General features: G+C 35.2%; 1 protein-coding gene across 14 annotated transcripts; it reads right to left on the reverse strand.

Annotated features, from left to right (window-relative positions):
* Positions 1 to 8,341: 8,341 nt before the first annotated feature.
* On the reverse strand, positions 8,342 to 25,659 carry LOC131076096 (uncharacterized). Of its 14 annotated transcripts, none has more exons than XM_059219872.1 (6): positions 25,309 to 25,656; positions 24,725 to 24,794; positions 23,946 to 24,026; positions 23,612 to 23,680; positions 23,430 to 23,515; positions 8,342 to 8,890 (listed from the first exon to the last, which is right to left on the reverse strand). In XM_059219872.1, exons 2-6 carry the CDS (start codon positions 24,734 to 24,736, stop codon positions 8,887 to 8,889), a joined length of 252 nt encoding a protein of 83 aa, XP_059075855.1. In that variant the 5' UTR covers positions 24,737 to 24,794; positions 25,309 to 25,656; the 3' UTR covers positions 8,342 to 8,886. The 14 variants fall into 14 exon arrangements, 11 of the variants coding, with proteins under 11 accessions (XP_059075855.1, XP_059075856.1, XP_059075847.1 ...); XM_059219864.1 differs by lacking the exon at positions 8,342 to 8,890 and adding an exon at positions 20,964 to 21,384 and having other exon boundaries at positions 25,309 to 25,657; XM_059219866.1 differs by lacking the exon at positions 8,342 to 8,890 and adding an exon at positions 20,964 to 21,384 and having other exon boundaries at positions 23,430 to 23,476.
* Between the last annotated feature and the right edge of the window lie 46,430 nt (positions 25,660 to 72,089).

Raw genomic sequence — 72,089 nt, forward strand, 5'->3', positions numbered from 1 at the left:
CTCAATCCAAGTACATAAAGGAAATCTTGAAGAAATTTGGAATGGAGGATTCAAAACCAGTAAGTACTCCTATGACTACCAATTGTAAACTATCAAAGAATGATGAATCTGCATCTGTTGATGAGACACTTTACCGATCCATGATTGGAAAGCTACAATATGTTGTTCATAGCAGACCAGATATAGCACATGTAGTAGGTATAGTTGCAAGATTCTCTGCAGATCCTAAGGAAACACACACGACAACAATCAAAAGAATTTTTAGATACTTGAAAGGCACAGAGGATTATGGCTTAGTATATCAGAAAGGAAATGATTTTGATTTAAAAGTTTATATTGATGCTGATTGGGCAGGCAACATTGATGACAGGAAAAGCACAAGTGGAGGAGCTTTCTTTTTAGGAGAAAGACTAGTGAGTTGGCTTTGCAAGAAACACGGATGTGTTTCACAGTCAACAACAAAAGCTGAATATGTTGCTGCAACATTGAATTGTACCAACATAGCATGGATCAAAAAACTGTTGGAAGGAATAAATGAGAAAGTTACCGAGCCAGTAACTATATTCTGTGACAATACTAGTGCCATTAACATTTCAAAGAATCCTGTTATGCGCTCTAAGACAAAACACATCTCTATCAAATATCATTATCTTAGAGAAGAAGCTCAAGAGAAGAAAGTGGTGTTGGAATATGTTAGCACAAAGGAACAAATAGCAGATATCTTCACCAAGCCACTACCAAGGGACACTTTTGAATATCTCAGAAGTAAGTTAAGGGTCCTACCCCTATCTTCTACTCACTGACCGAGTTCGGTGAAAGCATCAATTCAATGACTCTATTGAATATCTTTTAAGAGTTGATGCTGATTTACACACTTTAGGATGTTTTCTAAAGGTGTGCAGGAAATAATGCAGGATACAATACAGGGAACAAGAATTGAAGATAAAATGCTCTGACTAAGACTCAGTTGATACACAACAGCAGGAAATCACTTCCTATAGGAAGAAATTATGTTTTAGTTCTTTACTTTTTGGCATTGTTGTCAGAGGGGGAGAAGACTGATTAAAAAGACTAAAATCGAAGATTAAAAAAGGGGAGAAGACTGAAGAAAATAGGAGAAGTCTGTTGACAGCAAGAGAGCATTTCAGCATTTTAGAATCACAACAATCCGAATCTTTTTAAGGTCAAATCAATTGGTTTTGCCATCAATGCCAAAGGGGGAGATTGTTGGCATTTAGCATTATAATAGACAATGGGAGATTGTTGGCATTTCAATAAGGATATTGAGAAGGTTGTTGATGATTATGGATATAACTAATTAAGGATGTTTACTGTCTTGATATTATTATTCTGTCATTGATGTCAAGAAATTGATTTTCTAATTCAGTATGATGTTGCCATATCTTGAGAAGTATGATTTGAAGAGTATAAAGATGTCAGTAAAAGACATAGAAAGAATATGATGAATAAGGTATTCAATGGGCAACTATTACCGAGTCAGACAATGATGAGATCATGATGTTTATATTGTTTTAACATCATACATATGTTGTAAATTGTAAGGTTAATACAATACTATGTTACTGAGCAAAGAACCTAGTCGGTAAACCCTAAGGTTATCACTATCGGTTAATGAAGGCAGAATGTCTATCGAGTGAAGTTTAGTATTTATTGAGTTGTTACCGAGTTGTAATCGAGCTGTAACAGAATACATTAAATGGTTACATGTGTTATTTAATAAAGGAAGCTGATGAGCTGGAACTGATTAAATGATTGGTATGCCATGCATGAAGTTTGTTAATGAATCTATGGCAAAGGAAAATTGGCATGAAGATCTATAGCTTAGATTGAAACGCAATACTCTAGCACAAGTTCCAAGAAATGTATGCAAGTTCCAAGGCAGGGTAAAATATTTTCAGATCGAAGGATACATTGAACCTGGTCAAAGTTTGAAGATCTGATGGCTATGATTGATCATGGGAAATGTGATCAAGGAGATTAAGTGGTTGGCGAATTGTTTATAAATAGGGAACTATTGATAAGCAATGTATGCGGGCAAATGTATGCACAGGGATGCTACATAGTGATTACCGAGCACAGAAGCTTGAAGACCTATTTGAATAACAGAGTATAGAAGCCCAACAGATGGACAAGATTAGTTCTATGTCTAGATTGTATTGAGCAAATAAGAATCTGCTTTAGCATTTTAGATGTGAAGTTGCAGATAGATTTTTATTACTGTTATTTTGTGAAAGTGACAGAAAATTTCTTAACCGAGTGGACTTAACAATCTTATTTGTAAAACCCTCTAGCAAGGTGACATTCTAATTGAGTGTTTGAAATCCTTTAACAAGGTCACTTCTAACAAGGTGAAGATCCTAATAGATCTGAGGGAAATCCCTTAACTGGGTCACATCTAGCAATGTGTTTGTAATCTTTAACAGGATTTGCTTTTAACCGAGCATACTCTAGAAGAGTATATTTCTTAGTGGGTCCAAAATCCCACAGTGGTTTTTTCCTATTTGGGTTTCCACGTTAAATCTGGTGTTATGAGGTTTATGATGTTTATATGCTTTTGAGTTTGCATGTTTAGCAGTTTTGGTTATATTACTGAAGTATATGTTACCGAGGTTGAATTTGATGTTTTTATGGAAGATTAAGTTTGTATGATTCACCCCCCCCCCCTCTCATCTTGTTGGCTATTGGATCTGTACTTACATTAAGTATTAGAACTATCACCTTTTCAATCTGTTTAAATTATTTTAGTTAAATATGACTTAAAATTTAAGTCATAAATTATATTTAATTATCTTCAAATCAATTAAATATCAATTGAAAGATAAACTCACTATCACTACTAATGAATATAATGCAAACACATAAATAATATAGATAGACTAATGAATATAAATATAAAATTTTATAATATAATGATTTTTAAAAAACATTTTTAATAATTTATATTATGTTAAATTAAATATGATATATAGTAATAAATACATATATAATTTTAGTAAAAATGAAATATTACTTAACAAACCTGTTAAACAATTTAAATCATAAATCATAAAAATCCATCCATCTTATTATTTTAAGAAATCTAAAAATATTATAAATTCATTAATAACATTTAATATAAATAAGATATAATCTATTTAAAATTTAATAAATTTTATTATCATATAACATATATTAAGATTTTTTTTTTAATATAAATAAAATATAATTTAATTAAAAATTTATAATTTTTATCAAATAAACAAATTTTTTCCTCAAAGCATAACAAATATATATCTTCTACATTTTAAAACTTACACTTAATTAAAAGATAGAAGATAGTTATTCAATATGGCTTAACTAACAATTAAATATCAAAATACATTTATTCTTAAACAAAAATTGATTCAAAAATAATTTAGATCCTCCATCCTGGTGATATTGTATTAACCCTAACAAAATCCCCATGTTTTTGATAATAAAAGCAACCAAAAATGAAGAAAGCAATATATGCACTAATCCCCATGTTAATACAATATCCGTATTTCGCTATGAATATCTATAATATATGCACTCTAGTCAATGAAGAAAGCAACTTAAAAGGAAGCTAAAATAAAATTTAAACTGTTTACGGATATTCATAGCGAAATAATTTAAATTACCTATTGTGTGGGTGAAAAGAATCATTTTGTAGGCATGAAAAAGTTAATATATTGGTAAAATTAAAAGTATAGTAAACTTTTAGTATAATTAATTTTTAGTCTAAGATAAATATTTTTTTATATATAATAATTTATAATAATATAAAAGAAAACTTAAAATAGGATATATGATGTTTGTACATATTTTTTAATGTAAATAGTTAAATTGTTTGATTAAATTAATTATAATCTATTAAAAAAATAAAATATATTGATCAATATTATCAACTTATATTCCAACGATAAAAGATAATCATTAAACAATCTTTATTAGTATTATGATAATAATTATAAAATTTAATTTGAAAAATATTAACTATATTTATTATTACTGTTATTTTCACGTTACTACATAGAGCACATTCAGGGCAAAAATTAAATAAAAACGTAACGGTATGATATTTTGAGTTTCAATTTAGCATTTAAATATTCCTTAGCAGCATGGACCTAATGGAAAGCAAAGAATATAATAGAGAAGAATCCAATTGCGAGGAGAAGAAATCAACTAAGTTTTGCTGGGTATATGAAGCCCAACAGTCACATGGTTGTTTGTCTTCCCCAGAAGACTCTTCATTTCATATTTGAGATGTCTCTATAAATGACTGAGTGCAGTCATGTATATACTATAGTATTGGATATTTGGTTAATAAGAATTCTCCTTGCGTTTCTGGTGGACGTAGCCACTTAGTGGTGAACCACGTTAAACCTTGTGTTGTGTGTTTTTCTTTTTGCTGTTTTCGCTTCTCTGCTCTTTTAATCTTCACAATTGGTATCAGAGCTATGGTGAAATGTTGAGCAGATATGAGATCTGATTGGATAGTTGATCCTGAATATGGGTGCCCTTACTTTGTGTTTGATCCCGGAGCTGGGTGCTTTTATGTTATCAATAAACAGGCTAAAGTTTCAGATGATGAGGCCGAATCAGTCATCGAAAAATTTCTTGGCAGTCTAGACTCGATAGAGAGTGATGTCCAAGTGGAGGATGAAACCAAACATCATTGGTGGGATGGCTGGAAAAAGGAGGAGACTTTGGCTGAAGAAGTAGAGGGTTTGTTGTATTCATTGTTTGAAGAAGAGACTGGTTTGTTTCCCTTCCAAGATGAGGAGGATGCCTCTTGGGGTGAGGAGGATGTAGTCTCAAATCTAGCGAATGAGGATGACCTTGAAGAAGAACATGCAGGTTGCAGAAGTGATGATTTATTATTGCAGATTGCAGTAGTGGAGGTAGAGTGGAATGCATTGATTGCACGCTCCTCTCCTGCGCCTTCAAACCTAGGAGTTGGGTGTAATTGTGGTGTATCTGGATGGGCTAATTTTTTTGGAGAATCGGTTGGGCTTTGGTGTAGACATTGCCAAGCTTCGACTCCCGAAAATGCTATGGCTGTGATGGTCCTCAAAAGAGAAGTTGCTTTGGCAACAATCGTTGCTGTTCATACTGAAGAAGTTTCGGTTGCAGAGAAGGGGAGCATTGGTGTTGTTGACCGTAATGGAAGAATATATTTTGAACTCGTCGAATCTAGTGTTCTTGGTTATGAAATACAAGGTCAATTTGTGCCGGGAACATTAGTAGGAGAAGATGTTTATAACTCCGATTTAATTTGGAGAAGATTAATCCGCAGTGTTCATGAACAAGACTTCGCAAAATTGAAGTCTTGCGAACTGATTGTAGTATGAGCTTTGGAATGGAGATGTAGGGAGTGTTACAGGTTGTTCCGGTTGGACTTCACAGGGGAGATTGTTGGGTATATGAATCCCAACAGTCACATCGCTATTTGTCTTCCCCAAAAGACTCTTCATTTCATATTTGAGAGATCTCTATAAATGACTGAGTGCAGTCATGTATGTACTGTAGTATTGGATATTTGGTTAATAAGAATTCTCCCTGCGTTTCTGGTGGACATAGCCACTTAGTGGTGAACTACGTTAAACCTTGTGTTGTGTGTTTTTCTTTCTACTGTTTTTGCTTCTCCGCTCTTTTAATCTTCACAAGTTTGCCACAAAATATTACCAGATCAGATGTATTTTTATTTTTTTATTTTTATAGTTGCAAGGAAATTTAAAAAAAAAAAAATTAGAAAGCATTGAATCATTTTCGATTTAGTTGAACAAAAAGACGTTGATTGGAAAAAAGTGAATGAATAAAACAGAACATTCATAAGACAAATAACAAAGAATTGGAGCTAACAACCTAAGAGCACCAGTGTCAACACTAGCACTAAGAAATACAAGGTGAAACTTTTAAGAGGCAAATCAGTTTGAACAAAACAAATTATTAATATATGGCATTTCTCTCTTTTGTTTGGTGTGCCCAATCATAGTGATATGCCGATGAGGGAATATATTTACAATAGATAAAAATTGTATTAATACATAATGAGTTTTCCATAGTTTCTGTCATTATATTGTTAAACAAAGTTGGAGCTCTTGAAGAAAAACAAAATAGGTAGATCTCATATGTTTTTAAAAGCAAATTCAATGATGAGCATATCTCTTATGAAAGTATAATAGGTCGATCATAATTTTTTAGCAGCTCTTTGCTAAGCTGGAAACTACCTATATGCAGAGGAATTAAAGATTAGAGAATTGCTAAGCTTAAAAACTACCAAAAATGACAATGGAAATGCAGTCTCACCTACATTGAATTTGTTATGGACATTTATGACTAATTTTACATAGATGGATTTGTCAGTTAGCAAGTTTTCTCAAATATTTTTGGTTGAGAGCAAGTTAATCAATCTTCTTTATGGTTACAAAATGTTTACTCTTTAAATATGTACCTATATTTAGACTTGGGCTTTTAAGTTTTAAAAGGGATCTTGATACTTTTCAAAGTGGTCCTAAACTAGAGATATTGTATTGGGAAGACCTCTCACTAGTCATGCAATAGTCATCTATTGATGCAGATCTTTAGGTGACCATGAAACCAACAACAAAAGGACTACCTTATAGGAACAACGAAACCCTACTACTATGTAGGAGTTTGTAAGACAATGCAACAAAGTATGCACCATTAGGGTTGAAGGAATGAAGGGTTGAAGGAATGAAAGGTGGAGTTTTGAAAATATTGGAGATAGAGATACACAAATTTGTTGTGAGGTGATAAGGATATAAATTGAGATGTTTTATTTATAGGTGTCATTGTTGATTATGTAGAAGTGGGAATTGTGGGTGCATATTAGGATGCAATTTATGATGTAAGAAAAGACATTTTAGTAGAAGTGAAAGAAAATTGAGAATAGAGAAGAGAGGCAGATATATCTATATCTATTTATGCAACCAGTACTAATTTGTAAATATGGTTGTATGTGTAATTACTTTTTATCATTATGTGAATTTATTTTTCTCTCAAATTTAAAGATACGTTGGTTAATAAATTTGTCACTACAAAAATTATCTAATTCATCTACATCAATAGAATAGCATTTGAGAGAAATAGCTCCCTCTTATGATGAATATTTTTATTTCTTGAATGCCTTTAAATAGAAAGTATGTAAAAACAAACAAAAGAATATGCACTTTCTATTTAAAAACAAACAAAAGAAAATATACAATAAAATTAAAGAAATCTAATCAATACTTAATCAAGACTTACCAATGAAGGATGATAAAGAAGGAGCACTACAAATTTGAATGATCTTGACATCTAGAAAAGAGGAGTTAAGTTCGAAAATCAAGAAAATAAAATTGAAACCTCAATGAGACATGTTGAATGTTCAAATGTACACATTGTTAAATTGGGTAGAATAACACATTAAGTTCTACCTATGAGAAATTAAAGTATGGTATTATTTACTATATATATTTTGGATTTTAGTGAAGAAAGATAGAGAACACAGATGTTCTGACAATTTGATATTGTAGAACTTATAAGATCAAATGATTATAATAAATGATTTACAATAAAATATATAATATTAATAGAATTTAAATTTTTAATAGTCATAATTAAGATAAATAATTGTCTATTATATATAAAAATTCAATGTAATTTTTATTTTAATTAATTTTATTGATTACACTTTTTAAAATTTATTTAAAATACCATTTTTTATTAAAAAAATAAATTTAGTTAAAAGATACATATTCATTTCAATTTAATCTGAAAGATTTAGTGAAATTTCAAATACAGGTTTCAAAAATTTCAGCATTGAATCCTTTACAAATCTTATTACTCACTTTAACCACAGTAACAATTAGGATATATATATTTTTTCTATATATAACTTACTCAATCCAGATTTCATTATATACAATGAGTATTGCTCAAGTATACGATTGTGTAACATTATGTTGGTTAAAATACCATTAGAGTACCATGCATTTATATTATTTATTCTCAATACATCATTGTTGTTTTAATATACAATTCCAATTTTAGAACTAACTATAATACGATATCAAGAATGTAGAAATTTTGAAACTTTACAACTGATGATGCCTTTAGAGATTAATACATAAAAGTTTAAAAAAATTCAAAAAATAAAACTTTATTGAGAAAAATTAACTCATACTTTCATACCATGTACTGTAGAATTTTAGTTGAAAAGGTTGGTATAGTTCTATTCATACAACACTCTCTTTGAAAATGATACATCAGAGACAAATAATTGCAACAATTTTATGAAGCTAAAATGTGCAAAAAGTAAATAAATATATCCAAGAAACATATAGGAGTAACTGATAAGTTGAAAAATACAATATCAATATTGATTATTGTCTTCAATTTGACTTCCTTTCCCTATAGTCATATTTCTCACGACACATGGGAGAACTATTCTTAATTTTGGTGGATCTGAGAATGTAGTTGTAATGATAGAGGTGCTTACAAGGAAGCTCTTTCATATCCCCAAAACAATTTTGTAAGGGATCCAGGCATATGGCACATATATTCTTAGGATCACAATTTATTCCTTCACTGGGCAATCCCAAAATCTCTGCGGCTTTTTCATCACTAATTGCAGCACCTTCCATATGCTGGTTATCTTCCATTTCATTATTTACAAAACCAAGATCCTCAAATGAATACTCAAAATAATTATCCTCATAGTTGAGGATAATAAAATCAATGAATTCAGCTTCTTCTCTATTCACCAAATACTATCCATGTCCATAGCGTTGAGCAAGAGCAGCCTCCTCATAATTCAGTCTCATCTCTCTATGAGCCATTATTGTATTCTCATAATCCCAATTACCTGCATTTCATGAATTAGTTAAATCTATCAATCTAATTGAACTGAAAAAGAAACATGAACTATTTTATATATAGTGCAGCGAACCAAATTAATAAAAAAATCAATCTAAGTGGGGATCGAGACTAAATTACCTTTTCCAAGCTGTATGTATTAATTACCGCTAAAACTGAGAGCCTAAACCAGTTCAAATTTTAAGCATGCGAAAGATCTAAAACAATTTGAGATTTTTAACTTCACGCTAACATATTTATATGCACTACTGTGCATGCAAACATGCGAAGTTAAAGTTTAATCTATAAAAAGAAAATCAATGAGATTGAAAAATATATTTTATCTATTTTTAGATTTTCTAGATTTGCTAGTGTACAACTTCTTTGTGTTCAATTTTATTAAAATTTTTATTTTTTAAAGATAGTAATGAACATTAATTTTCATTTTATAATTTTATAATAATATATTGACAAAATTTTGAAATAAAATATTTGTTTTTTTGATATTTGTACTCATTGTTTTGAAAGTTTTTGATTAAGGTAAAAACATGTTTTGAAGGGACCTCGAAACCCTTTATGAAAGGAACTTACAAGATAAAAGCATTAAGAAACTAGGAGGAACAAACCCAAGAAAAGCCGGTGAAATAACTAGAGAAAACCAGCTAAAGCCCCCAAAAACCAACAAAATCCGGTCAGACCCGACAAAAGGAACTAATTAATATTTTTCAGGGCATTAGCCAAGTTATTACTAATCCCATACAGGTCTTTGATATTTTCCCTAAGATTAGGGATCTCCTTAGCAGACACAGCAACAACTTTCTTAACACTCGCTCTGGTTCTCTTCCTAGCTCCACCCGGAGTAGCTTTACCACTTCCAATCTCGATAGCATCTTCATCCATGTCGAGGTCCACCACCAGTTTGGGAGAGCTGGAATTTTCAAGGACCTTTGAAATATCCTCAAGGTTTTTTGTGACAGCAGACAAGATATTCGGGATAATACCCAACAGGTTTTTCATCGCCACTTTCCCTTCTTCCAGCAAGTTAATATGAGCAGCCATTTTATTAAATTTCTCCTCCATTTCCTTCTTCCACTGCTTCTGATCCCTATCATTTTCCTTCCTTTTGTCATCCATTTGTTTCCCATTTTTCTCCAGGTTCTTCAATAGTTCATAAGTCCATATGTCATAACCCAATCTGGCCTCAGTGAGATTTTTAAGGTTATCCAAGAATAACCCTTCTCCAGCACTTTCCTTTTCCTCACTCAAACTATCCTTTGCCATATCCTTCTCAGGTTCCTTGTTCTTCTCCCTCTCAAAATTCAAATCTTTTTCCTCATTATCCTTGTCATCCACATCCACAATAGGTTGGCTGTTGTCGTTACCAGGGCTAGCCCTATGAATTGGGCTATCATTGTGGGACTCATTCTCACCTTCTTCATGCTCTGCACCCATATCCTCATCTTTCCGGTCGTCCTCACCCTCTAACTCATCTGTTTCCATTTCACTGCCCTCTTTTCCAATTTCCTCTATGTCATTCTTATCTTCATGGGCTTTCATCCCAGTGGCACTCTTGCTTTTTTTCCTGGAGGTAGCCTCCTCCTTGCTAGGTTCCCCTTCCTCTAGCATTCTCTTGCCTTTCCCTGGAGAAGAGGATAACCTCTTGTTTTCCAGCATGGCAAGGGTTTTACAGTGCTCATAAATGAGCAACAAAAGCCCACAATGGAGTACCGGATTCGAGGGATTCTTGCTGTGTTTATTGAGAGACCTAGAAAGGGACCTGAAGAGATAGTAGGGTAGGGATACTCGTTTCTCATGTCTAAAGTGGTTTAATAACACAAGTGATAAGTGTGGGCCCTGGAAAAGCAACCCTCAATAGTTATATAATCCATTATGGCATTCAAAACCCAGCCCCATATTTTCTTGATGTTGGAGGCTTCGTAATAACCCCCTGTGGCTTTTCCAATTTTAGCCCTCTCCTTTTCTTTACATGGGAGCAAATTTACCGCATTATTGGAAACCTTGAGATCTCTAAAGAAATTAAGCCCTGAGTGGGGCATACCTATCACAGTCGCAATGAGGCCCGTGTCCAATTTGAACCTAACACCATAGATTTTAAAGGACCCATTACACCAGTTTTCAGAGATTTTGGAGACATTGAGATTAACCCTACCTTTGTCATAATCAACCAGCTTCTCCATGAAAGTCGTAAGGGAACCTTTTTCCAGCTTTGCCCAAACTTTTGGCATGTCCTTCCATCTAGATGTGTTGTCTGGTTCCTCCCTCCTTAAATCTCCTCCCATATTCAATTTCAGATTTTCACCTCTGTTCTTCTGCAAACTCAAAACTTTCTTCTTGTTGTCGCTCAAGATTTTGAAAAAAATGACCCCCAAAGTATGCAAAGTAATATTATATTTGATTGGGATTCTACCACTTTGCCAGGTAATCATAACCCTTCCATCAAAGCATAAATTACTCATATAAGCTATCATGATTATGCGGTCCTTCTTTCCCCGTAAATCTATCCTTTCTAAGGAGCTCTTTAATACCCATATTAATATCTTCCCCGTGCCAAATTATTTGAGAATCAGAGTTAACGCTTAGGTTCGCTAGACAATCCACCACCATATTTTTCTCTCTAAAGGCATGTTCAATGATAATAGCTTTAAAACTAGCAATGATTTCCCTAGCTTTAAAAATAATATTTTCAATGGACCATGATGGCTCGATTTCCCCCTTCAAACACTTAATGATATTAAGTGAGTCTCCCTCAAGCCATAATTTATCATGATTTAGGTTCTTAGCTATAATAAGAGTGTTCAGCGCAGCTGAGGCTTCAGCAAAATGACTGGTTTGACTCCCCAAAGGACAAGCAACCGCCACTAGGAAACTTCCAGCAAAATTCCTGACAATGCCCCCATAACCAACTTTACCTGGATTCCCCTTAGAAGCCCCATCAAAGTTGGCCTTTAGCCATCCCTGAGGTGGAAAACACCAAACAAGACCTTCTCTACCCTTCTCTTTACTAGGTTTGGTAGTTAAGAGGTTCCACATGTTATTGAAGTCTTCTTTAGCAACTGGTCCATCATCAATACCATTGATGCATTCGAAGATACTCCTGTAAATTTTATCCACTACCACTTCAGGGATGGCACTTTTATCCCTAAAGATCCTGTTATTACGCTCTTTCCAGATATTCCAGATAACATTCAGGAAGGTAAGTTTCCAAAGCTCCACTATCTTTGGGTTGGAATTAGGGCATTTCCATTGTTGCCAGGATTCCCCAAGAGAATTCGGAAAGACCCAACTCAGCTTCCACCTACTTAAAATAATTTTCTAAATTTCCTGGCTGAAGGTACACTGATGAAGGATATGGCAAGCAGACTCTTCTTCCCTACAAAAAAGAGAACACCTATTAGGAAAAACAAATCCTCGCTTTTGAAGGTTGCCCAAAGTAATTAATACCTTATTTTGGATAAAGATTCAAAAAAAGATATTGACTTTAGGAACTAACTTTTTGTTCCAAACTTTAGCCCAAATAGGAGTTTCTTCCACAACTTTATTTTGGATAGCCACTACCGAGGACACAAAATACTTCCCATCCGGGGTTTCCTTCCATATCAAACTATCCTCTTTGTTGTCTATAAGAATTTTAGAAGAAAGCACAACCTCAAGAAACTTTAACTCCGGACTCTGCTGGCTAAAATCAATCCATTTCCCATTTCTCTAGTAATCTCTGACCAGACCCCCAAACCTGCTTTTGAACCAATCTTTCCAATCATAAAGGATTGGAATTTCCTCCAGAGGTTTATCCATTATCCATTTGTCTTCCCAAAATCTTATACTTTTACCATTTCCCAGATTCCACATTCTACCAGCTGCAGCCCAACTTTTTGCCGATTGAACTTTTTTGCCGATTGAACTGCATTCCATATTGCAGAACCCTCAACAATAAAAGATTTATCTAATAATTCTTCCTTAGAGGGTTGCATGTGAAGATATTTGTTTCTCCAGATTAAATTCCACTCTCTTTCCTTCCCTTTCATTCTCCAAATTTGTTTAGCTAATAAGGCATTGTTCATAGAACTAATATTCCTTAAAACTAGCCCTCTAGAGGCCTTAGGAGAACATGTTTTATTCCAGGTAATGAGGGGAATTTTGTTCTTGACTTCCACTCCTGACCAAAGAAACTTTTTTTGGATTCTTTCAATTGCTTCCGCAAACTTTCTAGGAATTTTAAACAAACTGAGGGAATAAACAGGTAGGTTTTGGAGAGAAGCTTTGAGCAGGGTAACTTTGCCCACTTGGCTAAGGACAACCCCTTTCCAACCATCCAGTTTGGAGTTGAATCTGTCAACCAGCTTAATCCAAAAATTATCCGCAGGCTTGATACAAAGGGGAAGCCCCAAATAAGTATAAGGAAGCTCATCAATTTTACAGCCAAGAATTATTTCAATCCTTAATTGTCTTTGAACAGGGGTATTGATGAAGAACAAAGAGCTCTTATCCCAATTAATTTTTTGACCAGAGGCAGATTCATAAATATTAAAAACGTTCTTCATATTTTTAGCTTCCCTAATGGTAGCTTCTCCCATAGTAATTGAATCATCAACAAACTGTTCATGGGTACAGGTAAAATTGGAAGAGGAAGGTTTCAGTTCTCTGAGATTGCCTTCTTCCACATATTTAAGGATGAATCTACCCAAACTTTCAGCTAAAATGGTAAACAAGATAGGGGAGATGGGATTCCCCTATCTAAGACCTTTGGTACTTTTGAAGAAACTTGAAGGGGATCCATTGACAATAACAATAGAAGAGGACGTTTCCATCAATTGAGAGCAAAGTTGAATAACTTTTTCTCCAAATCCAAATGCTTTCATAATCCTTAAGAGAAACTGCCAGTTCACTCTATCATAAGCTTTTGCCATATCTAACTTCAGAAAGAAACCCTGATTGTTAGCCGCCTTTAGAGAATGAATATTTTCATGAACTGAAATAATGGAATCCAGAATCTGTCTACCAGGGACAAAACCATTCTGCTGAGCTGAGATAATTCTTGGAAGAATATCCAGCAGTCTGGAGGTAAGAACCTTAGACAAAATCTTGTAATCAAAGTTGCAGAGACTAATTGGTTGAAACTTATTAAGAGAATCAGCTCCAGGGATCTTCAGAATAAGGACAATGAAAGTAGCATTCAGTTCTTTAAGAAGCCTTCTAGAACCAAAGAATTCTTTAACACCTTTACAAATATCAGTCTCCACAATATACCCAAAAGATTGGAAAAAGAACATAGGAAAACCATCTGGTCCAGGAGACTTATCTCCTTGAAAAGAGAACACCGCCTTTTTGATTTCCCGATTAGAAGGAATTCTGGACAGATGTTTATTATCTTCCACAGTCAAGGAGGGAGGAATAGCTTGCAATAGGAGATTTTGGTTACTGGCGTCAAGGTTATCCACTTCTCCTAGAAGGGTACCAAAATAATCCAGAGCTTCCTTTCTTATATCATTATCCTCCATTAAAATCCCTTTATTACAGGATAACTTGGATATCCTGTTAGCCGCCCTATGCTTAAGAGCAGTTAAGTGGAAAAACCGGGTATTTTTATCACCTTCCTTCAAGTACAAGGCTCTTGATCTTTGTCTCCAGATCGTCTCTTCATTGGAAATAATTGTGTGGTATTTAGACAACAAACCATTTTCCACAAATCTCATCTCTTTAGAAAGCCCATCCTCTTGGATTTTATCTTGAACTTCTTTTATTTCAGATTTTATTTGAATTTTACTCTTGAAGATATCCCCAAAAATCTCTTTGTTCCAGATTTTGATTTTAGCCTTTATAATATTGAGCTTTTTAGCTATTCTGAAAAGAGCCGTTCCCTCAACCTCAGAATTCCACCAATCAACAACACAAGCTTCCAGGGAAGGATGGGATAACCACACTTTTTCAAATCTAAAAGGGAAATTTCTCTTAGCAGAAAAATAATTGGCAGTGAAAGAAATAGGGTAATGATCAGAACCAATCTTGATAATAGACGCTAGAGAGAAACTATACTTAGATAGCCACTTAGGAGAAATTAAGGTTCTATCTAACTTAACTTGAATAAGATCAACTCCAGTTCTTCTATTAGTCCAGGTATAGTTAATCCCTTGGAGATCCACATCCATAAGAGCTTGATCATTAATGAAATCAATAAGATCTTGTTTACCATTAAGCTGCAAGGGAAGGCCTCCCATCTTCTCTTCCTCTTTTAGCGGAGTATTGAAATCTCCCATTATAATCCAGCTTTGATCAACAAAATTAAGTCTATCTTCAGCAAGGCTTCTCCAATATTTAGCTCTCCCAGTTTTGGTATTAGGCGCATAGACATTGGATAAAACATTGAAAAAGTTATCCTTGATATGCTCAAGCTGCACAAAGATCCTATTAAATTCAGAGATAATTTCCTTACCTTTAATAGTTTTTTGGTTCCAAAAAGTCGCAGTTCCTCCAAAGGCTCCCTTCGAGCTAGATCCTATAACTCCATTATTTTTAAATATTCTAATCTTTTCAACTTTATCCTTACACATCTTGGTTTCCTGAACAAGGACCATATCCAGTTTATGATCTCTTATAATGTTATGTAACACATCCTTCTTGTGAGGGGCATTCAACCCTCTTATATTCCAAGAAATTATCTTCATACTTTAACTGGAGATAGGGCTGACTCAATGGAACACTATGTTCCATCAGCACGGTTCTTCCAACTTTCCCGTTCCCTTTGATGTTTTAGAGATGGTCTCTCCTACTTTTTGTTTTGGCTTCCAACATCTGCCTTTTTCTTATTCTTGCTTCTAGTTGCAATACCTCCATTGGGTCCCTCCTTATTCGATTTTCCCTCTTTTGTGCCAAGAATCCTAAGATTTCCTTCCAAGATTTCCATTTCCAAACTATGTGATGGGGTTTTGCATTGGGACAACTTTGGGCTTCCATTGGTTAGAAGCAAGAGAGGCTTAAAATCAGAAAGGTTAAAATCTTGCGCTTCATTAAAGTCTTCCTCAATTGCTTTTGAGTAAGATGATGCAGACACATCATCATTGGGACTTTCCTCTACTTTCTCCTGACTGACTGATCCAACCTCCTGGTCCTCTGGATCATTTTTATTATTTAACTCTCTTCTTTTCTCATCTTCTTTAGTACTTTCTATTTGATTATTCGAACATACACAAGCACAAGCAGGTTTTTCATTATTATTATTCACATCCTTCTTCACCTCCTTTTCTGGCTCCATTACTTCCTTATCTGGATCACACCCTACTGATGGGTCTCCTTTATTCTCTTTAGTTTGCCATTTCTTCTTCTGCTGCACACTACTATCAGTCTTGCTTTCCTCACCCTTCTTAATCGGACAAGATTTTTCCCAATGGCCCGATTTTTTGCAATGGAAGCAAGCAAACATGAGCGATTTGTATTCAATCACTTGGGTCCATTTCCCTAATTTAGAAATAATCTCAATAGATTGGGGCATCTTCGTCATTTGATTAACATTTACACAGATGCGAGCAAAGACTAACCTTGATTTAGTTGTAGTCATTGGATCGATCGAGAGAAGTTCTCCAAAAAAGCTCACTATCCCCTTAAAGAATTCCTCATTCTAGAATTCCAGAGGAAGGCTCGGGAGACGCGCAAACAGGCGCCTATACAAAAAAAGACTCATCAAGAGAGAGGTTAGGAGCCCATTTCTAGAGAGCCAAAGTTGACTTGCCGAACATCCATGGGCCTTCACAAAGAGCCTTATTCATATCTTCTTCAGAGTTTAAAGCAAAGGAAAAAAAACCCCTAGGCAACGCTGCCACATCCACTTGACCCTTGAGAACCCATTTCCTCCTTATAAAATTCCTAACAACATCAATGTTAGGCCTAAAACCAACAAATCGTCCAATTAATGTCATGGCTAAACCAACGACAGTGAGATCAACTAGCTTATACGGAACAGAAATAGCCACCAACCCTGAAACTGGATCAGAGATGTTTATAACTTCCGGAAGTCCTGATTTTACCAGCGACTTCACTCCAAAAAGCGAAGACCATTTTTTTTTTTACCTCTGTCGTGTGGGTCCCCAGTTTTGGAATCTTTGTCTTCCACCAATTTGATTGTCTCCTTGTCCTCTTTTGTACCTTGGGACGCCTGGAAACCTGCCCGATTGCTAGTTCCACCCCCAGAAAGACTGCATTCCCCAGGAAATCCGCCATTCCTAGATTTAAAATTTGGGATTCCCACTCGCCGCTCCACACCCATGCTCGCAATTTATAAAATAATTGTTTCAAAAGCCCATCGTTTTGAAAGTTAGAGTTTTATATTTTAACAATAATATCACAATATATAAATAAAGTTCTATTTATTAGTATTTTTATATGTTTTGTTTTTAACTAAAAATTTAAATTTTTCTATTTATTCTTTATAAGTGATATTTTTTATTTATTTTAATTTTATTTTATTTTTCCATCACATAGTTTCTCCCTCCTATCTCTATATGTTTATATCACCCCACTCTATTTACCTCTTTCCCTCTCCCCCTCTCTATTACTTGTCTCTATCACCTCCTTTATCTCTCACTTTTACCCCCTTTATACCTATCTTCCTATCTCTGATCCCTATATATATTTATATATCCATCCATCAACCTCTCTCTCTCTCTCACCACCTCTATTTTCCAAGTTATATCTCTCTATCTCTCCTTGCTATCCCTATATCTTCCTTTTTTAACCTATGTCTCTCGTCTCTCCCTATCACTTCTTTTTATCTCTCTACTTCTCTCTCCTATCTTTATTTATCTCTCTACCTCCCCCTCCCTCTCTATCTATTAATAAATATATATCTCTCTTCACATCTCTTTCTCACTCATTTAAACACAATCCCTATTTATATCCGACCTCTTTCTTTCTCCCTCTTCGTATCTTTATCCCTTTTTCTCTATACCTCTCTATTACTTCTCTCTACCACATTATTCTCTCTCTCTCTCTCTCTCTCTCTCTCTCTCTCTCTCTCTCTCTCTCTCTCTCTCTCTCTCTCTCTCTCTCTCTCTCTCTCTCTCTCTCCCCCCCCTCTATCTTTAACTCCCTACCTCTCGCCCCTCTCTATTTGCATCTCATTATCTTTATCTCTCTCTTATTCACTCCATCATTCCTACTTTATATCTCTATCTCCCTCACATTCCTCCCCCCCTCCCCTCTCTCTCTCTCTTCCATATATATATATATATATATATATATAGATCTTTTTATCTCCCCATATCTCTATCTGCCCCCCTCTCTCTCTTTCTCACTATCTCCCTTATTTCTCTCTCCCTCTCTCAATCTCTACATGTATATCTCTACTTTTCCTTGTTTCTTTGTCTCCCTTTCCTCCTCTTTGGTCATCTTTATCTTTCTATCACACTATCTCACCATCTACATCTCTCACCATCTCTTATTGTAAAGCTTTACCCAAAATAGAAAATCTTTATTGCTATTTTGGAATTGAATTTAAATAACTTTTCCCTATTTTTGGATCTACTAGTATAAGAATTTTCTTGCAGAATTGAGAAAGGAAAAAATTCAAACTAATTTTGTATCTTAGCTTTATTGTATTAACTAAAAACGAAATGATAATCATAACATAAAGAAAAATGAGATATTTATAAATTGCATATAAAACATCATATGTAAATTCCAAAAATTAAAATTATTACAAAATTTATATCTGTATATTTTAACTTCAATTATATTTATAATAAAAAATTTCAAAATATAAAAAATTATTAAATTTACATTTATTTAATAAATATATTATTTAATAATATATATAATTTTAAAAAATAAAATGATATCAATCTAAATTCAAATAATATCATATTTATAAGAAAACTATTTTTAAAAATATAAATATGAACAGTTTCTTGAATCATCCTATCCACCTCCATATTGAACTGGGAGTTACCTCATGGAGAGCTAGAGACACAACAAAATCTAAACTTGGAGACAACATTTTGGTCAAACTTATGCAACACATTGAAAGTTGAAACAATGTTGGATGGATGGAGAAAACAGGGAAACGAAACGTGACTAATATGTCACATTTATGTAATATAGATTGGCATTTAAACATCCATCTTTGTTATATTTTCGTTCAATGTAGATTTAATATGAAGAAAATGAAACCTTTTATTTATTTTTATGAAATGTCTTTATTAATTGTTTTTGCATTGAGAATATAGAATTTTCTAGTTGTAATATAATTAAAAAAACATTATTGGAAAATGTCATAATTAATATTTTTTATTTTGTTAAATGTTGAATAATAAATCAAATTTTAAAAATTGAAAATCATGAACATATATAATATTACAAAAAATTATAATTAGATTTTGTATAAATATATGCATGTGCGAATATTAGAATATATTTTATCCAATAAATTGTTAATCCTTCTTGACATGTGAATGTTAATATTGTTTTTATCTTGTTGATTTGCATGATCTTAGGTATCTCTATTGGTGTATGGTGAATGTTTCATTGTAGGACTTAGATTGTTTGTGGTCGGATCTTTAAGGTTTTACAATACTTTAATCATCATTTTTGACCTCACATAGGGGATATAACATAAAGGATTTGTTGAGCCTATGGGTAGATATGGTGGAGGTCATCATGAGGTACATTACCTTAGATGGGTAGTATGCAAGTATTTTCTCCTATCATTTTACCATTCTAAATTATTTTAGACATGATAGCAATATTTCTCTTCATTTTATCTTCTTTCTTCATTTTAGACATGATAGCAATATTTCTCTTCATTTTATCTTCTTTCTTCTCTAGAGAATGGTCTTGCTAAATATGCTAAAAATGATGATAATTTAGTCTTACATGAGAGGCTTATTCTCCTCATCATGGAATATGCTAAAATGAATGAGGTTGAACCTTCCCCGACCCACAAAATTGAGTCCAACCCCAAACCCTCCTTTGGCCATGATGTTCATGTGGTGTCGAATATCGAATATGAGGATGAGAAGGGGTCAAGTCAAATGGCCATGGATTGGTGTAGTCTTCATATGTCTGATGATGACCCAGAGTATTCACCCTTTGAGGAAGAGGGACCCCCTCAAAAAGCTACGTCGAACACTAACAATAGTAGGAAAAGTAAACCCCACCCTAGATTTGCAGTGAAAAAGTACAAAACCCCACATTCCAAACCCCACGAGATGGGACATAACAAATCTAAAAAATAAAAAAGTTGGGAAAGAGGTGGATACAGAGGACAAAGGGGAAGAAGAGAAAGTTAGATATACCCCTCAATGTGGACCAGATGGACCTCGAAAATAGTAAAAAAGTTGAAATGGATATTGATATTCTTTTGGCTAATTCTTCATCCAGTCAGGAGAAATGTTTTCATTGGGTAATTAATGAAGTTCTTCTCATCTTGTGCCGGACCCGACTCGTGGCCCATTAATGTATGGGGCAAGAAAGATGATCCAGATCCTCCCCCCTCAGCTACCTTTGCTTTGGCTTCTCAGCCTTTGCTTTGGTTTCTTGTTGTGTGACTCTCGCGGGGCGATCTTGTATCCTCAGGCCTTTTTTTGTGAATATGTACTTTAATATTTTTATATAATAGAGAAGGCCTATTGATAAAAAAACTATAATAAAAAATATTTTTTTTTCTTTTATGCACATTTTTTTCCTAATTAATAATATTAAAAAATATATTTTAAACAAAAAAAATAATATTAAAAGATGTTCTTATTTAAAAAATAATAATAATATATAATTTCTTTCTCTCATGCACATTATATTCCTAATTAATCATATTAAAATATATATCTTTTAATTTTTTAATAATTTTTTTTAATTAATATAAATATAGATTAATATTAAAATATATATTTGTTAAATTTGTATTATGATTTTTTTATTAATTCTACAAATTATTAAAAAAATAAAATTTAGTAAATTTCCCAGCATTAAACTTGACAATCAATTAGAAAATTAAAGATATTTATTTTAATTTTATTTTTTTTGTTTATTTTATCTATTAATTGATTATGTATCAAGAAAGCTAAGACAATTTAGAATGATTTTTGTGGTCAATGGCTGTTCTGCATGCAAAACAGTACAATTGTAAAAACACGAACTACAAATTTTGTGTTTTTGATAAATGCTATTTTGTATGCAAAATAGAAGACTCCATTTTTAGTGCACTACTATTTTCAACGCTTCAACCATATAACTGAAAAAAAAGGCAAATCCAACAGCAGCCAGAGCAACTGAAGTCCAAAGCTTGAGAGCTTATGAAGATGTTGCAGCCTTCACTTCCATTGCAGTAGGTTTCTTCTGAATTCCAGCTTTCTTCCTCACCTCTTCTGGAAGTTCCATCTGAGCAGGGTGTAGGAGAAAAGGATTTCAAATAACTTCTTGTAAGCCACGCCTGCATTTCTATATCTTTTGCAAAATTCAACTGTATTTAAACACAATAGCCTACAATCTTCGACGATATTTCTGAAAAAAAGACCTAAAAATATTTAGTCCTCACTTCTAGACGGGTGCAGTTGAGCAAGCCTTATTTAGAAGAGAGTGTTTACATTCCATTTATAGATATAAATATCACGGCCAGTCATGCCATATAAATAGTTTGCTAATTTAAAAAAATTACTTTATGCTATATTATAGAAATCGTAATAACTCTAATTTAAGAATTTTTTTTTTATTAATTTATTCCTATCCTTGTCTCTATTTTTATATATAAATAATTTTAATAAACATTTTATTTAAAATTATATTTTTAGGTTTCCAATTGTAACTTATAAATATCACGGCCACTCATATCATATAAATATTTTGCTAATATAAAAAAGCTACTTTATACTATACTATAGAAATCTAATAATTTGTAAGAAAAAGCAATTATTATATAAAAACAAGAGCTACAAGCAGCGAAGTTCTTGCCAGAGGCTAGAAAAACAGTTCTGGTATTGTTGTTGCATGATGTTTTTGTGTATAATGAAGTTCATTTTAGATTTATCATGAAAACCCAAAGTGCTAGTACAAGTAGAGCAGTTGGGCTGTCCAAGGCCATGAGTAACTAAAGACTATAAAGCGTGTGAGCACAAGTGTAACCATGGTTCAGGGAACTATAGGCTTCAAGGTAGGTAGGTAGATCAACTTTTTGCACTACCTGACATTAGAAAGAATAAAACCCGGCATGTGCATTGGAAGACGGTATTGGAGGATTAAACAGTGGTTTCTAGTCATTATAGAATGCAAATGAAAAGGAAAAGAAGAATGCAATTAAATTTGGCATGTTATTAATGAATATATCAGTAATTAGATAATAAGAATAAGGATGAGCTTGTACAACCCCCTGTACCAATCTAAGTCGTTAGCTGTAGTAAAGCTTTAACATGTTGAATTTATAATGGCTTTATCAGGTTGTTGCTCAGTGAGGGAAATCAATCACAACTACATTCAAACTGAGGCAGACATAGCTCGATCCTTATCAACGCTATGAATACTCTGCTCTCACATAAAGGGCGAAGTGTGATTGTAGTGTGATATAATAGGCTATCTATTCTAAGCCAAATGCAGTGCCCAGGAGTTGGTGACTGTACCTCCTCTGGAAAGTTTTCTTAATTGCATGTATTATTTGCAATTGTTCTTTGAAATACACTAAAGTTACATTTAGTTTGTGTAAGATTTCTGCTGTTTCCTTTGATATCCTTTAATGTAGATCTCTTCTAGGAAAAAAAAACATTTCAATACTGAAATCCTAAAACCATATTCCTTCTTTTGTTTTCAAGTTTTCAGTCTAAATTTCTGTAAAGTTTCAGTTTCAGATTTCATTTTGGATCATAACATTATATTCCTCTGTCTCTTCTATATTGTGCTTTTTTCCCAATTGTTTTCATATTTTATGCTGATTAGCTCAGGTCAAAAGGTGCTCTAGGTGGTCTGTAAATCTTCTAGAGGAGACTCTATTGTTCAAACTTCAAACTTCAATTGCCTTCCACAAAATTCATTAAATGGAATATAAAATACATTAGGAAGGTTAACACATTTGATCTTGAAAACACTTGGATGACTCATAGGGAAGAGCTAACTTATGTTGCTCAGGCAACAACCTAAAAAAATATTACCTAAGAGAGGAGATTGCATTAAGCTTTACTTGAGATGATGAATTGGTTCTATACATATATGATCTGAACCATGAGTTTAAAAATAGTAGCTACTCATCCTAATTGTCATATTTTATAAATTAATCTTGACTTACTTGGATTTACTATTAATTACAGTTTCCAAAAAGAATGCTTTAGTGTGAAAATGACAAACATGCCTTCCTAAATTTCTAGCTTATTGATCTAAGACTGAAGACAGCAACATACACTTTATGGAAACTAAAATGGTTCATGCATTGAGCTAAAATAGAACACATTTTTCTTCGCAAGAATTCAAACCAAAACAGAGCTCTGTATCATTTGCTTTGAAACAAACTAAACTGGGTGCTATTATATTAGCAGCAGAAGACACAAGCAGACATAGAAGCTTACCTATGATTTGTATGAAGGACATGTGTAACCAGTTCGAGATGAGGATCCTTGCAAAAGTAGAAGCAAGCACAAATTATGCAAAACATCTGAGCACAATCCTTCCATGATTAGCCTTGTTCTATGCTAATAAATAATCTCATTCCTGTAAAATCAACGTTAGTGAGATTCAAGGAAAAACATACGTAGCAAAAGCTACATTTTGGTAGGAAACTGCAACTGGAATCAACCATCCACTCTGCATATGTCCTCACCTATTATCCACCCATATACAATAATACACAACATCTTAAGAATGTCTCCGGGAGAAAGCCAGAAACAAGCCCACACCCCTAAATTATGCATTGTATTACAGAAACGAACAAAGGATACTCAATGGTGACTGCATGTAGTTTAGGTTATATTTATCAAATCTCAAATTTGGGTCTAAATGGTAACAGAGAACGAGTACTGAATATCTCTATATATTATTTTCCACGACAAGAAACCCAAAAAATTGAGATTGTGAACTAAGATCACCTCACAAGCACTGTGTTCAGGAAAGCAGATGCAATCTCCACATACAGGAACCTTATGCGTACAGCAATATAGTTGTGTTTCCTGCACACATTTCAGCAAATCAACTGAAAATCGTTAAAGAGGAATAGGGTGAAGCACTGATTCTTAATCCTTATTTTTTCGCATATTCTTTTAGAGGCTTCGTGAATTTAGGAAAATGAAGCAAAGAATCAGAGGATACAATGATAGATGCATTCTAATTAAAGACACTTTTGGGGGATGGACTTGCAGACTTTCAGTCTATAGTGAGTAAAACAAAATAATGGAGTGAAGACTTTCGGAATAAAGCATTGTTTTGGCTGTCTAATGAATGGCAATGACGAAAATATCAGAACACACGGACCAATTGCCATAACAATTTAGCAGGAGGAAGATGAGCAATTCCCAAAACAAGAGAAGATGGCAATAAACTAATCCTCCACATAAACCATAAAAATTCTCCAATGCTTAGCAAATCACTGCAATTCTCTAGGTAATGACAATAGAAATTGCAGATCACAGGGTTGATTGTTCACAACCAAGGGAGCTACACTTTTGTCTGTACACACGAAGTCCCAGTGAACAGCAATACGCAAAACATCAGTCCCTTCTTGCCATCATCTACTTGCATATATTTCCTCTCTGACTAAGCAAAGGAAACCAAAATAGGCTCCAGTTCAGATATCCCCGAGAATAGTAATGAATTGAAATACAAAAATTTCCTGTTTTACTTAACGAAAATCCCAACGGAAACAACCCACCTTCTGGCACATACAGACTACTATGGTTGATCCCTAAGGCCGAAACTTCGAATCCCCTTTCTTTAACAAACTGCAGCAATGACAATGGCATTAAACACCAGACATTGTAAACGATATTTCCCAAGTGCCAAACCATAAAACGCATCCCCATTGTCAGATAGCATTTAATGAAAACATTATTCAATTGCAAACGTTGCCCTGACAGCTCCAATTTCAAATAAATCGACCAACCATTAGTGAAAGCATGTCTGTTTTTAAATAAAACAACTAACCATTGTTGAAAGCATAAATGTAGTTCTTCCAAAGCAACAAAGAAGATAAGGACAAGGGGGGATTTGTTGGATTTGAATAACGGTTGGGTTGTTCTATTTTTAAAAAATTCTATTCTAAAATCATATAATCAAAGTGGTTATCTGTCAAAAGTCAAGGCTGCACATAAAACTGCATTGGGCTGAGATACTAACAGAGAATAGGTCTTGGGACCAAAAAACGTCATTTGTGATTGTAACGTGCAGGCTGAATGACAGAAAAAAGTTAAAGGAGTACAAAGAAAACAAAAAATAGAAAATGATGAACATGCTTACCGAACAAACATGCGATGCTCGAGGCTACAAGACCGGATGCTACCAGACTTTTTTCTACTCTCTGTACAGCAATCTCAGATTTGTATTAAAACTCGTATTTATTTATTTTTTGGGAAAAGTTTTTGTTGGTGTTCTGTGCAGATTGAAGTATGTAGGGATAAAAAGCCGAGGTTGTATATTAGTCTTTTGGTGATGGGAAACAGAGTTGGCAGTACAGTGTTATTGCATGTGAATGAAGCTCGGTTTGCGTCCACGGGAACGTGGAAACAGATCAAAGACGACATAGGAAAGTCACGGAGTGAAAGCAAAAGTACATGCAAAGCACACGCAAGACATGTGGTTAGGTGAACGGATGCCATCTTGTTCTTGAAAATCCCTGTTATTCCATTGTTGTCAGCCATACTAATAATGATCTGCAATGCACTGACACAGACATAGTTTTATGTTGTTGTCAGCCATACTAATAATGATCTGCAATGCACTGACACAGATTTGGGAACCCTTCCGACAACCATCTGCTATGCCAATGAAACACTGCCAAAATATTTTGAATCAATAATTTGCGTAAAATATATGCAACTTGTACCTAACAAATATTCAGAAACAAATTTATGCAAAGAATTCTGGCACTTTAATTGGTTGAATGGAAACGGATTGATAACAGTTTAAGCATCGCTGCCTCTTTATAGTTTCCTGCAGGCAGGAACTAATAATAATAAAAAGTATCATTATCATTCTTATCTTGGTTTTTTATTCATAAATAATTTTAATTATCTATTAATTTAAAATTAATATTTTCATTTTTAATTGTAAGTATTCTTATCTTGGTTATTTATATATATTTAATATTAATCAATTATTTATTTAAAATTAATTTTTAATTTTTAAATATAAATAATCAATTCCTGCTTCTCTGGACATTAACATTGTTGGGGAGAACTTTTCTTGCCCTATTGAAATGTTAGGTGGTCTTAATGCCTTCTTTTTATGCAAGAATGAGGGTCACCTTAGGAAGGATTGCCCTATCCTTTCCAGGAAGAGTAACCCTAAGACCCAACCTTCGGCTCCTTTTGCTAATTCGACCCCCTCTCCTGAAGATCCTCTGCTTCTCTCTCCCCAGACTGATAGTGTTTTAAAACTTGCTGACCCTCAGGCTGGTATTGTGCCTCCGCAACCTCTGTTCTCTTTTTAGTCTAACCCTCTCTTTGCTCACACGGAAGACCCTGATGGATTTCAAACTGTCGTGCACAAAAAACGAAGGAAAAAATTCAATCCTCCTCCCTGTGTCTCTATTTCTGGTGGTTCACCTTCGTCAACCATGCTGGCCATTATGCCCGCTCCTGAACCTTCCTCTTGTTCGCCATTAGTCAATCCGATTGGTAACAAGGTGGACAAAAGCTTAACTCGCAGTCTTCCCCCTAAATCATTCAAGGATTTGGATGATGATTGTACCATCAAAATTATACCGGCTTCTTCATCTGAACACCAGATCCCCATCCCTGCGTCCCTCATCTCCTTGACTCCTATCAGTAGATTCCCTCATCTAGATACTAATGGCATGGAAGTCTTGATGAACTCGGACTTTGACAATGAGGGTACCGATGGCAAGCTCCCTCAGTCTAAGAAAAGGGGTCGTCCTGTAGGGTCCAAAAATAAGAATGTCAGTGTGAAGAATTGTTTCTCTGTCTTCGATAATATGGTTGGATCCTCGAATCCTAAGCGTTCTCTCCTCCCGTCTAGTTCCTCATTAATTGTGTTTCCTAGAACATCAGGGGGCTTGAGTCCCTGGATAGGAAGCATGTTATCAAGCAGTTTATGGACTCTATTAAGCATATGGATTGCCTTATGTTGCAAGAGCTAAAAGCAACTGACTTTGTGCTTGAAAGTAACCTGAATTTTATATGGAAGGATGCCTTTAAGGTGCATTCCAATCACACTAAAGGTAAAGGGGGTGTGGGCCTTCTTATTAATCCTAAATGGGTTTCTAAAATTACTGGCAAAGGGGTTTCGCCTTGTAATAGGGCTGCTTGGGCTACTTTGAACTCTAAGTCTCTTACTTTTGGTATTTGCTCCATCTACGCCTCCAATGATTATAAGGAGAGAGTTGACCTTTGGGACTAGATTTCCTCCCTCCCTAATATCCCCTGGATATTTGGGGGTGATTTTAATATGATAGAAGATCAAGAAGACAAAATTGGGGGTCTCCCCTTCGTCTGGAAGGATTTTGAGAAGCTCCACTGGAACAGAATGAAATGTAGTAAACTCATTTTTGACCCGCTCACTGGTAACTTTGATATTTATAATGGGTTGTGGCACACCTGGTGCAACTTTCAACAAGGGTCATCTAGAATCTATGCCAGATTAGACAAATCCTATGCTAATAAAAAATTCTTTACTTTCCTTTCGAATGACCGTGGGAACGTGGTCACGGTTACTCCCTCTTCGCTCTCAGATCATCACCCCATATCGGTGTGTATCAGAATTAATGACTCCCCTGCTATCAAGAATGTTGCCAACCCGAGATTCATCCTTAATAACTCCCTTCTGCTGGACGTTGATGTTCTTGCTGCCATTCAACTTATTAGAATTATTAACTTTAAGAGTCTCCCATCTCTCTCTCCTATTGATTTGTGGAACCAAAATATCTCTGCTTGGCATAACCTTCTTAGGACCATAGGCCAGAAGAAAGCTAAAGATTACAGGTACTCTGAAAAATTTTCTTTCTGACAAACTCCACCTTGCTGAAACTAATACCCAAAACAATCCTCAAGATTCCAATCTTTGCTCTCATGTTGCTCAGGTTCAGCATAATCTCATACAACATCAACAATACAAAATTAAAGTGGCTAAGATCAGGTCTCGGGCCCATTGGATTCAAAATGGAGACAAGGGATCTAAATTTTTTTTCAATATCCTCAAACAAAAACATGCTAATGAATCTATAGATAGAGTCATTGTTGATAATAAAGAAACCACTGAGGTGAAAGATATTAAAGATGCCTTTGTTAACTTTTATAGTAAGCTTTTTACTTCTGAGGAGTCTGAGGAAGCTAAGTCTTATAGACTTGTCTATAAAGATCTCATTCCCAATAGAATCTCCAAGTAGGATGGAGATTCTCTTAACAAAGATATCTCGTTGGAAGAAATTAAGAAAGCTATCAATTCTCTGAAGAATGATAAGGCCCCTGGCCCTGATGGCCTGACTAGTGAATTCTATAAGTCTAGTCTGGATTGGATTTGTAAAGACCTCTATGACATTTATTTTGATGCCCTCAGCAAAGGCACCTTGGGAAGCTTCATTAACAGAGGTATCATTAAGCTGATCCCTAAGGAAGGGGACAAAGCCCTTCTAAAGAATTGGAGACCTATTACCCTGCTGAACGTTTCCTATAAAATTTTGGCTAAAATTTTGGCTTTAAGACTTGAGTCGATCCTTCCCAAATTTGTCAACTCTTCCCAAACTGGTTTCATCAAAGGTAGATATATTCTTGAAAATTTGATTACTAGTTGGGAAGCCATGTGTTGGTCCAAACACTCCAACCAGAATTCTGCCATGCTTCTTCTTGACTTTGAGAAGGCTTATGATAGGATTGACTAGGATTTTATAATTATGATGTTAGAAGCTTCTGGTTTTCCACCCTTGTTCTGTAACCTTGTCAAAATCCTTCTCAAAGATGCTTCTGCTCATGTTGAGGTTAATAGATCCCTCTCTGAACCCTTCCCTCTTGGTAGATCCATTAGGCAAGGCTGCCCCTTGGCCCCTGCCCTTTTTGTCATCGCCTCAGATGCCCTATCCTACATCCTAAGGGATAACTCCCTCTCCCCTGCCATTAAGGGCATCACCCTACCCAACAATTCCGAGCTTATTAATTGCCAATTTGTTGATGATACCTCACTTTTCTTTGAAGCCAATGAGACCAATTTTGATGCCCTTCATAACAAGCTCAACATCTTCTGCTCCATCTCTGGGTCCCAGATTTCTCATGCTAAATCTATTTGCCTTGGTTGGTCTGATCAACCCCCTGCCTGGTTTAACAAGTCCAATTTCTTGTGGGGAGGGCCTCATAAGATTGTGCACTATTTGGGCATTCCCTTCTCCATAGATCCCTCCCTAAAGGAAATGTGGCTCTAGATTAAAGAGAAGATTTTTAACAAGCTTAATAAGTGGCATAACAGATTCCTCTCCCTTGCTGGCAGAGTCCAGGTTTGTCAAAAAAATATGTCCTCCTACAATGTGTATTATTCTTCTGCCTAGATGTTTAACAACTATCAAATTTTTGAGATTCAGAAAGCCATCAGGAACTTCCTGTGGTCTGATGGTAAAGGTAAAAGGAAGCACCATGCTGTCAAGTGGGATTGGTGCCACACTGACAAGCTCCTTGGTGGGTTGGGCCTAAAAGATCTTAAGACTCAAGGGATTGCCTTAGCCACCAAATGGATCTTTCACTCTCTGGAGGGAGATGAGCCATGGAAGGTCCTCATTAGGAGTAATATTGAAAGAGGCATCCCTAAAAAGGCTAAAGCTTGGAAAAGCATCCCCTTTGGTGACATCATTGAGGGTGATTTTCCTATCCTAGTTCAAGGGTCCTCGGTCTTTAAAACTATCTGGAAAGCCTAGGAACAGGTTAAGAAATTCATCCTTAATAGGACCTTCTTTGATCATAATCTTATCTATGGTGAAAGATCCATTTGGTGGAATTTACATCTTGATGGTAAACCTCTTGCTCTCTCACAAGGATGCTCTGCTAAGTACTGGAATAATTTGGGAATCTATCATTTCATTTGTCTCTTTGAAGAAGATAATCTTATTAGTTGGGAAGATATCAGCTCCAAATATAATATCCCTCATTCACAAAAGAAAACTTACAACATGATTGTTAAAGCTAGCAAAGATTTACCTTCAACTTGTTAGGTTGACTCAAATAGATATATTAAAATCAAATGGCCTGATGGCACTATTGTGAACAAGATTAAAGCTAAGCACATTTATAGAACCATTGCTGCTAATAATGATGTCATTGGTCACATTAACAAAATCTGGTACACTAATCTGGAAGGTAATATATGGAAGAAGCATCTTCACAGGCTATGGAAGGCTCCTATTGAGCCTAAGCTTAAGTGCTTCAAATGGGTGCTGCTTCTTGACCGTCTTCCTATTAGAAAAGATCTTTCTAGTGATTCCATCTGCAGGTTCTGTGGTCGGCAAGACAGTAGTAGACATATCTTCTTTGATTGTTCTTTTGCTAAAAATATCTGGCATATGTTTGGTATCAACTATCCTTCTTTTGTGAACATCTTTGAAATTGTTACTGGCTATATTGAGGGTTTTAAAAAAGATTTGAATATATTCTGGATTATGTTGTCTTCTAACATTCTTTGGCAGATTTGGAAGTGCGGAAATGAAGAAAGGTATCAAGACTCCCCTAGAACCCTTACTGAGTTTTTTTGTAAACTCACATATTTCAAAATTTCTTCGTAGATGAACGTGAACATGTCTTTGGATAGAAGAAAGCTTAGAAGATTCCTTCAAGCTGGGCACACCACTATGAACGTGTATGAGCTTAAGGACGGCTTTGATTGGAAAAGACACATTGATAACTTTGCCAACTTTGAAGATTCTTTAAAGAAACTTACCAAGGAGGTCATCCAGACCAGAAATGCTACCGATCAACAAATTTCCATGCTGTCTCAAATTCAAGATAAGAAAAGTATTGCCTGGATGGAAGGTCCCAGGGGCTGGACTACTTGGGTCGAGGATCTTAATGATATTTTATCTTAGCTTGCTCTTCTATGCTATGTACTAATGAGCTACTTCTCCGTGATCTAGCATGGTTAAGGCGAGGCCTCTTCCGTTAAACTTTGGATGTTTTTTTTTTGATCCTTTGATATCCTTATAATTAATTAAAAAAAAAGCATCTTTACGCTAAGAGGTGTTCCTACGAGTAGGGGGAGTGAAGGATAGAATAAAAGTGAAATATTCCGTGTAAACACTAAAGAAAACATAAACATGATGGAAGACCAAGCACCACTGAAACTGTGTGGATCATAATGTAAAACTGTTCATAATTGAAAACATAACGTCAAAGATAGTAGTTACATGCAACGATTGGAAGGAAGAAAGAAATAAAAGAAATTTATTGTCTTTAAATGAAATCGTTGTGTCTCTGAGATATATATCAATTTCCATTCTATTTGCAATCGAATTTTACCCACTCCATTTGAAACAAGAGCATATCCAATACAGGTGAGCAGATCCTATATATGTAAGTTTTGTTACTGGTTCCACAATTTGCATATTGCATGTTTTAAACTTTTCATATGCTTGAAGCGATTGTAATGTTTTATTTTTATGTTTGCTTAAGATAAAAACCTTTATCAATCTAGACACTTCACACATCATTGATTGCACAACACAATATATAGGTGAGTAGCTTGCAATCATTTCATTGAATTTTACAAGTTAACATTTCAGATGGTAGTAATTTGAATTGTGCAAGACTTTCTTAAAACATTTGATTTTAAATTTACCTGCGCCAATTTTTCCATGGCTACCCAAGATTATAGATATTTGAAGTTTATAACCTACAACACTTCTCCTTGTATAACCTGCAATGATTTAGAATCAGAGATCAATGGAGGAATTATTCCCATTCAATTTGTTGACCAAATAAGTATGCATGCAATTTCAATGTTTTATCATGTATATTCTCTTTTATTTAGGTTTTTCTTTTAATTTATTTGTCAGATCCTATATAGAAGAATGAAAATATTTCGCAATAGAGAACGACTTTAACAAGAAATCAAGTTCAGGGTTTTCAAATCAAGAACTCCAATGGTATGATATATTTCATATAACATGTTTTCTTTTAGATTCTGCCTTAACTTTATCATATAATAAGTTTTTCTAATTTTAAACCTTGACAAATTGCAATTCCACTTTGTAGTGGACTGTATTTTTCTATTTAGATAATGACAATTGTAAATCTCAAAAATCAGTTATAAAATTATATTTTTCAAAAATTAAGTGTTCTTTCATTTAACAATTAAAAAATTAGAAATTAGTTTAATTTTAGATTTTGAAATGATTTTCATGCAAAAAGACAAAATACAATAGAAATGTTGTTGATATATCTAGAAAAATATAGAAAGTTTCCATTTAAATCTAGATTTTAGTTTTAAATTTATACTAAAATTGATTGATGATTCATTTTTTATTTTAGAATTTGTAGTGATTTGCATTCAAAAAGGAAAATAGAATAGAAATGTTGTTAATATATCTAAAATTTTTTTGGAAAGATTTTATTTATATCTAGATTTTATTTTTAAATTTATTGTAAAACTAATTGTTGATTCATAAAAAAAAACTAAAAAACACAATTGAGTTTAATTTTAGAAATTGAATTGATTTGCATACAAAAAGATTTTTTTTAAAACATTAGGATCCTTATAATTTATAAAAGTTATTACTGTGAATAATATATATTAGTTACATATTAAATATAGAGTGTAGTAAAGATAAGAAAGATATAGAACTTAATAAATTTTTTTTAATAAAAATCCAAAACTTAGTAAGTTGGAAGAAAATTATGTTAATTATTTGTATTAAATTATGTTAATTATTTGTAATGAAAGAATGGATTTTTCCTATATTTTTCTATTAGAGGCATGACATTAAGAGATGCACAATTTTAATAAATTAAAGAAACATTATATGTAATGAAGTATAGATTTTAATATAAAAGAATACAATGTTCAATCTCCCGTGATATCTTCTAAAATATTTTTTAAAATTTCTATTTCATTTGTGATAAAATTTAGAAAGTATATAAGTACTTCATCATATGAAATAATTTATTCTAAAAAGAGAAGAAATTAGACATGAAAATTCATGGGCATTTGTAGGGATATGAATTATATGTTTACATACAAATAATTAATTAAATTATTTCTTTTTTTTGAACTTACAAATGTATTTTTCTCATAATATACAACAAATTTGAGTTAGAAGAATAATGAGAGATACATATTTAAATATATGTAAGAGGACAAAACACATAGTCTAATTTTACACACAAAGATAACTTCCAAGTTAACATGGGTGATAGAAAATTTGCTAATATAATTTAGATTTGACATTAGTATTATCGTGTTTATGTCTCTCTTATTATATTTAATAAATTAGTAAATAAATTAATTCTAGTTAATTGGTATATTCAAGGTAGAGTAATAAAAGTTGTCAATGTAGTGTCTTTTCTATATAGTTAATGTAAGTATAGATATATTATTTATCTTTTTATTTAATTAAATTTTGATATATGAATATTTTTAATGAAGTTTTAGATATTTTTAATATTTTTAACATGGGTGATGGAAAATTTGCTAATATAATTTAGATTTGACATCAATATTATCATATTTATGTCTCTCTTATTATATTTAATAAAGTGGTAAATAATTTTATTTTAGTTAATTAGTATATTCAAGGTAGAGTAATAAAAGTTGTCAATGTAGTGTCTTTTCTATATAATTAATGTAAGTATAGATATATTATTTATCTTTTTATTTAATTAAATTTTGATATATGAATATTTTTAATGGTTTTTTGAAAGAAAATAAAAATAACATAGATATATTATTGAAAGGAATCATGGAGTTTAATTAATAAATAAACTATGGAAAACTAGCTTAAGCATAGAAGAAAATCTATATCAATATAGCAAATATAACTCTCAAATTTTAAAATTAATGAATTGATCAATATTAACCTTTTTTAAAAAAAACTAAAAACTATAAGATAAAACTACAACCACCAGGTTGAATCATAACCCTAATCATAATGCCTAAATCAAGTTAACGCTACCCTTAACAATAAACTAAATCAAACTTGAACCCTGATTTATCAATGACCTTAAACCTAATTGAATTGTAATCTTATTTGAACCCTAATCCTACCCTAATGGTAACCATAATCAATAATTGTAATTTTATTATAATCCTAACATAGACACAACCTTATAGTAACTACATGCTCATCCTAACTCCAACCCTAACCAAATAGTAAAGCAAATTGAATCCTAAAATCAAACCAAATTGAATCCTATCCCTAAAAATAGTTTAACACTAAACCAAAATGCCTAACCATAATAGTAAACAAATTACACCCTAAACCTAGCAATAAACCAAGTTGAACCCTAAGCCCCTTTAACATAATTGAACACTTCACTTATTTAAACCCTAGTTCTATTAGTAACATAGCTTGAACCCTAATATAAACCAAATGGAATCATAACCCAAAATTGAGCCTAATTGAACATTAAACCAAATTGAACCTTAATCCTAAACCTAATTGAATTGTAAACCGAATTGAACCCTAACCCTAAACATAATTGAACATTAAAAATAATTGAGTTGTAACTATTATTATATTACAATTAGTCTATTCTTCTCACCCTAATTTAATTCTTTACATAATCTTGATCCTAATACTAAAGACTAAATCAAATTAAGCACTAAACCAAATTAAACCCTAATCCTAAAACAAACTAAACCTTATCCATAACACATATCATAATTGTTATTCTAACTCTAATACCATTTCTAAATGCAATCTTAACTTTGAGCCTAACCTAATAACAAACCTAAACCTAACTATTTCTCTAATACAAAATCTAATCCTATGCATAACCCTAGCCATGATGAAACTCCAACACTAACTAGAATACTAACCCTAACCCTAATCCCAAGTTAAAACCTCTAATAATAATTATTATATCATAATACTCTAACCATAATCCTAATTCTAATCCTGATCCTTAACCCAATCCATAACAATAACTCTTACCTAACCCTAACCATGATGTAAACCCTAATATTAACCATAATGATAAGTCCTAACCCTAACCCTAATCCTAATCATGACCTTTACCCTAAACCTAGCCCTAACAATAATACTAACCGTAGCCCTTAACCCTAACCCTAACTATGATAACAACCCTATCTCTAGCCATAATTCTAACTATAACCCTAAACCCTAAGCCTAACCATAATCTTAACCTCAATAATTTTGTAAATCCTCACCCTTATAGTTAACCATATCCCCAATCCTATCTATAACTATGATGTAAGCTCTATCCCTAGCCATAATCCTAACCGTAACCATAAACAATAATCCTAACCATAATCCTAACCCTCTAACTCCAACCCTAACCCCAACCATGATGTAAATCCTAACCCTAACCCTTTACCCTATCTCTAACCCTATCCCTAACCCTATCCATAGCCTGAATCATGATGTAAACTCTAACCATAATCCTAACCCTAACACTTATCCTAGCCCTAATCATGATGTAAAGCCTAATTGTAAGCCTAATCCCAACTCTAAACTCTAATCCAAACTATAACCTTGACCCTAACCTTAGTCCTAAGCCCCAACACTAACCATAATCCTTACCCTGACCTTGATGTAAATCCTGACCCTATCTACATTAACTATTGCCACTGCTTCGAATAAAATAATTTTATCAAATAATATTATGATGTTAGTGTTACTTCAATGATAACTGAGCTAACTTCATCAACAAGAATAACAAAATAGTTACAATTTATATCATTTTTAATAAGCTTACCTTTTACAATCCTCCCACTTTCACCAAAGAAAAATATCCTCCACATACTCCACTCCTCAACAACAAATAAATCATATAGCACATATATTAAACGCTCCAAAGTAAATTCAAATTTATATTAATACCATAAACCTAATTAAACCTTAACTTTAACCTTAAAATGAAGCTTCATTATATAATCCTAACCATCACACCATGCTTTATCCTTAAACTCTAACTCTATTTGAATACTAATGCTAACTCTAACTATAATTATACCCTAAATAAATTGTAATACTAACCCTAACCCTAATCCTAATTAAGATGTAAATTCTAACCCTATCAATAACCTTAATTATAACGTTAAACCTAACCATAACCCAATCCCTAAAACTAACCCTAATCTGAATAATAATGTAAACACTAACTATCATCCTAGTCCTAATTTTAAACCCTATCCCAAACCATAATCCTAACCCTTACCATGATTCAAATCCTAAACCTAACCATAATCCTAAGCCCCAACTCTATCCATAATCATAACAATAACCCTAATCATGATGAAAATCCTAATCATAATGTTGACCCTAAACCTAACCTTAACCATGATGTAAACACTAACAATAATCCTAACACTAACCATGATATAAACCATAACCCTAGCTATAATACTAATGTTAACCCTAACACTAACCTGAACGATGATCTAAACCATAACCTTTACCATAGTCCTAGCCGCAACTCTAAACCATTACCTTATCATAACCCCAACCCTAACCCTAACCCTAACCCTAACCCTAACCCTAAAATTAGGGAATGGCTCTATAGCCTTTAGGATGTGCACCAATCATCTATTACAATGTATTAATAATATATGAAGGGTATTAATATCTTGGTGCAACCTAAGGGTTGGATAGTTTTTTCCCTAAAAAGTAACCCTAAACCTAACCCTTACCATGATGTACAACCTAACCCTATTCATAATTCCAAACATGATGTAAACCCTAATCCTAACCATGATGTAAATTTAAACCCTAACCCTAACCATAATAATAACCCAAACTAGAAACCCTAACCTAAGCAATAACCCTAACCCTAACTATAACCCTAATTAAATTCAAACGCTAACCTTCAAATGAAGCTCTATTATATAGCCGAAAACCTAACAATGTTCTTTATCCTTAAATCCTTACCCTTCTTGAGTCATATATCACTAACTCTAACCTTAATTTAGTTGTAATGCTAACCCTAATCCTAATTAAACCCTATCCCTAACCCTAATATTGATTCTAATTGAACCTCAACCCTTACCCCAAGCATTATCCTAAAATAACAACTCTAATTGATAACTAAAACCAAATATAACTATTATTTTATCTATAATACTATAACTCCCTCTAATCTAGACCCTAACCCTACCCCTAACCTGATAATGACCCAAAACCTAACTTTATATCTAATTATTAATCATAATCTTTAACCTAACTTTATATCTAATTATTAATTATATATAACCTTATAATCCTAACTATATAACCCTAACCCTAATTATAATTATAATCATAACTATATAACCCAAACCCTAATTATAATTATAACCCTAACCCTAACCCTAATTCTAACCCTAAGCCTAATCTTAACCTTAACCCTAATTACAATCACTAAGATTAACCCGAATCGTAACCCTTACCCCAACCCTAACCCTAATCCTAAGTACAATACTAACTCTCATTATAATTATAACCCCAACCCTCATTATAATTATATCTCTAATGCAAAACCTAATCCTAAGCGTAACCCTGACTATGATATTAGCCCTAACCCTAACACTAATCTTCAACTAAAGCCCACATAATTGTTATTCTATCATGATCATAATCTTATCTATAACCATAGTCCCACCCCTAACTATAATCGTAACCCTAACCCTAACTCTAACCAAGTTTTAAACCCTTACCTTGATATTATAAACAATAACTATAAAACAATATTATAGTTTCAAAATAAGAATATAATAATATTATACTTATCGTATAACACTATATTAATATAATATTACTAATAAAACTATAAAAATAATATTATAACTAACAATAATTTAAAATAATAATATAATACATTTAATACATTTTAAATTCATATTATGAATATTATTTTCAATAAATTATAAAATAATATCATAATAATCAAAACAATATAAATTAATAATAATAATACATCATAATATCATTCCACAAATAATTGCAATAATTATATTACATATTATTGCAACAAACATTAATAATATAATATTATATAGTTCTATTTTGAATTTTTTTATTGTTTCCCATGTTGCGCCACGACTGCTACTAGCTTACATATAAAATGTGATTAAAATCAAATATATGTAAGCTAGTTATTAGTACTTGCCTAGATAATAGGTAACACTATTGCATTCACTGAAGTCAAATCATCAATTAATTTGCACCTATCATACAAAATTATTATTTTTTATTTTCAAAATATTCTTATTTTTATAAAGTTTAAATGCATATTTAAAAATTAATTAAATAAAAATTTTTATTTATCTGCAATTTGATTGGTTTAACAAATTTTGTGTTATAAGAATGATTCGATTTACTATTTTTAATAATTTTTTTTATGAAATTACATTTTATTTCAAGCATTATCCACTGGAGCCAATACTTTATTTGCTCCGTTAAAACCCTACTACTACCACTACAAGAAAACACTTTGGGAGCTCTCCTCTGGTAGGTTTTTTAATTTTTAAATTGTAAACAATTTTGTGTCGTTATCTCTATGTAAATCCTTTTATTTTTGCATAACGATAGGAAAGACCTGTTTGATGGTGTAAATAGCAGACTTTGGATATTTTTGTGAAACCACTTTCTGAGTTCTCATCTGGTGCCATGCCTGCACTTGTATCTTTTCTGAAATTCAACTGTATCTAGACAGAAGAGCCGACAATCTGCGATGATATTCATGAAAAAAAGATCTTATGTAAAAGAAGACCGTGTTTATATTGGATCTGTAGATATAAATATCACGACAAGTCATATCATATAAATATTTTGTTAATATAAAAAAACTACTTTATAGAAATCATAGAAATCGTAATAACTCTTATTTAAGAAAAATCAATTTATTATATGAAAATAATAATAAAAAATATCATTATCATTCTTATCTTTATTTTACATATATAATTTTTTTTAATTATCGATTAATTTAAAATTAATATTTTAAGTTTTAAATTCTAAATATTCTTATCGGAATATAATACAAATTTTATAGTGAAAATTTATATTTTTTTAGGGGGTCTACGAATTTTCGGACTAGATGCGAATTACTCCCTCTTGAAGGCGATAGCAGAATCGAGGCAACTTGGACAGTTGACGTGGGCACCTCGGCGTTAACATGGAGGAGTTAACCTCCTCCACCCGATTTGCAAACTCTTCCCCGTCCACTTGCTTTTTCTTAAAACTGTGAATTAATGCTTTGTGGTTTCAATTAAACCTAACTCTGCCACCTACTGAATCGATCGTGCGACCCAATCCTGGTTCCCGATGGAGCCAGAATCTGATGGCGATGCCATTAATGGCCCTAAATCTGCCACTCAAACTAACCCAACCCTGAAAAAATCCTTTGCGGAGACTGTTGCCCCGCCTGCGAATGGAGTCCACCCTTGTGCACAATTTCTTAAGGCTCCTGGAGATGAAGGACCCAGTAAGGAAGGTAAGTGCCCTAGCATTGCCTCAGACTCCTTCTGCATTTCACCAAATAATGAAATGCTGAATGAAATTGCTTCGGAAAAACTTAGGTTGTGTGACACTGCTATCTTCTTTGCTTGTGTTGATATTGAAAAATGCCCGCCTAGGAAATTCTTAGATGATTGGTTTAATAATATTTGGAATCTGAAATTAGGGCTTAAAATATAGTTCTGCAGGCAAATACAGAGAGGCCTTTACCTTATTTTCTTTAACACACATGAGTCCCAGCTTGAAGCCCTGAAACGTCAATATTGGACGGTCGGGAATACCTCCTTTCGAGCCCTAACCTGGTCTCTGGAGGTGGTTAATGAGGAAGTTCTCACGCTATCCTCCCCCCGATGGGTCATCCTTAAGGATGTCCCTCCCTTTATTTAGCATTTTCTTCCCCAACTAATGGAACCATTTGGAAAAACAATTCGGATTGATGAGACCACCAGTTTGGTACCAAAACTTGATGCAAGAATGCTTGTATCAATTAAGCATGGGATTGACATCCCTCCTTTTTTAAACCTAAATATTAATGGAGATACCTTCGTTTGTCCTATTGAAATGCTTGGAGGTTTGAATGCCTATTTTCTCTGCAAAAAGAAGGGCATCTTCGTAAACACTATCCAATCATCAATCGCAGAAAACAAAAGAATAACATAAATTTAGTCGATGCTTCTGTTAACCCTAGAACTAGTAAAGACCTAAATTCAGCTACCCTACACTCTGCTAACGAAGAGACACCTGCTCCCGGCTCCAACCCTAGTGAATTAAATCCAATGCATATTGACCACACACCTCTGGTATCAGAACCCCTCATCCCTGTTTCCGACCCCTCAAAAGGTCTTGAAGAATCACCTTTTGACTGCTTTCATATGGTCACCTCAAGAAAGCAAAGATGAAAAATTGCACATCAAAACGCCCTAAACCATAACCGATCTAATGACCAAAATACCAACCAATTGGCTGGTACTAGCAAATACCCCCTCAACAAATAATGACTTACCATCTACCTCTCAAACCCCGACTAACTCTGTGGTTAAAAATCTGGAAAACCCCAATCGTGGTGTTGATGATGCTAGCATAAGTGATAATCCGACAAAAATAATACTCAAATCTGGAACTCCCAAACAAACGGACTCCTCATCACTTGCAAGACTTACCCTTGATGTTAGCACCACCAACCCCTCGACAACATCTATGCTCAATGAGATAGAGGACAATCATGTTATTGAAGTTATCTATGCCAATAAGGGTCTAGAAGATATTAAATCTAGCACGATCCTCCTTGGATTTCCAGGCTCCCAGTTGTCTGGGTCCGACATAGGAGGAAATGCAGTCAGTAAAATTGAGCCATCCGAGATTAGTGAGGATGATGAGGACCTCGTGAAAGGGTCCTCCTTGACTAAGAAGAAAGGTAGACCTGTGGGCTCCAAAAACAAGAAGAAGTCTGGAGATCAATCGATCTCCCTAAACAACCCTTCTTAATCCTCCTCTCTAATGAAGTACATATCATGGAACATTAGAGGCCTTGAATCGCCTAATAGAAAATTTGTTATTAAAAGATTTCTAGATTATCATAATAATTTAGATTTTTTGATGCTACAAGAACTTAAAGCTGTTGGGTTCTCCCTAGACACTACACTCGACTTCATTTGGAGAGATGTAGTCAAAATTTGCACCAAACACCTGAAAGGTAAGGGGGGAGTTGGCCTTCTTATAGCCCCTAAGTGGGAAAGTTACCTCAGGGATAAGAGAATTTCCCCATGTAATAGAGTGGCCTGGGCTACAATAGATATTAGAGGCTCTTGCTTTGGCATATGCTCCATATATGCACCGAATGACTACAAGGAAAGAATATCCCTCTAGACTTGGCTAGCATCCCTCCCAAGTATTCCCTGGGTCATGGCTGAAGACTTTAGCATGATAGAACACCAAGATGACAAGGCTGGGGGACTACCTTTTGAATGGAAGAGTCTAGAAAAACCTCATTGGGACAGGTTTAAACAACAGCTACAGTTGTTTGACCCCCTGGAGGGCACCAAAACTGATACCCCTAACCTGTGGTACACTTGGTGCAACTTTCAGCAAGGCACTAATCGAATCTACTCCAGACTAGATAGGTTTTATGTTAATAATGACTTCTTCTCCTCCCCTAATCACCTGGGGAATGTGGTGGTTGTCCTACCGGTAACCCTATCTGACCATTTTCCTATCTTAGCCATCATTAATACTAGAAACTCCATCACTAATAACAACTCGTGCAATAAGAAATTTATACTCAACACCTCCCTGCTGAAAGATAAAGATGTCCTAAATGCCATCAGAATAGTTAGGCTTTTCAACATGCAACCTCAACATCCCCAATCCCACACTCTCAGGTGGAAGAGGAACATTTCCTCCTGGAAAAAAATATTCCAAACCATTGGCCAAAAGAAAGCCAAGGATTTTAGATCCCTAGAAAAAACCCTCACTCATCGGCTCCATTCTCTGGAACAAGAAATCCAAATGCAACCTCCCTCCCCTACCTTGGCCAAGCGGGTCTCCTAGGCTAAAGACATCCTCAGAAAACATCAACAGGTCAAAATAAGAGGTGCCTTCATCAGAGCCCGTAATCACTGGCTCAAATTTGGAGATAAAGGCTCCAAAAGTTTCTTTAATCTTCTTAAACAAAAACAAACCAGAGAGAAAATTGATAGAATAACGGTAGAAGATAAGGAACTCCTGAATATCAATGATGTCAAAGATGCCTTCGAAATGTTTTATAAGACTCTGTTTACCTCAGAGGATAATGAAGCTTCAGAAGATGCTCAAAATAAATGTAGTACCATTATTCCAAAAAGAATCTCTGAGGATGAAGCTCTCCTCCTCAAATCTAGGATCTCCATGCAAGAAATTGCTGATGCCATTAAGTATCTGAAGGATAATAAGGCCCCAGGCCCCAATGGACTTCCTGTTGAATTCTACAAAACAAATATGGACTGGATCACTAATGATCTCTATGACATCTACAATGAAGCACTTGACACTGGCACCTTGGGGGAGTTCATCAATAGGGGGATTGTTAAACTTATCCCAAAAGAAGGGGACAAAGCCCTCATAAAAAACTGGAGGCCCATTACCCTCCTTAACGTCTCTTATAAAATATTAGCCAAAGCCTTAGCTTCCCACCTTGAAAATATTCTTCCCAAGTTCATTTGCTCTACCCAAACTGGATTCATTAAAGGCAGGTATATCTTGGAAAACCTTGTCACCAGCTGGGAATCTATGGAATGGGCCAGAACCTCTAACCAAGACTCAACCATGTTCCTTGTTGATTTTGAGAAAGCCTATGATAGGGTGGAATGGGACTTCATCCCCATGATGCTCAAAGCCTTTGGCTTCCCTAGCGAATTCTGTGATTATGTTCGGATCCTCCTCAAAGATGCAACCACCCTGAAGTCAATGGGACTCTTTCCCATCCTATTCCTCTCTCTAGATCCATTAGGGAAGGCTGCCCCCTTGCCCCTGCTCTGTTTGTCATTGCATCAGATGCCTTATAATATCTCCTTAGAGATGACACCCTATCTCTTAGAGTTCATGGCATTAAGATGCTGGATGACTCTGAATTGCTCAACATTCAGTTTGCCGATGATACCTCACTCTTCCTGGAGCTCTCTAGGCATAATATCAACTCCCTCAATCAAAAAATTGACACCTTTGGTAGAGCCTCTGGCGCTCGGATCTCCAACTCCAAATCCACTCTACTTGGGTGGAAAGATAAACCACCAGATTGGCTTCAACAATTTGGATATTCATGGGGAGGACCTAACAAGATAGTTAGATACCTTGGTGTCCCCTTCTCTATATCTCCCTCTCTTAGGGACATGTGGAGATGGGTCAAAGAAAAAATTGATAGAAAGCTCAACAAGTGGGACAATAGGATGCTCTCCCTAGTTGGCAGGATTCAAGTCTATCAAAAAATCCTCTCCTCTTATAGTATCTACTACTCCTCTATTTGGATGTTCAACAACTACCAAGTTTTTGAAATCCAAAAGGCTATCAGATGCTTCCTATGGTTTGATAGCAAGGGAAAGAGGAAAGCTCACGCGATCAAATGGACCTGGTGCCACTTAGACAAAAAACTTGGTGGGTTGGGTCTTAAGGATCTTAGAATGCAGGGAATCTCCCTCGCAGCCAAATGGATATTCCATGCGCTGGAAGGTTAAGAACCTTGGAAGATTCTCATTAGAAACAACATACAAAATGGTGTCCCCAAGACTGCCAAATCTTGGAAAGCCCTCCCGTTCAGTGACTTGATTGCAGGCAGTTTCTCTGTGTTTTTCCAAGGCACCTGGGTGTTTAAATCCATCTGGAAAGCTTGGGAGCATGTGCATAGATTTATTGACAACTCTAGCATTGACTGTGATAGTACACTCCATGGTGAACGATCGATATGGTGGAACCTATATCATAACTCTAAACCCCTTGCCTTAACCCAAGGATGCTCTACTAGGTACTGGCATAATAAGGGAATTAAGTATCTTATGGATATCCTAGAACATGATAATCTTATTAGTTAGAAGAATCTTACTAATATGTATGATCTCCCTACTTCGCATAAGAGGACCTACAATATGATTAAAAATGCACGTGGTATCTTCAATCTCCCTAGAAACACTCATGTAGATGCTCATAGATACCTCTCATTCCTATGGAAGGATGGCTCCACCCTCCCCAAGATCAAAGCCAAAACTATTTATAACTTTCTCAACCATGACACCTCGGTGATTGATCCTATTAACACTCTGTGGTATGTTGACCACAACTCCTACGCATGGCAGAAAACCTTTGAGAAGCTATAGAGATCTCCCATCCCCCCTAAGATTAAATGCTTCAGGTGGCAACTCATATTGGATAGACTGCCTATTAGGAATAAATCGGTTGCATATGACCTATGCTCTGTTTGCAGGAAACTTGAGATTGCACGACACATTTTCTTTGACTACCCTTTTGCTAGAGAAATTTGGTTAATGTTTGGAATCTTTATCATTGAACATGTCCGTACTCTTAATATAATTACTAGTTTTATTCATGGGCTTAAGAAGGATGCTAACTTAGTCTGGAAAATTCTATCTTCCTTCATGCTATGGTTTATTTGGAAATTGAGGAATGAGGAGAAGTTTCAAGGTAATGAAAGGGAACTTACAGGGTTTTTAAAAAAACTCACACATTACAAAATTGTTGTTTAGGTGTGCTTTCTGATGAACGTTGAGAGAAACAAACTATTGCGGTTCCTCAAAGATGGCAGAGCAACCATGTTTATCTATGAAATGCAAGATGGATATGAATGAGCCAGGATTGCAGAGAACCAAACCACCTTTGATGATGCAATGAAGAAGTTGATCAAGGAACTACAAGACAACAGGCCTCCTCCCTTCAACAAGATAGAAATGTGCTCCCAGATCCTGGAGAGGATGAAGGTGGTCTGGATGGAAGGGACACAAGGCTGGACCACTTGGCTGGAGGACCAGGATGAGGTTCTGCAGTAATGCCTTTTGTTAGTAACATAGTCTTATGATCTCTTCAGCATCTCCCCTTTTTTGATGTGGTTAGTAGGTGATTGTATATGCTACTTGCTTAGTCTCTCTAGTTTCACTGTTTGGTGGTTGAGGCTCTACCTCCCGTAACCTCTTTTGTATAAACTCTCCGATTTTCGGTCTCTCGATTTCTAATACAAAAAAAAAAATTCTTATCTTTATTTTTTATATATAATTAATATTAGTAAATTATTTATTTAAAATTAAATTTCTAATTTCTAAATTTAAACAACTACCATATATTAAATAAAAAAGCATCTTTATTATTTTTATCTTCACTTTTTAATATATATAGCAATTTTGCCCATCTATTTATTGAAAATTAATTTTCTCAACTAAAAAAATATTTAATATTATATTACAAAAATCTTAATAAATCATTTTTCTAAAATAATCTTAATAAATTCTTTTCTTTCTTTCTTTTTGTTTCCTTTTTTTTTCTCAAAAACAAACAATTGTTATATGAAAATAATAATAAAACTTTAATATTATCCTTTATCTTTGTTTTTATATACTAGCTTATATATATTGAATTATATATATAAACAAAGTCAAGAGATGAGGTTCTAATATTTTATCATCTCACTTTATTAATTTAAAAAAATTAAAGCCTAGAAATCTTTCGGCTTTTATATATAATTCAATATATATAAGCTAAAAAGAAATTAATATGAAATAAATAATATGGAAAAAGATGTTTGTTAAGAGAGATCATTTCTATAAATATGGATTGAAGGCGATCTTGTGATTTTGAGCTAGAGGGTCATACCTCGGCAGTGGTGGTGGAGGAGGTCTCCCTCCTCCACGTGGTTTGATTTCCTTTTTCTCTATGCTTTATTTCATCCACTTCATTTAATTTTGTTCTTCATTTACTTCTGCATATTCCTTGTTGTTCGTTCATGCGATTTCCCTTAGCCTTAATGGAGGTGGAATCTAACAATGCATTTATTGCACCTACCCTGCCCGTTTCTTCCCAACCTTCTCTGCAACCAAGGAAAAAATTTAGTGAGACTATGGCTAGGGCTTCATCTGCAGTCTCTGAGAATACGAAGTTTATTGTCCCAGATGGAGATGGAGGAGCGAATCCAGAAGGTATGGACCTTGGCTTTGACTGTAGCTCTATCTCCATTTCGCCTAACATATCCATGGCTAATGAAATAGATTTAGAGAAGGATAGACTAAAAGATACTGCCATCTTTTTTGCTTGAGTCAATGTTGAAAAATGCCCTCCTCGAAAATTCATGGACGGACTGGTTTCACAATTATTGGAATTTAAAATTAGGTTTTCGGATCTCTTTCTGTAGACAAATACAGAAAGGGTTGTTTGTGATCTTCTTTAATAATCATGAAATGTAGCTTGAAGTTCTTAAAAAACTCTACTGAAATGTGGGGAAAATGTCCTCCTGTGCCCTCGGTTGGACCCCAGATGCTATTTCAAAGGAAATCTGAGCTCTCTCATGCCCTTGATGGGTCTTAATAAAGAGCATCCATCCCTTCTTGTGGCATTTTATCCCCCACATTATGGAACCTATTGGCAAAATCATTCACATGGATGATTCCTCTCAACTCGTGCTGCACCTAGATGCTAGGGTTCTTTTTTCTATTAAACCTGGAATTGGCCTTCCTAAAGCTCTTAACCTAGACATTGAAGGAGATTTCTTCTCCTGCCCTATCAAAATCCTAGGGGGTTTGAATGCATGATTCCTCTGCAAAAAAGAGGGCCATTTACGCAAAGATTGCTCGATTGTCAATAGGAAAAAAGTGGGGAATGATACTCGGAGGAATCACTCAGATGTGAAGAATCCTCCTTTAAACCTTGATATTCCTTTCGCTTCCATGACCCAACTTGACACTAGTGAACTAAGACGCCCCGATTGCTAACACTTGCCCAAATTTTGGGCAATTTATGGGAGCACCACCCCCTATTCTCCGATGGGAGAAGCTTTGGAATAGATGGAGAGTGATCAACAATAAAGTTTTCAGGTTGTCACTAGCAAATCTAAGAAGTGCAGAAGGAAAAATGTGCAATAGTTAGCCATTGAAAGAATTAGATCTACTAATCATGTTGCGAACCTTATTCAGGGTAGCAAGAAGGATACCCCCCTATGGATCATGAAAATAGCTTCTTGGTTAAGTCCATTTTCAAAAGTTATGATATTTCTGATAGATGCAATAACGATTTTAATGTTGGAGGTGGCCAAGTGAGGACCCCATATTCTAATAGACTATTTGTTGAGCTCATCCCTACTGTTTCCACCTCCTGCATTAGAACCACTACTGATTCTAACGGGAGTCTGCCTCCTAATTATTTAGAGAAATTGAGGATGATGTTGTGATCCAGGTCATTATTGCTGACAATAGTGGTTCTAGAAATAATGCTTTTTTCTCTCCTAACGTTTCCTCCACATAAGTGCCTTGGACAGTGATGAATGAAACGCCTATCCAACTGAGCCACACCATGGAACCCCAAACTGGTGATATCTCTCAAGGTGAAGATGACTCCGGTGATGATCAAGATGATCACATCGGGGGTATTGCCAAACCTAATAGGAGACGACGTCCTATAGGATCTAAAAACAAAGCTCCCATGAACAAGAAGAAGAATGGAAACCATAAGGGCCTTCCCGCCCGTGATAGCAACCTACAAGCTGCTAAGAGCTCTTAATTTCTCCCCCTTTACCATGAAGTGACTCTCTTGGAATGTGAGAGGTCTGGAATCTCTAGACAAAAAATAGGTTATTAAGAGATTCTTGGAATCTCACAAAGATATGAGCTTAAGGCTATTAACTTTACCCTTGAGGTGAACCTTAATTTCATTTGGAATGAATCCATTAAGATCTGATCCAACCATCTCAGAGGTAAAGGGGGAGTCGGTTTGCTCATTAACCCTAAATGGACTAACCACATTACTAACAAAGGTTGCTCCCCATCTAACAGGGCTATGTGGGCCACTATCAATATTGATGGTTCTCACATTGGGATCTGCTTTATCTATGCTCCCAATGAATATAAAGATAGAATCGCCCTTTGGGACTGGATTGCCTCCTTACCTAACATCCCCTGGATCTTAGGTGGGGATTTTAACATGATTGAGAGTCAAGATGATAAAGCTGGAGGGAATCCCAGAGAGTGGAAATGTTCTGAAAAAAAAACACTGGGATAGAATGAAGTACGAGAAGAATTTGTTTGATCCCCTTTTAGGAAATAAATCTTAGTACAAGGGTCTTTGGCACACTTGGTGTAACTACCAAAAGGGTAATAACATAATATACTATAGACTTGTCTAAATCTATGATAATAAGGACCTTTTCTCCTTTATGCTTGATGATCAGGGCAACACGATTGTTGCTTGCCAATTTACTCTTTCGGATCACCACCCTATCATTTCTCATATCAAAATTGGTAACTCTTTGAACACCAATGTGGCCGGGGGTAAAAAAATCCTGCTTAACACTGATTTACTTAAAGATCTTGATGTCCTTGCTGCCATCAACCTTATTAGACTCCTCAATAAAAAGAATAAGAATCTTCCCTCCCACATTGCTAGATGGAACTACAATGTTGCCTCTCGGCAGAAACTCCTGTAGACCGTGGGTCAAAAGAAGGTCAAAGATTACAGATTTATGGAAAAAACTCTTAATCTCAATCTCTAGAACATTGAAAAAAAATTCAATAGTCCACAACTAACCCTAATTTAGCCAACCAAGTTGCGAGAGCTAGGGATGCTCTTAGGAAACATTAGCAAGTTAAGATCAAGGCAACCATGATTAGAGCCCGTAGTCATTGGCTTCAATTCGGGGATAGAGGCTCGAAGTTCTTTAATCTGCTTAAACAAAAACAAAACCGAGAAAAAATTGATAGGCTTCTTGTTGATAACAAGGAGATTATTGATATTGAAAACATCAAAGATGCCTTCACCTTATTCTATAAAATCCTTTTCACTTCAGAAGATTCTAAGGCTGTTGATGGGGAGATTGCTAGAAAAGTGCTCAACAAGGTTAATTAGGTCTAATGGTTCAATGGGTTTCCAAAAGGATTGTTTGTGATTGTTATATGTGTTTGAAAAATCAAATTGAGGTTATAATGTTCAACTTCTCTTGCATAACTTTCCAAACAAGCTCCCTTTTTGAGTGAGCTCATACCCTTACTCTAAACACCATTCATTATGTTCAACCACTACACTCTTTCTCACACTTTCCTCTGACCTTTGAGCATTACTCTAAATTTTCTCTGACATATAAACTCCTCCAAAAAGCTTTAGGAAGCTAGGTAAAGGTTTGTTCAAGAACTTGCTTTATATTGTCATTTTGGCTTCCTTGTTTCACCTACTCAAACCCAACTTACTAGGTCTCAAGACCCAGGATTTCTTCACAAGGATGTCATAGAGGTTTCATATGGTTTCTCCACTATTTTGAGTTGTCCTTCAAAGATATCTCCAAACCCAACGAGCTCAAGGTAATCGGGTTCCTTGTTTTGTGTGTGTGAGGCCTAAAAAGGCTACTAGCCTGTGGAGGGCTAATTGGATGAAATTTGCTTGTAGTAGGAAATGATTCTTTACCCCACCATGGAAGTTGACTTGGGACATTCAAAAAACCTCCAAAATAATATATTTTCATGGTTTAGGCCACTGTCAATGCAAAATGAGGACTGTCCACCATTTATGGCACTTTTGCAGGGTTTCAAGAGGGTTTTCAAGCTTGCAATGTTAAAAACACAACTCCTTCACAAACCAAGGCTCTAGACTGATTGATAGGCCCTACCACAACTTGGAGAGAATTTTCCAAACACTTACTACTTTTAATTTTTCCAAACACTTAGCATACTAGCTGTAGAAGTGACAAAAAACAATCATTTTCACTGTTTTCACTGTTTTTGCTACACAATAGAGGGTTAAGACTTCCCAAATGCCTGTACCATAGCATGAAAAAAAATTCAAACAAAAATTTAACCTTACATTGAACAAATAAGGATAAGTCTCCATGCATGGAAATTTTCAAAGACAATCTTGATGTCAAAAACCATTATATTTCCCAAAACAGGGAGTTCACTGCCCTTCACAAACAATGACTTCTTGTAATGCAAAAAGAGTAAAGTTTGGAGTTATGAATTCCTTCAAAATGCTTCTAAAATAGGTGCAGACCTCTTTCCTTGCTTTGTTTCAACATTTGATGCTCAGAACCCAAATTTTGAGCCTTAAGGAAGAATATTAGCCAAGTTAGACAACTTGCCTAATAAGTGCTCAAATTCACCTTTTCCATCACAAACCTGGCATAAAAGGAACTTATATACATTATATACATGCATACCAACTTGACCAAATCCATTTGGTGGGAGCCCAGGCCTGGATTAGTCAAGTTGCTACATTTTGAAACCCCAAACCCTTGACAGGGTAGTGAGCACACCAAAATGAAAGAATTTTGTTTAACCAACTTGCAAATGGAAAACCAATACAATGATCACTTTAATAGAATTGGGAAACCAATATGTACACTTCCCAAAAGGTACAGTATAAACTAGGTGTGCTACAGTATGGACTGCTGCTCTAAAAGAGAGAAAAACACATTAAAAGCTACAAATTCATCTTTTCATATTAGGAAAACTTAGTCAATACAATCACCAACATTTTTCAAGGAGAAGGGAGGAATTTTTATATTACTTCAAGTTAGTTATCAATAACAGTATGGACATGAGACTTCCACAACTTCATTATACTAGAAATGTCAAAAAATGACAACTTTTCAAGCCCAAATGTTGATGACAACATTTGTTGCTCCAAGAGGCATTTTTGACAACCTAACCTCATCAACTTATCTAAAAACATAAGACATGCTTAAAAACACTTAGAAAACATGTTTCAATTCTTTGGAAAGCATTTCTAAACCTTTTAGGCAATTTTCCACATTTTTACCCTTTTTGGCCTAGAAACCCAAAAATTGTCAACTCAAATCCTGAAAGACAAAAATTGACCTCTTGAGCATAAAATGAGATCAAAAACACTTGAAAAGACACACAAAAACCTAAAACAACATCACACACCTAACACAAGACATTACAAACATGAAAGCATGACATACTCAAAAACGATAGTTTTTAGTCAACTAGGTGCTCCTGCACCATACTTCCCCAAAGACAAAGAAGTCATGTGACTCCTTGAGGCAGAAAAGAAGAAGGGATTCCAAACTTTTGAAAGTCATCTTTAGGTATCCATGTGGCCTCTGAGATAGGCTTATCCTTCCATTTGACTAGGTGCTCCATATAGGTGTGATTCCTTGTCTTCTTGAGAACTCTGGAGTCTAGAACCTGTTCTACTTGAGGAATAGAGAGAAGAGGTAAAGAAAGATCAGAAAGGCACTGTGTAAAATCTAGAACTCTTTGAATCTCCTCAGGTGGCTATCCCTTGAAAGCAATCAAATCTGCAACATTAAAAATGGGAGACAAGAAATATCAGTAGGCAAATCAACTTTGTAAGCATTAGACCCATACTTAGCCAAGATTTTGCAAGGGCCTATTCTCCTCATCTGAAGTTTGCTTGGAACTCCTTTTTGCATCCTTGCCTTGTTAAAATGAACCATCACATAATCTCCTATAGAAAACTAAACATCTCTCTTTGTAGCATCCACTCTTGCCTTGACTTTTTGGGAGGTATCTTGAAGAGCCTTTCTCACTTGCTCATGAACCTCCTTCATGGATTGAGCCTCTACTATCCCACTCTTAGGCTGAAAGTTAGTTATATCTCTCAACTCCATTATACCTCTTGTATGAATACCATAAACAACTTCAAAAGGACTTTTACTTGTAGACCGGTTGACACTATCATTGTAGGCATATTCTGCTTGATGAATGAGCTGATCCCAACTCTACCCATATTCTTTTGTTAAAAACCTAAGCAAGTTGACAAGAGACCTATTCACAACCTCAGTTTGACCATCAGTTTGTGGATGATAAGTTGAAGCAAAAGAGAGATTAGTACCCAGTCTCTTCTACAATGTTTTCCATAAATGACCAAGAAATTTCACATCTCTTTCTGAAGCAATGCTAGTAGGCAAACCATGTATTCTAACAACTTCTTTAAAAAATAAGTAAGCAATATGACTTGCATCACGTTTTTTCTTACAAGGAATAAAATGAGCCATTTTGCTTAATCTGTCAACTACTACAAAGATGCTATCAAATCCTGCTTGAGTTTGAGGTAATCCTACTACAAAATCCATACCAATGCAATCCCAAGGCCTATGTGGAATGGGAAGAGGCTGATATAAACCAGCATTGGAGGAATTACCTTTTTCTTTTTGGCATACCAAACACTTCTCAACATACCTCCTGATGTCTCTTTGCATCTTGGGCCAATAGTACAATCTTTGAACCAACTCTAAGGTCTTGTTGAGACCAAAATGCCCACTTAAGCACCCATTTTGCTTCTCCTGAATGAGGTTCTCTCTCATAGAACCTTTTGGAACACATAACTGTCCACCCCTGAATAAAAAACCATCCTGCAAAGTGAAATCAGCATACACACCATGGAAATGATTCTCAAAATCTTGACAAACTTTATAAGCTTCAGCAAAATCATCATCAATAGGATACATATCTTTAAAACTATCAATACCAATGCTCTGTACTTGAATCTCATGAACAATTAACAACCTCCTACTCAAAGCATCTGCTACTTTATTCAACTAACCCTTCTTATGCTTAAGAGTAAAAGTGTAAGATTGTAAGTACTCTACCCATTTGACATGCCCATGATTCAGTTTATCTTGTGAGTTCAAGAAACTTAATGCCTGATTATCTATGTATACAACAAACTCTTTGGGAAGAAGATAATGTCTCTATTTCCTAAGTGCTTGTACTAATGCATAAAGTTGTAAATCATATGAAGAGTGCTTTTTCTTGGCATCATTTAACTTCTCACTAAAGAATGCAACTGGTCTATTGTCCTGACTTAAAACAACTCCTACATCAATATTGCTAGCATCACATTCAATAGTAAAAAGTTTATCAAAATTAGGTAAAATGAGCACTGGTTGAGAAGCTACTTTAGTTTTCAATAGTTCAAACCCTTTATTGGCTGCATCTATCCACTGAAACTTTACCTTTACACCCCCTTTGATTGTTTCTAACATAGGGGCACAAATCTCACTGAATCCCCTGATGAATTTCCTGTAAAATTGTGCTAAACCATGAAAGCTTCTAACATCACTGGCTGTTTTAAGAGTTGGCCAACTAGTTATTGATGCAACTTTAGATTGATCCATTTTCAGATTGCCTCCTGATACAACAAAACCAAGATAGACCAATTCTTGCTTCATAAAATCACACTTTTCTAGATTAATGGTTAGTTGTTCATCAGATAACTTTCTCAAAACAATAGCTAAATGATTCAGATGCTCTTCCTTAGTTTTACTGAAAAATAAGAATATCATCTAAATACACAACAACAAACTTGCCAATGAAATCATTTAAAACTTCATTCATGAGTCTCATGAATGTGCTGGGAGCATTAGAGAGTCCAAATGGTATGACAAGCCACTCGTAGAGACCCTCATTTGTTTTGAAAGATGTCTTCCATTCATCACCCTCCTTGATTCTAATTTGATGGTAACCACTCTTCAATTCAATATTATTGAAATACTATGCACCCCCCAAGCAATCCATCAAATCCTCTATCTTGGGTATGGGAAATCTGTATCTAATGGTGATCTTGTTTATGGCTCTAGAATCTGTGCAAAGTCTCCATGTTCCACCCTTCTTAGGTGCCAACACTGTAGGTACTGTGCAAGGACTAATGCTCTTCCTAATTATCCCTTGGTCTAAAAGTTCTTGTATTTGTCTTGCTACTTCTTCATTTTGTTTAGGGGTCATCTTATAGGCTGCCTTATTGGGTAAAGAAGCTCCAGGTATGAAATCAATCTAATGGATAGTGGCTCTAGGAGGTGGTAAGGCTACAGGTGTACCATCACTGATTATTGCTTTGAAGTTATCTAGGATCTGTTGTACCTCATATGGTATCTCAACTTTCTTTGCTATCTTTTCCTCCTTGGGTTTCACTATGAGTGCAAATGCCACTCCTTCACCTTCCTCAAGTATACTTATGAACTCTTTCTCACTCACAATTAGAACATTCTGATTTTCTCACTTGCTACTCTCTTTCTTATCATTTATGGACTGGATTTTGTATGTAACTCCATTCTTCTGAAAAGAGTAGGAGTTCTTTTCCCCATTGTGGATGACTTTCCTATCAAATTGCCAAGGTCTACCAAGAAGTAGATGGAAAGAATCCATTGGAAGAATGTCACATAGGATCTTATCATGATACCCTCCTATGGTGAACTCTACCCATGTTTGTTCATTTACAATGACATGCTGCTCCCTATTCAACCATGTGACTCTATAGGGATGTGTATGTGGGATTCTCTCAAGTTTGAGTTTGCCAACTGCTTCTTCTAAGATTATGTTATCTATGGATCTAGAATCTATGACCACCTTGCAGACCTTTCCCATGATTTTGCACTTAATTTTGAACAATGACCTTCTTTGAGTAGGTTCCTCCTTGATTGGTTCTTTTTTATCAAAACTCTTCTCATCATCAAACTTTCCCCATCTTCGGATGCTAACCTCACTTCATGAGCCTTACTACTTGCTACATTTTCTTGCACATAACTCACTCTTCTTTCACCCCCCTATGATGAGGTGGGTCTCTCTAGAAATCTATAGGCAGGGTGTCCCAACTTTTGATAGTTGTAGCATTTCATGGTGGAGAAGTAGGACCCTCTTCCTAGTCCACTAGATCTACCTCTACTTGGGTTGCTAGATCCCCTTCCTCTATAGTTGCTCTTGCTATATGAATCCCTAGTTTGCTCAATAAGTTTGGATTCTCCTTGGGATCTTTGATCTCCTCTTCCACCAAAACTTCCTCTATGGCCTCTACCATCTCTACCCCTACCTCTTCCTCTGTTGCTTTGTTCTTGCTTTCTCCTACTTTTCTCTTCCACTTTAAGTGCTAGTTGATAACACTTGTGTACTGTTTGTGGGCATAACAAACTCATCTCTTCCTGGATGTTCCATCTCAATCCATTCAAATACCTTGCCACTTTTATACTCTCATCCTCTACTACCTTGGATCTCATGCATAGTTTTTGAAACTCCTCAGTGTAGCTACTGACATCTAAGTCTTTTTGTCTCAAATTTTGTCTTTTCCTATGAAGTTGGACTTCTTAGTCTTCAGAAAGGTAGGTTTCTCTAATTTTGGATACCATTGCTTTCCAGGTGGCTATTGGTTACTTAACTTCTTTCACCCTTTCCTCTTGGATGAACTTCCACCAAGTTAAGGCTGCCCCTCTCAGCCTTGATTTTGCTACTTTAACCTTTCGTGCTTCAGTTATTCCATCACATTCAAAATGGTTTTCTAGGCCTTCAATCCACTCTATAAGAGCATCTGGATCCATCTTTCCACTGAAAAGAGCCACTCCCTCTAAGGTTTTACCACTCATAACTCTCAAAGCCTTCAAGAATGGTTCTTGCTCAATAACAGGGTCAAGTATGGGAACCTCATCTTCTATTGCCACCATTTTGCCCTGATCTCCAACCTTATCATGGACTTCTTTAGTTTTGACTTATACTTCAGATAATTTCATTGCTAGTTTCTCTAAGCTCTCTCTGAGTGCTCTATTTTCTTCTTCTTGGTCTTCGACCTTCTTGGCTAATTCAGCATTAGTCACCATGTTTTCTTCTAATGATCCTTTTCTCCTGAATCTTTCGATGGCTCTGATACCACTATGATGGGGAGATTGCTAGAAAAGTGCTCAACAAGGTTAATTAGGTCTAATGGTTCAATGGGTTTCCAAAAGACTTGATTATGATTGTTAAATGTGTTTGCAAAATCAAATTGAGGTTATAATGTTCAACTTCTGTTGCATAACTTTCCAAACAAGCTCCCTTTTTGAGTGAGCTCATACCCTTACTCTAAACACCATTCATTATGTTCAACCACTACACTCTTTCTCACACTTTCCTCTAACCTTTGAGCATTACTCTAAATTTTCTCTGACATATAAACTCCTCCAAAAAGGTTTAGGAAGCTAGGTAAAGGTTTGTTCAAGAATTTGCTTTATATTGTCATTTTGGCTTCCTTGTTTCACCTACTCAAACCCAACTTACTAGGTCTCAAGACCCAAGATTTATTCACAATGATGTCATAGAGGTTTCATATGTTTTCTCCACTATTTTGAGTTGTCCTTCAAAGATCTCTCCAAACCCATTGAGCTCAAGGTAATCGGGTTCCTTGTTTTGTGTGTGTGAGGCCTAAAAAGGCTACTAGCTCGTGGATGGCTAATTGGATTAAATTTGCTTGTAGGAGGAAACAATGCTTTACCCCACCATGGAAGTTGACTTGGGACATTCAAACAACCTCCAAACTAATAGATTTTCATGGTTTAGGCCACTGTCAATGCAAAATGAGGACTGCCCACCATTTATGGCACTTTTGTAGGGTTTCAAGAGGGTTTTCAAGCTTGCAATGTTAAAAACACAACTCCTTCACAAAAAAAGGCTCTATATTGACTAATAGGCCCTGCCACACCTTGGAGAGAATTGTCCAAACACTTACCACTTGTCATTTTGCCAAACACTTAGCATACTAGCTGTAGAAGTGTCAAAAAATAGTCATTTTCACCGTTTTCACTATTTTTGCTACACAACAGAGGGTTAAGACTTCCAAAATGCCTGCACCATAGCATTAACAAACCTTCAAACAAAAATTTAACCCTGGATTGAACAAATAAGGCTAAGTCTCCATGCATGGAAAGTTTCAAAGTCAATCTTGGTGTCAAAAACCATTATATTTCCCAAAACAGGGAGTTTGCTGCCCTTCACAAACAACGACTTCTTATAATGAAAAAAGAGTAAATTTTGGAGCTCCAAATTCCTTCAAAATTCTTCTAGGACAGGTGTAGACCTCTTTCCTTGCTTTGTTTCAACATTTGATGCTCATAACCCAAATTTTGAGCCTTAAGGAAGAATATTAGCCAAGTTAGACAACTTGCCTAATAAGTGCTCAAATTCAACTTTTCCATCACAACCCTAACATAAAAATAACTTATATACATTATATACATGCATACCAACTTGACCAAATCCATTTGGTGGGAGCTCAGGCTTGGATTAGTCAAGTTGCTGCATTTTGAAACCCCAAACCCTTGACAGGGCATTGAGCACACCAAAATGAAAGAATTTTGTTTAACCAACTTGCAAATGGAAAACCAATACAATGATCACTTTAATAGCATTGGGAAACCAATATGTAAACTTCCCAAAAGGTATCGTACGAACTAGATGTGCTACAGTATGGACTGCTGCTCTAAAAGAGAGAAAAACACATTAAAAGCCAGAATTTCATCTTTTCATATTAGGAAAAATTAGTCAATACAATCACCAACATTTTTCAAGGATAAGGGAGGAAATTTTATAGTAATTCAAGTTAGTTATCAAGCCCAGTATAGACATGATCCTTCCACAACTTCATTATACTAGAAATGTCCAAAAATGACAAGTTTTCAAGCCCAAATGACAACATTTGTTGCTCCAAGAGGCATTTTTGACAACCTAACCTCATCAACTTATCTAAACACCTAAGACATGCTTAAAAACACTTAGAAAACATGTTTCAATTCTTTGGAAAGCATTTCTAGACCTTTTAGGCAATTTTCCATATTTTTGCCCTTTTTGGCCTAGAAACCCAAAAATTGTCAACTCAAATCCTCAAAGACAAAACTTGACCTCTTGAGCACAAAATGAGATCAAAAGAACTTGAAAAGACACACAAAAACCTAAAAAAACATCACACACCCAACACAAGACATTACAAACATGAAAGCATGACATACTGAAAAAGGAGAGTTTTTAGTCAACTAGGTGCTCCTGCACCAGCTTCCAAGGCCATGAGACATAAATGTAGATTCATTATTCCCTATAGAATCTCTAAGGAAGAGTCTTTCCTCCTAAAGTAGAAGATCACTATTGAGGAAATTTAAAGAGCCATCAACTCTTTTAATAATGATAAAACTCCTGGACCTGATGGTCTCCCTGTCGAGTTCTATAAAGCTAACCTGGACTAGATTAGCATGAATCTGCATGATATCTACATAGAGGCTAATGAACATGGCACCCTTGGTGATTCCATCAACAAGGGAACCATCAAGCTTATACCTAGGGATGGTGATAAAGCCCTTATTAAAAATTGGAGACCCATTACCCTCCTTAATGTGTCCTATAAGATCTTGGCTAAAATTTTGGCCATCTGCCTTGAGAAAATTCTTCCCAAGTTCATCTGCCCCACCCAAACTGGTTTCATTAAAGTTAGATATATCCTTGAAAACCTCATCACTAGCTAGGAGGCTATGGAATGGTCTAAGGCATCTGGACAGGACACTACTATGTTTCTTCCATAGATTACTTTAGTGGTGAATATTCGCCAATGGCAAATTTTTCACATCGGCAACTTGGGAAATGGGAAATATTTTGTATCGACTAGGGGTGACCATGTCACCAGAACATTATCAATTTCTGTCAAAGTCACGGCCCAATCACCATATGTTTTAGGCATTTAAATGTTTCTATGCAATGATTTCAGCAATACAATATACGGTGGACACACGGTAAATTTCATTTTTTCGCCTACACTCTCCGAGGTTGCCTTAATAGATGATCATAATTCGCCTATAGGCATGTGAAGATTTGTTAGCCTGGAGGACGCAATTCACCCAACATTTTGCAGATGCATGTCTCCATTCACCCCAACTTTTTCCAACTATATTGTATTTGCCAATTATTTGGATGACCTATAATCGCCTCAAAAATTACATAAGTCGTGTTATAGTTACGCGGGATTCGCCAACTATTTGTATACCATATAAAATTCCCGTGGAATTCTCCATATAAGGATTGGTATAAATACATGCAAAGATCAAATCTATCTTAACACAATCTGGTGAGTTCTAGGCTCTGAATTCTGATCAATAGCGAAGTTTCAGACCAAGGAAAATCATTGTTGTTGACTGCATTGGCGATTGCTAGTGACCTAAAGGTGAGCGATCATATTTTTGAAGTGTTATAATATTATTCTAAATTTATCTATAATTGTTTGCATTGTTGAGTTCATTTTTATTCAGTGGCGACCCATTAGTGCCAAGTAGTCAGGACTCAGGGGGGACATTCAGACCTCAGACATCTAGATTGTAGGTCGTAGGGCCAATGAAACATATATTATATATTATAGTCTATTATTGCTGCTTCAACAAATTGATATTTTTTTTCCAGCCTTTATTTTGTTGGAGATGTCAAACAAGAAGAGGGGTAGGAAACCTGAATGTGGGGAAGGCCATGAGAGGCCAACAAAAAGCAGAACATTGTCTTCGTACTTTGGCATTGGAAAAGATTGTGGTGAAAATCAGGAAGGTAAATCATCACAAGTACAAGTACAAAATTTGCCACCTACTTCGCATGTTGAAGACAACGGCGAACCTGATATCTTAGATCAGGATGATCTTGAAGAAGATTATTTGGTAGATGCCCAAGTTAGCCGGAATGATATAATCGACTTGGGTGATAATGCCATTGATGATAATGCACAGAAGGGGAAAAGAAAGGCCAGATCAAAAAAGGGTGAACCACAATCAAAAAAGGATCATGAGTGGGATATGTCAGTGAGGAATTTTCAAATTAATTGGGCATCAAAGTATCCATTCATTGAACCAGTGGAGAATCCAATTGAAGGTGAGCCTCCAATAGAATGCAGGTGTAAGATTTGCACTTGGAAACATAACAAGGAAATTAGGTTGCAGCTAAAAATTGACACATAGAAAAGCATATGGGTAAAGTTTATGAAAAACAAATGATAGACGAAGTTGAAATATCAATGATAAGATGGAAAACAAAGGAGGAATGTAAGCATGTGAGGAATGCCGAAGAGTATTATTTTCATGAGAAAATATAGACGAAGCCTGCTGAAGTTAAACGTTCTATTGAAGCTACTTTTGGAAAAGCAATGCAAATAGAACAATTGGGAAAAGTTGTTCAGTTAAGCGTTGTTTTTTATATTTTGAGCAGAGGGAATTCTATGACAGATTTCCCATCAATTAGTGGTTTATTACACTTTTTGAAAGTTCCTAACTATCCTAATAGACACTAGTCAGTAAACAGTGGATGGGAATGGGCAAGTTGTCTTGCTGAGGTCAAAAAAGAAGATGTAAAAAAAAAAAAGAGAGTGAAACTTTATTGCATTTTCTTTAGATGAAGTTACGATAGTAGACAATACTTCATGGGTATGCATGCATGTTTATACTGTAGAGAATCATACCCATCAACCTTATCTACTATCTGTTGCTAAAATGAAGGAGAGTGCGACAACGGAAAATTTATTTCAACTAGTAAAGAGAATTTTAATTGAATATGGAGGTATGGATGACATGACGGTAGCCAAAAAATTGGTTTGTGTTGGAGCAAATGGAGCTTCAGTAATGCAAGGTCACAGGAATGGTCTTTGTACAAAGATTGAAACTTCATTTACACCGTACATTACTACAATTCACTGCATGGCTCACAAAATGAATCTAGCCTTTGGAATTGTGAGCAAGTTTACTTCGGTTAAAAAAATTAAAATTTTAATCAGAGAGATCTACTCACACTTCTGTCGAAGTCCCAAGTGATTTATGGAATTTCAACACTTTGCTGATGGAATAACTGATGGGAACAGGCTTCTCAAGGATAATGATACTAGATGGATATCTTTGGATGGTCCAGTGCATCGAGTGTTTTCAAAATATCCATCCTTGATTGGACTATTTCACACAACTCATGACAAATTAGATCAACCAAAATTTCCTGACCTTCTTCGGAGGTTAAGTAATTTAGAGACACTCTTAACTTTAGCAGCTCTTCTGCCCATGCTAGAGGAAATGAGGAATATTATGAAGGTTGCCCAAAAATGAGCTCTGTATATTGCAAAATATGCTATGCTATGTAAGATGACATGCATGACCCTCGACAATCTCTATCAAAATCAACGAACACTATCTGATGAAAAATTTGTTAAGTGGCAGACACTCACAGATTTGAACAATCCTGATAACTTTTTACAAATTGGTGAAGATGGGGAGGTATGTGCCAATGTACGAGGAGTTGAGATACCAATGCACTTCTATGCCATGGTTGACCTCGAGGAACCAGGAAAGCGCCCCAGAAAGCAACTAGCAAGAGTTACAAGGGAAGATTTCAACAAGATTTGTTGAAACTGTAACTACTTCTGTGAAGAAAATTGCGTATGATCTTTCCTCACAAATTAGAAGTAGATTCCCTCCTGAAAACCTTCTCGAAGCCATGTCTATTGTTTTTCGTCATTATTGGAGCCTCAACATTGCATTTGATTTTTGAAGTAAGCTACTAATTTTAATAAAACAATTTTGCACATCCAGAGAATTGAATGGAGTAACTATAAATGGAATATTAGATGAAACTCATCTTCAAGCAATCATCTCATTTTACATACACTATGAGAGAACAATATGCCAAAATGGAGAACCCCTGCAAAGAGGGATCGGTAACAAGGCTTTGGAAAACTATAGCCGAGAACTTAGCGTTGTGTGATTGAATGGTAGAATATGTGAAGCTTGCTGATTTATGTCTTACCATGATATTGGGTTTGGTGGAAGATGAGAGAGTTTTCAGTGCTTTGGGGTTCCTAAAATCAAAGCTAAGAAACAAATTAGACAAAAATTTTGAAAATTTCTTGAGGCTCTATACATCTAGGTATGATGTCCACACTTTTCCTTATGATAGGGCACTGCAAATCTGGAGGTCCAAATGTGAAAGAAGAGGTTTGGGAAACACTTCAAACCAAAGTTCCAGTGGGACTATTGACTCATGTACTGGACCTACTGGTAGCATTGAGATGCAGTTCAGCGAAGGTATGCAGACTCAGAGTGAAGAAACCACAAACAAGAATCAAGAAGGCTCTGAATTTGATGAGGATGAATGGGAACTATAAGAGATTGGTATTTATTAATCTTATTACTGTATCTCATCATTCATATTACAAAAGCATATTACTTTTTGCAATTAGAATTTAATATTGATTTGTAATTGTATTTTTCAACTTTCTATTTCCAATTTTCCAGATTTAAAATAGCATAAAAAAAGATACCATAATGTGTTTATTGATACAAAGATGTTTATTGTTTATTTAGACATGTTTGAGTCTCAAATATGTGTGATACATTTTAAAACCATATGATACAGTTCATTCAATAGTAATACACATGTTGAGAACTTAGATTTTCATTAATTCTTTCAAAATTTAGCCATATGATACAATTCATTCAATAGTAATACACCAATCTGTGCGATTCTCCATGCAAATTGCAAAAGTGAATACAAAGTTTCAGAACCCTTTGCAAATGAAATTGAATTCCCTTTTATAGAAACAAGAGAGCAACAACAGCTCCTGTGTGATTCTCCAATGTCCATGCAAAAGTGAACACAAAGTTTTAGAACCCTTTGCAAATGACCCTGAATTCCCTTTCATAGAAATAAGGGAGCAACAATAGCTTCAGGTCAAATTGCAAGTTTGCAACATATGAAGATTGAACATCAAAATGACAAACTCAACACAAATTTATATGGCCATCACAGGCCGTATTAGCAATTTAACATCTGCTACATGTCTGATGTCTCCTGTTAAAAAAAAAATAGTTCAAAATTAAATATTAATTCACACCATGACAAATTAAATATAGATAATAGCAGTGCCTAAAATCTAGTAATCATAAATAGAGAAATGCATAAATGTTAAAGCAAGGGAGAATTTGAGAATACAAATTTACTGGTTGAAGTTTTGCACTGTGCATCATAGTTGTGTGAGTGTTGGTTTTTTCCTATTCACAAAACAAAGTTATTTCAAGCGATGCCAAATTCCAAACAGAAAAAATATAAAACCTCGAAATTAAGAGTAAATGAAGAAAATTGTGCAACACATACTATGATTCTTAAGATTTTTGTGCCAGTTTTTGTAGGGTGCTCCACTCTTCATCTGATGGAAGATTAATATTCTGTAAACTATGGAAAGTCAACTGCAACTTCATCAACATTCCATATTTAGAAGATTGACTTGACATCACTGTTTCATCCAATACCGAATTTAGAGTTGTAAATGGTTGGATGAATTCCAAAAAGCTTTGGGGAGTTGTGTCCTTAGGAAGCAAGTCTAAATCAGACTTCATTTTTATCTCCATACTTTTCTTGTAAGCTTCTTTTCCAATGAATTTATTTGATGGGTCAACGGTCTTAGGCAAACCAAGTTTAATCAATTTTTTTTTCTTTTCTTGCAACTTCAATATCTTTTTTCCACAATTTTCCATAACTTATGATGTTTCCCTTAGTTTTTGGCATTTTTGAATGATAGATGATGTCTTAACTGTGGCATCAATGCGGTTCTTGATTCCCTTGGATGCCAAGTAGCTATCATTGGAACTGTAGACTACTTGCAGAATCTTTTTTGCCATATCCTCTTTTGAATAAACATGTATGCTCTTCTCAAATTGCCCTTTGAATTTTATATAAATTACTCTCAAACTTTCATTCAATTCAAACCATTCCAACAACTTGTCACTCCTCTACATTATTCGCCGCCAAATGTTTTCTTGTATATACTTTATTGTATTTTTCATATTATCTTTCAATCTACCCTCCACAGTTTTTATTTTATCATTTGCATTGTGTAGGTCTTCTTTCATTTGTGCACATTTTTTTCTTTCTTCCTCTACTTCCTCTTGCAAATTTTTTTCTTTTTCCTTCCCATGATCCAATAGGTCCTATAATTTTCTCATTTCGGCAGCAACAGACTCATAACTTTTGTATAATTTTTGAAAACTGGCTTTTTCCTCATCAATGTTTTTACTGCTTTTAGCCAGTTTTTTTGTCAGGTCCTTCAATTCTGCATCCATCTTCTACTGCAGTAGAGCCCAAATTTTTTATCCTTTTCTATAAATCATTGCACTTGCTATATGCTGCTTTCCTCGTTGATTTTTCATTTGCCAGGTCTAAAAATTTGTTAAAACAAAGAAAGGGAAAGCTACTGGAAAGAAGACTCAGAAGAAGAACACTAAAAAGGGTAACAACAAAGACATCAACCATATTCTGGTTGATTCTGAAGAGGATGCTAAAGAAAACAAGAAGGATGAGGGTAAGGATAAAAAAGGGGAAGTTAACCCGGTGATGGAAAACATTGAGGTTTTGAATACCACAAGTCTGTAGAAGGAGGATAAAGGGGATACAAGTGATATTGGTGAAAATGATACCATAAAAGCTTTCTGTGAGACCATCGCTACCATGGTGAAGGATATCAACAGTTTGAAGACTGATACGAAGGCTATAGCAAGAGTTAAGGTTGGTGATAAGCCCCTGGCGGAACATGTTAAAGAACTGGTTGCTGTTCTACACAATGTGGAAGCTATTGAATGTATGGTGGGTAAAATCATAGAAATGAAAAATAAGGTCAATAAGATAGGAGATACCAAGGAAATGGAAAATAAAATGAACAACTTGGGCACCAGAATTGACAGGCTGGAACTCAATGTTAAGAAGATTGCAGACCAAAATTTTCAAATCCTCAAAGCTTCAGTGGATAACATGAACATCCTAATCAACAGGTTTGAGAACAATGCTGAGAAGGATGGTGATAAAGAGCAGCCAGACAAGAAGGGTCATGAAATGAGGACCAAAGCTAACACAAAGATCAAGGGTGACATCAAAGGTCGTGAGCTGGAGGAATTAAAGACCTCAGCAAACAACATGAAACAAATGGTTGTTCATGCTGAGGAAATCATGAAAAGCATTTAGATCTCTGTCTCTGTTTCTGCAGGGTTCCTTGGTCCTGTCTTTTTGTTGTCACTATGCTTTCCTTTCATTTTCTATTACTAGTTTTTTAGGCTATGTTATGTAAGATGATCCCATCCGGTGGGATCTTTTTGTCTTTTTGAAGTGACCAGACACTTTTCTTTCTCGTAGTTCTATTCTCCTGACTTGTACAAGGTTCATGTACCTTTCAAATATCTGCTTTTACTTAATCAAAAATTTTCTATTTGTTTCTCCAATTTATTTTTTCTCTCTCCACCTTTAGCAGTGAAGTGTAGACCACTTCGTTAGTCCTTTTTGACACACTAATTTTGTCCACATTATGTACTTTGGAAAAATCCATTTGGAGGGTGCTAACTTGAAATTCAGAGGGTTCTATCTGACTGTGTGGTGGATTTTTATCTTTAGTTGGGGTCGGGGGCATAAAAACCATGAAATCCATCATATCTTTCTGTGGGTCATATGTTGGAAATACCCTGTTCCTTGCAAGCTCTTCGTTTAAAACTTCAGGCAGGGAAACCCTATGAAATGCTTTCTTTTTTTCTTTATTTGCTTTTGTTGTGTGTTCATATTTTTCATAGTAATCACGATATTGAAAATCTGGGCTTGCTGAAGCAATTGAATGTTTGAAAGGTGACATAGGAATACCAGAGGCTCCAGTTCCTCTTATTCTTGTGGTTTTAATTAATGCTTGACTAGGATTACCAACAACAATTTCTGATATTGTCGCACTCCCACTGACACTTTCATGTGTAGTTTTCATAATCTTTTTAGGTGTGTGATCTAAAGCTGCAAATGATTGTTTTGTAGTGTCAGTGGCACTTGAAATAGGATTCTGAATAGTATTAGCATCTACCACTAGTGGCCTCTTGCAAGAGATATTTTGTTGTAGCCCTTGTCCAACAACTAGACAACTAGTATCAATAGTACTAGTAGTACCCATGCCAACCCCACCAATCACAACATCACTTGACTGAACAATAATGGGAATACTATCCCCAAATTCCCCACCTGCCTGTGGTAGTGGCACTTGATTCACCAATGGGAATACCATGATGTGGTGGTGATTGTGGATTTGAACCTGAAACAAATGTAGGTGGACCCTAAGGGTAATGAGTAGTACCTATCCGTGATGAATCTGAAGAATCAAGTCTAATGACTGGTTTAACAAAAGCTTTTGATTTTGACCTTGATGGAAGTTGTACCTAAAGTGGATACCAAATGCCCTCTCCTTTGGCACATAGACCACCACCTTCAAAACCCATTTTTTCCACAATGCTTGCCCCTTTGCTATATTTTTCTTTCATGGACTCATTGATTGCACCTAACATTTTAGGGACTGTAGTAGTTGTTGGAGTGGGCTCAACCTCATACTCATCATCATCTTCAATCCTGTCATGTGCTATTGTGGGATGCTCCATGTTCCAAAATTTTCTAAACTCTCCATCCTCGTCGATGGTCTCAAATTCTACACTGGTCTTTGGTTCACCGCTTCCTCATAATCCAAAAATCATTTATTTTGGTTTGAGTCTAAAAACTCTCTTTAAATTCTTGCAGAATTGATTTGGGAATAGATTTCTTAGATGGATTAGCAGATTTTAGGTAGAAATTGTAGGACCTCCTATTTTGGATTCCCTGGCCCTCCTCTGTTGTCCTCTGTGTGTGCAATGCCATAATTTGTGATGAAATTTCTTCTGTTGAAATGTTATTGTTAGCTGCAATTTTCTCCATCTCTTTTTTAACCGCATCCCAGGAGTCCAAGTTTCTAAGATTTTCTAGCAATGGTTTACTTTCATGTTGACATAACGCTAAAGAGTTCCCATTTTTCATAAGCCTTGCTTGAACTACACTGATTGGATCATATTGCCAGAGACCCTGGTCACCAAAGTTAAAAACTGTCAAAAAATCATGAGCCACATTGAATGCTTTTCTATCAAATGTGAACCCTCCACATGAGAAAGATAAGGAAGGAAATATGCTCTTCTTTTTCTGACCATGGAAGTGCCTATCTATGCTCTCCAATTTCCGTACATACTCCAATGCAAATATCCTCTCTGTCACATGTATTGGAAGTCTGTATGGTATTACTACCGATCCGTAAAACCTTAACACAGTGAATTCTTCCATGAAGAACCAGTCAGCCAATTCTATTTAACTTCTGAGTTGAATGCAATCTCTACAAGACACAGGCAACCTAGGCATTGGAGTGCTTGTAATTTCATTATACATTGGTGCCAAAAAGAAGTCTACAAAATGGTTGTAGTTCTTTTTGTTATCATGCATCCTTATCTTTGGTGTCCATTCATATATTGGACACTCTGTTCTCTTCCCAATCTTCTCATCAATCTTATAGTTCACAATTTGAAGCTTGTTGGTCTCGAGTATTGCACGATACTTGGATAGAAGGAGATAGCACAAGTAGGATGAGAACTTAAATGTCTTACAAGAACCTTTTTTGACCATTAGTAATTGTTTTTGCATGGATTGAATAATATACTCAATAAAATTATATCTTACTGGCTGACCTACGCAATGGATATTATAAATCATTTCAAGAAGGCTTACACCCACTTCCCTATTATTTTCCAATCCCAGGCAAAACGACAGCAAGGAAATAGTATCCCCAGCCCATGGAACAAAAATGTTAGAATCACAAGGAGGCTTATGATTATGATCCAACACAATACCAGTACCACTCTTTATTAGAGCTTTGATAAATGAATCTCTATGACTTGGATCGAGACTCTCATAATTCCCTGCCAACTTTCCAAGGTCAATTTGGACGTTTGAGTTTTGGGCTTCAAATCCTAGGTTCAACAAACGAGCAAATTATCCCTCATTTATGGATAGAATTTCCTCTTTTGTATTTTTATTGACAATTGCTTTTTTATCTTCATCATAATTTTTGACGCAAACCATGACAAAATCAGGGCAAGGGAATACTTTAGGTAACACCATGCTTCCAAATCCATCATCCCACGATGCGATTTTATATGTTCTTTGTTGTAACATTGGGTTGAAAACAGTAAATTTTGCCCTGCATGCATCTACCACTTTACTGGACAATGTATATCTAATATCTATGATATGCTTCTCACCATGGATAGAAGGGTCATACATATCATGGTATTCATCAGTGAAACCTGGTGTTTTAACTAGTTCGGTTAGGTAAATTTTGTTTTTCACTTGGCTTCCTGTTGAACTACTGCTTCCCATTTTCCCCATCGCGATTATTGTTAATAATTCAAAATAATGCTAGATAAGAACTTGAAAATGCTAACCCTCAAATTGGACCACGAGATTAAACAAAAACAAAAAGGCGGGATGTAGGTGTTGTAGATTTTACCCGGAATTTTTATTTCACTAGATTGGCACAGACAGTCTCTGTTGCAACTTGCATTCCTCAATCTAGTAGCTGTTTCTGAATCTCCCTTGATTTACAAGTTTGTCCATGAAATGAAATATGATTATGATCTACGAGTCTCTTATTTTGAAAACTCTGAAAAGTACAAAAGTAATACCTAAAGGGCAAAATATCTAGAATCATATTGTAATTTTATTAATAACTATTTCATGCTGAAGGACAAAACATTCATTAATTCAGTATAAATTCTGAGCATTAAATGTAAAACGTTCAATTTCAGGTGAAGTTCTCACAAATGTGTTCACTTCCCATATTTGGGCTGAAATCCACCCTAAGCTATTGATCTTAACTCATCCAATGGACGATGGCAAAATATCTAGAATCATGTTGTAATTTTATTAATTATTATTAATAACTATTCCATGCCAAAGGACAAAAAATTCATTACTTCAGTATAAATTCTGAGGACATTAGACTTAATTATATCTAATTAAATTTAAAACGTTTCAATTCCAAGCGAAGTTCTCACAAATGTGTTCACTTCCCACATTCGGGCCGAAATCCACCCTAATTCATTGATCTTTGCTCATCCAACAGATGATGGTACCTGTTGTCAGATGTCGTGGGTCCCATGACTTCTGCTATTTTTCTGGCACGTCACCATACTCATGTCACTTTTTGGGTTTGTTTTTAAAGTCTATTTAATCATTTTAAACTTCTGCCCAAAAAGAGCTTTATAGACTTAATTATATTTAATTAAATTTAAAATGTTCAATTCCGGGCGAAGTTCTCACAAATGTGTTCACTTCCCACATTCGGGCCAAAATCCACCATAAGCCGTTGATCTTTTCTCATCCAATGGATGATTGTACCTATTGTCAGATGTCGTGGGTTCCATGACTTCTGCCATTTTTATGGCACGTCAACATACTTGTGTCACTTTTCGGGTCTGTTTTTTAAGTCTATTTAATCATTTTAAAATTCCGCTCAAGAAAGAGCTTTATAGACTTAATTATATTTAATTAAATTTAAAATGTTAAATTCTGGGCGAAGTTCTCACAAATGTGTTCACTTCCCACATTTGGGCCGAAATCCACCCTAAGTCGTTGATCTTTGATCATCCAACGGATGATGGCACCTGTTGTCAGATGTCGTGGATCCCATGACTTCTGCCATTTTTTTGGAACGTCACCATACTCGTGTCACTTTTCGGGTCTATTTTTAAAGTCTATTTAATCATTTTAAAATTCTGTCCGAAAAAGAGCTTTATAGACTTAATTATATTTAATTAAATTTAAAATGTTAAATTCCGGGCGAAGTTCTCACAAATGTGTTCACTTCCCACATTTGGACCGAAATCCACCCTAAGCCTTTGATCTTTGCTCATCCAACGAACAATGGTACTTGTTGTCAGATGTCATGGGTTCCATGACTTCTGCCATTTTTTTGGCACGCCACCATACTCGTGTCACTTTTTGGGTTTGTTTTTTAAGTCTATTTAATCATTTTAAAATTTCGCTCGAAAAAGAGCTTTATAGACTTATTACATTTAATTAAATTTAAAATGTTAAATTCTGGGCAAAGTTTTCACAAATGTGTTCACTTCCCACATTTGGGTCGAAATCCACCCTAAGCCATTGATCTTTTCTCATCCAATGGATGATGGTACCTATTGAGTGTTGTCAGATGTTGTCAGTCCCATAATAAGAGATTTAAATTTTAAAGATGTGCAATAGTTTGAGATAACTATTAAAGTCCAAAGGCTTCACTTAGAAGGGGACTCTTAGATAGTGATTAATGCAATAGCTAAAGGCGACATACCATGTTGGAAGCTAAACAGGTGGGTGGTCAGGATCTGAGAGAAACTCAACACATTCTTGGAGTTCTGTGTCACACACATTAGGAGGGGAGAAAATGCAGTGGCAGATGTGCTGTCAAAAATTGGAAGTGATTTCGATAGTTGGGCGGCCAAACGGTGGAAAGGCGATGGTCGCATGTGGGAGTGGTACTAAGTGCAGTCTTTTAAAAATGTGCAGTCCCCAACTTGTTAAGCTAGTAAATTTGGCAAGTACAACTGCCAAGGTGGTGACTGCTTGTTGCAGAAAGAGTTGTCTGTGGCAAGTCGCACGAATAGAGGGAGGGGAGGATGGCAAGAAATATTTTCTTAATCTCATGGCATTAATGCCTTATCCTCCACACTCATTACCCGTCCTATATAATGGAGACAAAATTTATTACCTTTTGATCTACGTGCCAAGGTTTGTTTTGAGGAAGAACAAATTTGTATCTTGTAGCTTTTGTATGACATTGTTTTGCAGGAAGTGTTTTTTGAAATTGCAGGTGACCATGGAGGCCAATTTCATGCTGCGAACAGACAAGAAGTTGGTGCCCTTTTTGGGCACAGTATCAGATAAATGAATGCAAGGATTGTTCCAATTTAAGGAGGAGAAGTTGTGGGCGGCAACTCGTTTGATGCTTGCAGAGGAGGTGGCACATATCCATCACCAATATTGAACTAACATGGAGGTATACTCTCTGATTCTGGGGTGGGCCTGTGAATTCGAACTGGAGGTGGAAAAGGTGAAACTCACATTGGTCAAATTGATAGATGGGGATTTTTTGATTAACCTGGACTCAATCTTGGAGTGGGTGGTGCTGTGAGTTGGCATTCGAATTAAGGAAGGAGACGACCAGGAGGAATTGCTTCCTTTTATTTGTGGCCCAGAGGATGAAATCAAATACCAGTGTTGTGAACGTGCTCGTGTGGGGTGGGAAGTGATGAAATTCTTTGTGAAATTAACCAGGGTGGATGAAGTCCTGAAGGCTCTGCATGTGGTGGCAAGGATGGAGGTTGGTAGGGAATTGAGAGATAGATTTGAAGAAGGAAGGGCCATACAGCTACTGGCAAGCTTGGAGGGCAACCCCAACTTTGGGTGCCTAGACTGCATTCCAAAAATGAAAGCTGAAGCGGCAAAAGGGAAAGCATCGACCTCTGAGGAGGGAAGGGAGGAGGCAACCCAGGGGGATAGTGAGTGAGCGACCTATTGGCCAGTGTTTTTTTAATTTGCTTCCAAATGATTTCAACTATTAGTTTTTAATTCCAACACTTTTATCACTACTGGAACATTTGTTTTGGATAACCAACAACGAACTGGTTTTTTTTTGTTTACTACTATAAGCTGTAGGGTAGGATAATTTACAAGTTTGGACTGTGGGTAGTATGGATTTCTCTCTATCTGCGTTTACGCATTGTGAATGACTACAATTTTTGTATTTTGAGATCTCTGAATCAATAGAATGAAAAAATATTTGCCGATAAAAATAAATAAAATATGAAATTGAAAATAGTATAAAACATGAAACTTAGTTTCTAGAATAAAACAAATAACTAAATAAAAATATAAATTTTGATATACAATTTGAAAGGTAAAAGTTTAATATAAAAAAGAAAACATTCAATATTAAATCTAAAATATTAATTTAAAGTTTAACAAAATTCTTTAAAAATATGTTTACGATATATAATTTTAAAAAATAGTTTAAAAATATATATAAAAGTTCAATACAAATTTAGTGT

The sequence above is a fragment of the Cryptomeria japonica genome, chromosome 4 (genome assembly GCF_030272615.1).
Source record: "Cryptomeria japonica chromosome 4, Sugi_1.0, whole genome shotgun sequence".
In the NCBI taxonomy this organism is placed as follows: domain Eukaryota; kingdom Viridiplantae; phylum Streptophyta; class Pinopsida; order Cupressales; family Cupressaceae; genus Cryptomeria; species Cryptomeria japonica.

What these genes read in the sequence shown, in the direction of transcription:
- LOC131076096 (XM_059219864.1), bottom strand. An exon ending in CTGAACACAGTGCTTGTGAG is followed by an intron (nt 23,681 to 23,945) that starts GTGATCTTAGTT and finishes GGTGGATAATAG; the next exon opens with GTGAGGACATATGCAGAGTG. An exon ending in GTCCTTCATACAAATCATAG is followed by an intron (nt 21,385 to 23,429) that starts GTAAGCTTCTAT and finishes TCTTTTTTTCAG; the next exon opens with AAATATCGTCGAAGATTGTA.